Source organism: Gordionus sp. m RMFG-2023, chromosome 3 (genome assembly GCF_954871325.1).
Source record: "Gordionus sp. m RMFG-2023 chromosome 3, tfGorSpeb1-WG-v2, whole genome shotgun sequence".
In the NCBI taxonomy this organism is placed as follows: Eukaryota; Metazoa; Nematomorpha; class Gordioida; order Chordodea; family Parachordodidae; genus Gordionus; species Gordionus sp. m RMFG-2023.
Window position 1 is genome coordinate 8,868,494 of NC_088777.1, and position 72,089 is coordinate 8,940,582.

The following is a 72,089-nucleotide window of genomic DNA, read 5'->3' on the forward strand; positions in this document are numbered from 1 at the left end:
CTCGTTATCATTTTGTAAATCCATGAATAATTTTAATTTTTTGAAAAGGCGCTGATTTTAAATCCCAACTTTAAAGTGTATGATATTGATAGTTTAGATCGTTTACTAAACAACAACTCTAAATTTTTTTAACCATTTTATATTTAAAATACTAACTGCTCAATATTTGGTCGCCAACCTGATAAACCTTACTCCATAATCGTATAATCTGAACCAAAGCTGCCATTTGAAAAACAATTTTTTTAAAATAAATAATTTACCAAACGTCAAATAATTTTCGTTAGAATTTTTGATAACGTAGTCTTCATTACTCAACCGAAAAAGAAATGTTAATGACTTGACCAAAATAATTTTTTTTAACTTATATATTCAACAAATAATCTAACTTTTTATAATTCACTAATAAACATCTTAGATATGTTATGATCTATCGACTAATCAAATCAGAAATTGACATATTAGTTGTTATGATCTATCGATTCTAATCAGGAATTGACATATTTATGAAATAGAAATGCTTTTACAGCGTTAAGATACAAATTTAGCACTTATTTTAAGACGATATTGGGAAAACATTTTATCGCTATTATCAAAATATAGTTTTGCACAACTTAGGGTATTACTGTCTCATAAAATTAGGTTATGTTGCATGCTACAAATCCTAAAAGTTATGCCACCTTTTAAATATTTTAAGACTGCTTTTTAATCTAGTTTCGACTAATTTTATTATACTCATTATAAAAAAATTTCTTAGTTACATTTTTTAAAAGTAAAATCTAAAAGGTGTTTTAGTTTTATTCAAAAATAGATTTCTTGAGCTACATATACAAGGGTGCCTGATATAAATAGAACTTTAAAAAGGCCAAACCAAATTTTTAAGCGAAATAATATCCTAGCCTCAATCGAGGTTAAAATTTAAAGGATAGCTAATTTTAATAAAGAATTTTTTTGAATGTTAGGATTTCGGCGATCTAACAACACTGCAGGCATCAAATAGTCCAATTTTAACAATATATTTAATAGGAAAAGCAGTTTGTTGGTTGTTTGGATAAATCGATAATATTGGTAGCAAACCCTTTACAAAATCTACCCCTATCTTCCACTACCACCCCCCCCCCCCAAATAAAATTGTTTTTCATAGATCTTCGGCTACGATATTTATCGGCTAATCATTCTCATAACACTGATATAAATTTATAAATGTCTTATGAGTCACATTTAAAAACTCCTAATTAAACTCTTTCGGACCTCATAATTATTTAGGTCAGGAATAAGAAATAATCATTGATTGGTGATTATCAACTAGAATTTATTAAGCGTATTATTAGCCACAAGCGTATATAACTTAAAACTGTATTAAAAGGTGAATGAATTAGAAAATAAATATATATTGAGGCATTTTTTTTTTGAGTTTCATAAATTTATTAAACTGGTGATATAAAATATTGGCAATTTCAAATAAACAAATTCAAATATAATTAAAAAATATATATAATAATGAATTCATCATAAAATAAATGTTCCGAAAAATTGTACAAAAGAATAAATTAAAAAAGATTTTAAATTTTAAATATAAAGTTTGATATTATTTGTAATGTTAAACAAGAGACATCTTGCGGATTAAATATTATAAAATTATATTTTTACAAATTATATAATTAAAATAATATATTAATCTTTTGTTGTTATTTAGATTTGTACTCATTAATTATACATAAATTAAATTATTTTGTATATATTTATATTGTTTATTTTTTAAATAGGAAATATTTTTTAAAAAAATGTGTATTGTTACTTAGTTTACAAGTTTACATTGATCTTGTTTATTCTTCCTTTACTTTTCCCATCAAAAAAAACTCTTAGCCTCCTCTCTCATGATGTGGGGAAATATTTACAAATACCGCTTGATTCGGAAATTCACTTTTATTTAAAAAATTTTCATTAAAAAAATACATAACTAGTAAGATTAAAATAGACTAATTAGAAATACTTTCCGATATATAATACTTTGTTCAAAATAAGAAGAAAAGGAAATTAAAATTAAAAGAATGGGATGGTCTTCGATAATATATAGATAGAAATATTCCTAATGAAAAATTTATAAAATCTTTAAGATACTTCATCCTACTCCATGTGAAGAGGGCGTTCATCTTATGTTTTAATCATGATAGATAAATGAACAATTTTAATAGTAAATAATTTGTGATTTAATGATCATAAATATTAATGGACCCTCGATATCGGAATGGATTTCAGATCCATGTATCAAAATATGGAAAATGAATCATCGTGGGTTGAAATCTTCTAAAAGAAAAATACAGCCCAAATAAAACGAAGAAATGAAAGAATTACGGAATTTTTTTAAAATTAATATTTTTTAATTTGTATAGATATTGGCAGAGTTGGGCAGGTCCTACAGATTCTTTATAAAAAAATGAATCTTAGATAACAGATACTAGTATCTTTTTCAAAATATCAAAGAGATACAAGATAATAGATAGTTGTATCTTTTACTAAATTAGAGTATCTTAAATACAAGATACTTTTAAATTATCATTACTAATTAAATTAGAATAGATTATAAAATACAGTTTTTATTATTTATTTGTGGAGAACATAGCATACACATATAAGAATGAATATTTGCAATAATTAATAAAATATTTATTGTTTAATTAATTATAATAACCAGCGATTTTAATATTAATTTTTGCCCATTAATAGCTTAAACAGGGAAGGGAGAGTAATATATTTATTGGGAGTTGAAAATGTGCAAATAATAAAAAAAAATTAAATCAAATGATTTATTAGAATTTGCAGGTTGTTTTCTGTGTTGTTTTAAATATAGATTATATTCGGAGTATATGAATAAATGGCATCTCTAAAAAAATATACTAGTTTTATTTTATTCATTATCTTTACTAAGTATTTATCATTACTTGTTTTGATATTTATGTGTTTTTTAAATTAGTTTTATTTTCTAATATGACTTATTAATTCTTGCATTTGTAATATCATATAATATATATAAATATCATTTAAATCTCTTTTCAAATTTTTTTTATATATTTCTTGCAAAATCATTAATTATATATAAAAAATATGAAAATAATGTACAACATTATATTATTTAATTATTAAATACATAACAATTTTCTTTAATGCATTTTAAATCGATTAAATTTTGTAAATAAATACTGTTATGTAATTTTATTTATATCGTAAATAAATAAAAGTAACTAATAAAGTACTATTCTACCTTATTATAATTATTTTATTAAGAGCCTTTTAAAATTATCTAATATTATATATCAATTGTAGCTTAAATATTTCCTCTAATAAGAACTTGCTAAAATCATTAAATATAAAATATATTAGGGATGTGCCGATATCGGATTGGATCGGGCCGATATTTTACCCATTTAAAAATATCTGTTATCGGTCAATATTATAAAATTTGATCTGATATAAAAATGGCTTCTTTAGCAAAAATAAAATGTTATAAAATTTAAAAAAATAGTTATATCTGAAATCATTTAAATTAAAATCCATTTATATGTATATTTTTTAAAAATGATAATTAATTTATAAACATTCTATTATATTGTTATTTTTTTGAGCATTCTGTTTATAAAAGTGTGCGATAATCTCTTCAGAATCTGTTTTTAGTGAAGCTGGTGATATTGACAGTTACTATCGCCACAAGCTGACCTCTGATAAATTGGAAATATTGGTTCTAAAAGAAATCTGTGCTATATTAATGTTAAATATTATTTTAAATATTTATTTCAAATTTCATATATATATTTGTTTATTACTTATTATGTATATAGATTAATGTTATTACTTATTATATAAAAGTGATTTAAGAATAAAAATATTTTATATACATTTAGAATTGCAATTGAATTGAATATAAACTATAACTGATCATTATAATATATTATGACATGAGTTATGGTATAGTTAAATTATAGATGTTATACTAATAAAAAGTGTATTAAAAATTAAAACCATTGGTATCTTTACAGAATATAAAATTAGATATGATATCGGATCGGTAATTGGTCGATATCAATTTAATATCGAGAATATCGTATCGGATTGACCTCTAAAAAGTGGTATCGGTACACCCCTTAAAAAATATATATCCAAAATAATTTTAATTTGATAATCAACCATCTTCTATAAAAAATTTTAATAACAATTATCTAAGAGGGACTTAAGTATAGGTAGACCTGTGCGCCGACAAAACTATTGGCGGTTGGCGCAATTTTCAAAAATCTAATCAACGGCCGGCGGCGCTCTGATTTTTAGCTGCCGTCAACAAAATCAGCGAAATCGGCACAGTCATAAATTTTTATAACATAAATTTTTTTAATTGCTAAATAATTTTTTTTTTTAAATAAGCAAATATATATACAAATATCTCGACATAATTTTTAATATTTATTTAATAGAAAACTCATTATAAATCCATAATCGATTTCGTAATTTTATAATTATCATGTATAAAAATAATTTTATTTAAATTTTCGGGACATAATGATGACCTCCTTGAATTTAACATCAATCCAGCGGTAGAGAAAACTCTTTCACCAGGTGTACTAATCGCTGGATTGCAAAGAATTTTTTAGGCGAGCCTGGAAAAATTGGGAAGTTTATTCTTCTTTTCTCTCCAAAATTTTAGAACGCCCACATTTTGTGAATGTCGTTTTCCAAAAATTGTGGCATTCTTGTTCTAAGTCACCTAACTTGGAATCATAATTCATATTTGTTGAATGTTTATTTGCTAATTTTGTCAAATAACTTTGAATTTAATAATGCCTCTTGATTCTCATTAGCTATATTCATTACCTGATTAATAATCTCTATAAATTTAAGATGTTTTATTATAAATTCTGAAACTGAACAATTTTGTTCTATTGAATACTTTGACACCACAATTGTCAATTTTTGAAATCTTGGGTCTAAAAGAGAAGCTAATACCTAGATAATTTTAAATAAAAAATAAAAGAATATTCTTATATATTATTACTTGCAGATTACAAACCGGAAATCGTAGCGCAAGTTTTTTTTAGCATATTTTCTTTAAATGAAATGATTTCAGAACTATCACTATCATTTACTATTATATGTGTTTCAATTTCACTTATAAAAAGTAACGCCAAGTTTAAAGTAAGCCTGTACTGAACTAATTAGGGAGAATTTTTCAAGAAGAAATAAATTTGTTAAAAATTTATTCTGGGTTGCAAAGCTACACAAAAACCGGATTAAAACAAATGAATATGCAATTATCCAATATTATTTAAATCATATATGTCTATGTGTAATAATATTTTTAGCATGGCTCTAAAATTCAACTATTATAAATCTTCCTCAGTAGCCAATGCTATTTCAATAGAACAAAAAAGACATAAAGGTAGATCTATTATTATAATAAATAATATATCTATAAATTTGATACCTTCAAAAATCTTTCATTCCTATATTATCAATTAATTAAAAAGGTAATAAGTCAGCACAACATAATAACATATAATTTATTGCTAGAAGCCATTTTTAGAGGTTTTAGAATTTGTCTGGAATTTTGGTTTGGATATAAAATATTTTTATAAACCTTGCGATTTTGATGAAGTATCTGCTTTAATATTATGTTCAGAAGTCAAGTGTTTTAACAAATTTCCTGCGCTAATGTTTATTGAAAAGTTTTGAATTTTATAGCTAGATTTATTTTACAAAAAATATAATTTAATTTAGTAAAGACTTTGGCTATATATGAGAAAATAAAAAAAAAATACTGTAAAAATGCTTATTTGAATTATCATTGTTTCCAATAGCCCTTTCTAAGCAACAACTGCAGTAAAATTTGTCAGAATTTATGGAAATTGTTTTGTTATCTCTTTTTAAGTGTAAGTAACCAAAAAATTTCCAGACTAAGGATTTTTTATTATCCAGAGTTAGGATAATACTTTTTTAGAATTTTTAGATTTTTGATTGATTGAATTCTATAATGACGTCAATATAATTATGATTTTAAAATAGTAGAAAATAAAAATTCATCAAAATCCTGATTGACATTAAAAAAATTACAATAGTTATGTTGACCAATTATTAGAATAAAAAGGTATAAAATATGAAAGTAATTTCTGCGCCGGCCCTGCGCCGCCGATATAAAAATCGGCGGCGCGCAGGCGTGATTTTTTTAAACGGCGGCGTTTTCGGCGTAATCAAAAAAGGTCAGTGGCCGGCCAACGGCCGGCCGGCGCACAGGTCTAAGTATAGGTATTATTATGTTAATAATTATAAAATTTTTAATTTCAATGGAAGGCTCAAAAAAAAATACAAAAAATAATTAAATTTTTATTTTATTTTTTATTAATACTTTAGAAACTAAACTATTTAACATTTTGTGTTCTTTATATATATTTTGAACTTTACAATTTTTTACATATTGAAATAATAAGTTTTTTTAAAAGGTTATATAAAAAAAGAATTTCGACAAGTTCGTCCTTATATTTTATAAAAAGTGAAAGAAAATTTACGAATAGGTCATTTAATTTATTTTACAAAAGTAAAAGAAAGAAAAATATAAAATTTTTTATATTCAAAAAATTATCTAATTAACAAAAATAAAAATGTATACTATACTTTAATATGTTTAACGAAGTTTGTAGAGGAGTTTGTTCAACCTTTAATAACTTTTTTACATGTGCAATTTTGACTCGGCTTGTACCTTGTCCTTTTTCACATAAATTACTTTATAAAATTTTCCATCTAGAATTTTAAATTTCGGATTTGATTCATGAGAACCTATCTCTATAATTTCATCTTAACTACTATAAATGTTAAATATTATACAAATTAAAAAATATTACATATAAAATATAACCTTTACTTATTTTGTTTTGAAGTTGTTATTTTTAATCTATCTATCTTTGTGATCTGTAAAAGTTCCAACTAAATTTGGTTAACAATATATTTAAAATATAGCAGGAAAAAATAAAGAAAATAATACAAGATTTTACGAAGAAAATAAAGTTACATTGTGTGATATGTAAATGCTTTAAACATAAAGAATCTGTGTCTGTATCTTTTTAAAGAAAATGAAAAAGATACAAGATTCTTTTCAAAATAAAGGATCTTAGATACAGATACTAGTATCTTATTAAAAATGTCAATAAGATACTGAGTACAAGATACAAAATCTTGTATCTTAGAGAGAAGTATTCGCGGTACTGCCCAACTCTGGATATTGGTCGTATTATATTTGAATGTTTTTAAAATATAATATAAATAAAGAACTTATTCATATTCGTACTTTAAAAAAAAAATCGATTTTATATATATCATATTTTTTGATATTTAAAAAATTGGTATACCAGCGCTTTGCCTATAGCCATTCCTAAAACTGCCAAAAGAGCAAATTGAATATCAAATACCCAAATTATATAATAAATAAGCAATTACATAAGTCAATTATAAAATTTATTAATATATGTACAAAAGTACTAATTAGCAAAAAGTCATTTCGCCTAAAAGAGCAAATCTAATAGCAAATATTCAAATTATATAGTAATTCAATAGAAAATTCCAAAATTATATAGTAAATATTTTAATAGTGAATTAAGTTTAATAATAAATTAGCAAAAGTAACAACAAATTATCAAAATGTCGTTTCGCCTAAAAGTGCCAAAAGAGCAAATTCCCAAATTATATAATTAATGAGTAAATTTTATAGGAAACAAGAAAATTTAATATAAATTAGCTAATTATCAAAATGCGTTTCCGCTAAGATCAAATGAATCAATTTAATAGCAAATATTCAAATTACATAATAAATGAATAGCAAATACTCAAACTATATAATAAAAGAGCAAATGTAATAACAAAATTGAAAATATAATAGTAAATTAGAAAATATAATAGCTAGCAAAATGCCTCTCGCCTAAAAATGCCAAGACATAATTTAATAAAAAAAAATTTAATAATAAATGAGCAAAAATACTATCTAATTAGCAAAATACAGTTTAGCCTAAAAATGAAAAAAGGACCTAATTAAATAGCAAATACTAACATTATATAATAAATCAGCAAATGTTATAGTAAATTTGATAGAGAATGACCAAAAATATACTAACAAATTATCAAAATGCCATTTGGCCAAAAAGTGCCAAAGGATAAGGACCTAATTTTTTAATAAATACTCAAATTATATACTAACAAATTATCAAAATGCCATTTGGCCAAAAAGTGCCAAAGGATAAGGACCTAATTTTTTAATAAATACTCAAATTATATAATAAGCAAATATAATAGTTAATTAGAAATTGTAATAGTAGATTACAAAATTTAATAATGAATGAGCATTAGCTAATTATCAAATTATCGTTTTGCATAGAAGTGTCGAAAAATAAAATTTAATAGACCATATTCAAATTATATAATAAATGAGAAAATATTTCATACTTTAATGCTTATTAGGCTAAATATGTATAAATAAAAAGCTTTTAAGAAAATACACCACTGAAAACCTGTATATATAACTAGTTAATATAGTTCTTTATTCGTTCAATCCAAAAATATAATTAGAAACTATTTACTTTAACAAGCTACTCATAACTTCTTCGGGTGTACATCTTAAATTTAATCCCTTTTAGAATTTTAATAGTTTAACGTAAAAAAGGAAAAAATTTCTTTAATAACATTTTTTTTATTCTAGTTTTTTCATAATCTGTTTGAGTCAGACCAATCTGACCACCAAGTCGAATGCTTTTGCATATTACTACGGCGCATGCCACTAGTTAGTTAAGCGCACGACAAATCGGCAACAAAATAATAATGATAAATAAAGGCGCAAAGTGAGCAAAACAATATGTCGCTTAGGCATCATGACAAATCAGGATGAAAGAAAATATTTAGCATATTAAATGTATTTCGGAAAATTTGCCATGGACTTATTGCAAGCCATAATTCCCGCAAATATTTGGTGTGAAAAAAAAATTAAGCATATCGATAATTTAATTCTTTATTAATAATACTGGATCTATATATAAGAAAAGCTCATTTCCACGGTAGGGTTATTCCAATTTTTTTTATTTACTCAAATAATCTTTAGTATTTAAAATAATATTATGTAACAAGCCTGGAACGATTCTTAACAAATTTTCTACAATATAAACAACAAACACCGAATATTTTTCAAATGTTAAAATATGTTTTTACATATTTTAAAAAATAACTCAAGAAATTTGATATAAACTATATGTAATTCATAGAAACCATAGTTTTTCGAGCTCCAATAGCATAAGCTTTACTAAGAAGAATATGGTCACTTGATTATTATAAATTATTCGAATTCTAACAGTACCCCAAATTGAGTTAAAGTTTTGCATAAGGGTAGCCCATATTTTAGAATAAAGTGGGGGGTTTAGAAGGAGCTACATCCTCTACCCTGTTTGGAGAGGCCGGACCTAAAAAAATTTTTATATCACCACGGCAAGGCTTAAATTTTTTCCCCTATAAACCATTAAAACCCAAATATTTCACAACTCGATGAGATTTAAAACCTTCGTGGAGCGGGCCGGCCCAAATTTTCCAGCGGGCCGAGGCCGAGTCTGAATCTTTTAAAGAAAAATTAATGGGCTTGGGCCAATTTTTTCATTTAAATATTGCTTATTTAAAACAGTTGCTAATTGAAAAAAATATTGCAATCTTTTCTTCTAATAACCACAAACAGTATAGCAAAAAAATTGATTGCCTAAAAATACCCTGAAAATTGTTTATTTTCATTGTATACAAAAAATTATATTTTTGGATATGGGCTTGTGCCGGGCTTTTGAAACTTATTATCGGCTTGATAATTTTTTTATAATATTAAATATGGCTATACAAATTTTTTTTTACTCCGGCACGGCGAGGCCTGATTAAAAAACCCAGACCCATGAAGGTTGTGGTGATTCTGAATCTCTCGATTTTAAATCATTTGCCGAGGGCGATTTTAAATATTTTTAAATCTGATTTCCGAAAAATGTGTTCCAGCATGTGTAGAGTACCTACCCTAAGAATTTTGTTTTGTTTATTTTTTTTAAATTTCTATGAAAAAAAATATATATAAATCGCTATAAATTAAGAGTTTCTAAAGTTCGCGGCAAAATTTTTTGAATTCACAGTGTGGGTATTCTATACATACTGAAATACATTTCAGGTCAAATAAGGTTTTTATAATTTTTAAAAGTGCTCTCAGCGAATAAATTAAAATCCAAAGATTCCGAATTCCCATAAATTCCATATCCCAATACGACAGTAAAATGCCGAATATATTTTTTAAAACCCAGACTGAAATATTTTTTTCAAATCCCGGGCCTTAATAAAGGGTAACACCCACGCCAGGCCTAAAAAATAATTATTTAAAATAATAAGGACCGGGCCATGCCCTTGGTAGATCTCGGACACATTTAATAATATTTTGTTTTCCATTTTTATTTTAATCATTTTTCAAAATTAATGTTAATTTATTTGACATTTAAAATATAATATTAAATATTCCAAAAGAATCACATGATTGTTGTTGTTCAATATGTTCCTGAATTTTTTTATTACTAACGAAATGTTTTGAAGTGTTAGGTACTATATAAAAAAAATATTTAGCTATTTTTCCCCCTTTTTAAAACATCCTTCAATCTTTATGGAAGGTAGAGTTATATATTTAAAGATATTTTAATAGAAATGAAACAAAATCTACTTCTCTTCATAACTAGACAGATACCATCGCGTTAAATTTTTAAAAAATAATCTTTCTTTTAAAAAATATACATCTAAATTGAGTTGTTACTAGATAAGAATAAATAAATCGCAAAAAGAGGGATATTAATTAGAATAATTTATTAAATAATATTTTAGTAGATACATTATAATACACATTGATTTTCGAAAGAAAGTAAAAAATAGAAACTCTACATGCATAAATTACAATTTTTTTAAATATGATGTATAAAACGTATAAAGATAATTGCAATAGGTTATGAGAATGGTCCAATATATATATATATATATCTACCGTGATTGACACTGGGTTTTTTCTTATAAAAGTGAAAAAGAATAAAATGTGCAAATGGGTATAATTATGTTGTCATTTTGGGATGTGTAACCTTCCAAAAAAGAATTCAAAATCAAAGAAATCGTTATTTTGATCCAAAAAGGTCCGGTGCCGATTATCGAAAATGGTTGAAGATAAGGTTCGACGTAGTCTTTATTCGAATTTCCAATGGGACAATATTTTATAGCTTTTTTAAATGGATTATGTCGGACGCTATATTTTTGACTAGAGTTACAGCCTATCCTACCTGATTGATTGGAATGAACGTCAAATTTCGGGAAGCCAGAAGCTTGCACCAAGCAATAAATGGCTATAGATTGAGCTAAAAAGGACACTAAACACCCCGTGACGCTTTTGCCCGTTCGATTAGTATTGAAAGGTAGATCCAAATGATAGCCTAGAATATTTTTCGAGGAGTTCATCTTTAAATCTCCATTAACTTTAGTATATTTTGTAGGTTGTTTATCTAACAAATTTGGCCTTTCATAAAAAGTTGATAGCCACTTCGCCTTAAGGTAGGAACAGTAAGATCCGGCTATAGCAGCTGCGGAATCGCCGATACCCACCGATATTATACCTGCCCAAGTGGGTATGCCCCATTTATTCTCTAGTGCTGATGCATTCTTCACTGACTCTGGAATTAGTATTAATAACATAGAACGCCGGTAATAGGATATCCAGAATGGTAAGCACATGCCCACCAGTAAATAAATGTGGGATAAAATTAAAGGGCTAGAAAGATCTTTCGTATCCCTAAATGATTCGAAACGTTCGTTAAAGGTTTTAAAAAGATTCGCGAAACGTCTAAAAATGGTGTTTTCGTCAGCAAGATCTATTGTCTTAATAGACTGTTTAGCTATGTAACGGAATAGTTCGAGTTCTAACAGTAGGGCAAAAGCAGCGGCCGAACATACACAAGTCAAAGCTGGGTTCATTAGTATCCCTGGAGCTATGATAAATATAGTTATAAGGTGAAAAAATTTTCTATTGATTATGAGTGTGAAAGAGTGATAAGCTTTCAACGTTTTATTCAATTCATCGGTATAGATTTTGCTATTCCTTGAAATCAGATGGGGTTCTTCATTGCAAAATTTGGATTTTGGTTTCAACAAACAGAAAATGAATGATATGATTACCAAAATAGTCCAATAAATGAGTAGCAATATCATCCTATAATGGTATAAAAAATTGTAGAATGTAAAAGAATATTTTGACGATGAGGTCGGTTTTATGAGACTCATCAAAAAATAGAATACACTATGACCAAAAAGATAGCGAAAACAAAGTAAGAATCCGATGGTTTGAGCAGAAAATATTATCATGAATTTTTTGAGAGTTATGTTTGCCCAATTTTTAATTTTAGGATAATCTTTGTTCAAATCATAATTCAATGAAACTAGAGTATTTTTATTGTTATTTAGATCAAGCATAAATGTAGTCATAATTAAGATGACTGGATGCAAAAGGACCCAGGCCATACATAGCAAATCTTCACTGGGGGCCAAAAATTTTGAAATAATATGTTGATTAAAATATAATTTCAAAAATAACTGAGTTGTCACATGATTCAGGCACAATGTCATGAAGGAATACAGCCCAGTTGTGAGCATCAAAAATTCACCATTGGTAAAACAAGATGTGAATAAGGTGAAAAAATTTCCATTCTTTTTTGACATTTCATTAAAATTATTAATATCAATTTTGAACAATATTTTCTCATTTGCATTGTTATCATTTTTATCTGTCTTTATTTTTTTGTTATATGTTAAAATTTTATATACAAACACAATTGTACAGATAATTACTAGTGTATTTATCAATACAACAATAGAAAAATAGGGAAGAAAATCTGGAGTGGTCCGGAATATGAGAAGTATATTTTTGCCAATAAAAAATGGTTTAAATACTTTGCTTTGCATAAACTTTATTATCTTTTTGCAAAAAATATCATATTGTTTTTTGTTGGTCATCACAAAATATAGTAATGCTGAGAGAAGAATTAATATACAAATTATTATAGGGATTATCATAAAAAATACTATAAATGATATTGCTACATATTTGATGCACCAAATTGCACTTGCCAGCATAAATGAAAAATGCCAAGACCTGAAGTATATAGTCATTATTGATATAAATTTTAAATTGGCTGCTATATCTCCTGTTTCTGTCTTCTTTTTAGACTTCTGATTACTACATATCGATAATAATTTAATGGTCCATAATTTGCAATTGTTTTTAAAATTCATGTAAGTATAACATATTTCAAATAAGGAATATAGTTTATACATTCCATATAAGGTTATAAGAGTAATTAGTAAGGTTTGGAGGGTGGTCATACATAAACTAAAAGTATTAAAAACTATGAAATATCTGTAAGTAAAACATTTTAAAAATAAATTATAATTTATGACTTTTATAAACCAAAGAGGATTAAATATTAACATAGGTAAACATATGCACCAAATACCTTTAGAATATTTATTATTTATATTTGATGCTGTATTTCGAGTTTTCCACATAAATGAAAAACTTATATATTTATATTTTAATAATATTTCAAAAAAAAATATAAAAGTTAAAATAAATAAGGTTAAAAATAAATAGATTGTTGAAAATATATTCTGTAAGTATAAAGGTTTTATATAACTATCAGTGAGATGATATTGATATTTTCTTTTTTCATACAGTTTATTAATAAATGAAAATACACATGGTTGAATAATTATTAAGGCAACTAGAATATGTTCTAAAGTTCAAATAAAAAAAATTAATAAGGATATACGCTAAATCATATATACCTAACATAGCCTTTTTTATGAGATTATCATATGTACGAGGCAATATGATAAGTAAAATAAAACCTAAAACTAAATAAAGTAAATTTGAAGAATATCGAAATCCTTAACAGGTTGTCGAAGTCCATCATCATCAAGAAAACTTGAAGGCAAAAGGTATTTTGACTTTTCGTTATTCGTCATTCTTCGACATTAAACTGGGCAATTTTTGGGCAGGTTGCAGTGGCTGGCTTCATGAACGATTATGTGCATTAAAAATATAGTAAAATAAGCTCATACTCGCTTTAGGAGAAATTTTTTTATTTGATAGGGTCTGGAAAGTTAAATTCAATTTTTACTGAATTAAAACCTAATAAGTTTGCAACTAAGTTAACGTGAGAGCTTAGTTCTGAGATGCGTTTTGTTTGGTATAATATTTTAAATATTTGATATATCATATCCATTGAATTCTTATTCCATCCTAAATAAATATATTATTTAACTTCTATGACCCTACAATAAATTCGTACAATCAAAATATATTTCAATTATGATCAAATTATGTGATTAGGTGCATCGCCCTATAAAGTGGAAAATTCAACAGATATATACTAGGTGTTCCTTTTTCCATCTAATTGGAATAAGTTAAATTAGGGCAAAATATATATGAGGATCCATTTACACCTTTGTGGGCAATTTGCACATAATTGTGCGTATAACAGTCTGAAAACTGTCATTTAAAAGTCCATTGGCTAAAAAAAGTTGAGTAAACCAAAAGCCTATATCCGAGAATCTTGTAAATATTTTTTACTTTATGGGGAAGGGATGATATAATTTTGAATGTCCATGTTAAATATGTAAATTGTCGAAATTCGATTTCACTCTTCTTTAGAGAGATAGGCACTTTTTTTAAAAAATAATTTTTTTTTCTCAGTTCGTTTTTTAATGTTTTTCTTTATAGATTTATACATATATTTTTTTTTAAATTTAATTTTAATATTTACTAATTTGTTTTTTAAATGTTAATTTTTATTAGTGTATATATAAATGTTCAATTTGATTTAAATCAATATTTTTTAATATTATTTATTTAATTGTATATATTTTAGATGTACAGCGTGACAGGACTGCCAATGAAGCAAAATCCTTAATTGGGTTCCCCTGAGATCTGTTTTTTTCCTATGATTTTAATTAAATTGAAGGCCTCATTTCTAAACATGACTAAGGTATTGGTAACTATTTGTATGAACACAGTGTTGGTGAGGCCAGCATATTTGTTTTTTTTAAAGATTTCTACCTTTTTAATGGTAGAAAATAAATAACTTTTTAATCTTTCTAATCCATTATACAAGAAAAATTATGTGTTATTCAACTCTAACTCTAGCTTCCCCCAAAAAGACTGAAACTCTCCAATAATTGCACATATCAGGAAAAATTATGTGTTATTCAACTCTAACTCTAGCTTCCCCCCAAAAGACTGAAACTCTCCAATTGCACATATCATTCATTTTCTCTTTCCAACCCGCAATCAAAGGAACTTACCAATTTCTTCTTTATCAATAAGCATAATCGATACGAATGTTATCACATTCTTAGACAAATTTCCAACTCCTGAAGGATCTCATTAGAGTTCCTACATAACTATGATATCGTCACACCACACTCAGGCAGCGTCTACATGAGCGGGAGGGGTAGGAACAGTTTGCATCCTATTTTTTTGAGGGGGTAGGCTGCTTTAATGGGGGTAGGATAAATTTCTATTAAATTTTGAGATGAAATAGGACAAAATTTATTGCTGTAAAAATTAAATACTTTTATTATAGTATTATTATAATACAATTCGTCGACCAAATCTATAAATTGCAAACAATCATACACATTGTTTTCCAAATAAACTATGGTTTAAATATTTCAGCAAGCTCATAATGACATAATAATTAATTCATTGCAAATAATGGAGGTTTTAATTGAATTTATTATCTAAAAAATAAATTCTTTATATTTACAAAATATCGATAGTTGGTAGTAGAGATAGATTAATTTAAGTAATCCTTTACAAATTCTTTGAAAAGAGTATCAATAAATAAATAAGTGAAAATAATGATAAAAAAACACCGCCACCAAAGCGGCGGGGATTTTTTAGTGGAGGGGGGGGGGAGGTAGGCAAATGTTTTTGAATGGGGGTTTGCATCCAGTGAAAATCCTGTCATGTAGACGTTGCACTCAGGGACTCTTCGAAATATTCATATTAACGATAAAGTACTCAACTCTCACGAAATTAACAATGACAACTTTCCTTCCATTTTCTTATTATATCTGTCAATAAATTACCAGACAGTGTACCGTTGAAAATTGACTTTATTAAATTTCGACTCCTATTATTTTACAACGGGTAGTCATTTTACAATAGTCGTAGCTGTTAAATGACTGCATTGAAATGAGTTGTTATATTCGTATCAAAATGGTAGGCATTTTTTTAATAAAAATAAATGTTTTGGATTAAAATGACTGCGATTAATTTTATTGCTAGTAATTAATTAGTCGCTTCAAACATTGGCGGTCATTTTTTCTATAAAAATTGTAATCAAAATTAAAATTCATTTTTAAATGTGAGCTATCAGCTTTAATTATGAACAAATAAATAGACAATAATTGATTTTTATTAGAATTAATTGAATTCAGTACATAACTTATAATTTTTATGAAAACTTACAAAACCTATATGTAAAAATCAATGATACTAAAAAATTTATTTTATACATGAATAATCATATTGATATATATTAGCGATATCATATATTTCCTTAAAAAACGCACAATAAAAAATTATTTATATGTGTAAAAAAGATAAAACAGGGTTTAGTGACAAGTTCTAATTTATTTTTATTGCAAAATTTGAGTTAAATAAAGATTTATTTTATTTTAGATTAATTGTCTTCAATTTAATTATAAAACAATAAAAATTTAAGGAAGGCAGGAATATTTAATACTTTATTTTTCTAAAATTCTTTATTATCAAAACTCAAAACATTTTTATTAAAATAATTCATTAAAACAAATTATAGTTTTACAAAATCTCTCTAAAAGTAGCTAAAAAAAATCACTGCCAACATAAAAATTTATAGAAGGCAGATGATTATATAACAAATTTGATAAATTTAATTCTTTTTCAATTCTTCATTAAAAACATTTAAAATTTTTTATTTTCTAAATCCTAATAAAATGGTCGGATTTATATACTTTTTATTTTACAATTATAACATTTTTTTACAAAAGTAAGAAAAGAACAAATTATTTTAAAGTTAAATATTAAAGTAAGAAAAGAACAAATTATTTTAAGATTCTTACATATAACATTTTTTATTACAAAAGTAAGAAAAGAATAATTTGTTTTAAGGTTAAATAAAATAAAATTATTTTAAAATAAGCGTAAGTTAAAATGACCTTAATATAAAAATATAAAGTTTTCTATATTTAACAAACATGGTATCACAAGCATGATATCACAAATAAGCATTAAGCTAGGCATAATATTATAAAATCATGTTTAAAAATATTAAATTACAAGATAAAACTCAGCAAACATCATGACATTAGGTGGGGTGCTCGGCTACATCTCTATTTTTTCCTAATTTAAGTCATTAGCTTGTGTGTGAGTAATAAGCACATGTGATATGCTGATCAACTTTGCATATATCAGAAAATTATTAATAACTTCATTGCAGAACACCATGCCCTGGTTATTGTTCTAAACCAATTAAATAAAATATAATATATAACACAAATATATTACTACATGACTTTCATATCTAACCAACAACACTAATATTGAATCTCATAAATAGGCAAAATAATCAACTACATACAATAATTAAATATTTAGTGTAAGAGGCCATATACATATATCTATGCCTATTCCTTTTTAAAATAGGAATACTAATTAATTTTGGACAATGGCGTAGCCATAATTTTCTCAAAAAAATCCTCCCATTTTTTATGAACATTCAATTGCTTATATCTTAAGCTATGTTAAAATTATTTTAAATATCATATAACAAAATTTTAGAGAGTATTTTATTTTATTATAGATTTTATTTTTTATATAAAAATACTTTAGCATAAATAACATGCCTTTATTTAATCATGTATTTATTTTTATTATTTAAAATAAATTTCAAAATGTAGATATTTTATACAGATTATAATATTAAAAATTTTATTGTATAAAAATTCTATTTTTTAAAAAAAGAGTAATTTAACAATTACATAAAATATAAATAATTCTTATGCAAATAATGGAATATAAAAAAATATGACGATATTATCAAAATATAATACACAGTGCTTTGATTAAAAATAGTATTAATAAATTTTATGAGTTAATTCAAAAATCATATAAATGTTATAACTAAGAATTCATTTTAAGAAAAAATTTGATTATAAATATCATGTTTTAAAACTAATATAATCATATTGCAATTTTTTGATTTGAATTTATAAAGAGAGATATATTTTTCCCCGAGATTTTTCTAATTCATCTAGAAGCATCTCAATACTAATAACATATATATACTTCCCCAAGTTTAGACCGGTGATCAGAAAAGATAAGCAATTACTATATAATCGCTCACAACACTAACACGCAATGCAGTATTAATACATATTTTTTAGATAAGAAAAAATTATTTATTTGAGTATCTTTAAATATAAAAAATGCATCTATAAAATTTTCAATTGTATTATTATTTACTTCAGAAAAATTGTCTCTAGTAGGTTTAGTTTTTGATCTGTCTAGGGTCAGTCTAAAATTATAATAGTAATAGTTAAAATAATAACTTATACGGAATAAGTGGATGGCCTATTTACCAACAACTGGCCAGGCCACTACCCTTTAATTAATTTCTCTCAAAATTTGTTAAAATGTGAAAGGATTGAAATAAGTTTATTTAGCATGTTTTGATAAATATATAAATAGAAGAGTAGTTAATTTTAAGCATGTTTAACACCCTATCATTAAATAGATGAGCCTGGATAAAATGAAATGTTAATATTTATTATTTATTGTAATTTTTTTTTGTAATATAATTCTTATATAATATCTTATGGCCAGTTGAAACATAGCATATTTGGACTGGGCCAGAAAATAAGTCACCTAAACTCATCTAACTCAAAAAGTATTGTAGATACAGCTTTGGTTCAATTATTTTAAAGATTAAAGAATGGGCTAAACATTGATATTAAATTTATTGGATATATATTACTTTTAAATGCTTCCTCGTTGATATTTGATGATAAAACCTTCCGATAAATCTTACAATAAAATTTATTTCCTGAATTTTTTATAGAGATTGAAATATTTGCGAATCCAGGAAAGCTAAATTTCATATTATAATCATTTTCCAGGGAAATTTTGTCGACTTGTTTTATACCAAAATTATCTTCAATATCCGACATTTTAAATTATTTTCAAAACGTGATTTATAATAAAAATTTTAAAATATAAATTTCAATTTCTAAATAAAATAAAAAGATTATGGTTTTACAATTAATTTTAAATATACTATAACAACGTTTATATATATTTAATATACTTTCTAAATTAATAGCTAATTACCAACATCGTTAATTTATTTGAAAATAAGGCGCCAATGCTACCTCTTGGATAAAGTAGCGCACTACTTTAACAACACTGCATATATAGTATTTTTAGTAAAAACTTAAATTAACCGATTAAGAAAGTAAACTAATAAAAAAAGAGCCTTATATTTATTTAATAATAAAATTAATGCCGTCTCAAAATTGGCTAATTAAGAAATAATATAACGAAAGACACATCCAATTTAATAATGATAAACTTTAAATTCTAAGTATTAAAATTAAAGCATAGTTAAAGGCAATAATATGCTAAAAGCTGTATAATAGATTATATAGAAGTAAAAACATTGCATATATATATTGTAATTATCTTGAATAATATAAATTAAATAATAAATTTGAATAAAGAGAATATATTTTAAAATAATTGTAACTCAAATGAAATAAAATTATATATTTAAATTATTATAAAATGGCTACGAGGTTGGGATAAATAAATTCTTAAATAAATTTTTCTCTTTTTCTTGCATGAACTTACCATAATTATATTAAATTTATGATATACAAGAATATATATTCCTGGTAGAAAATATATTTGCAGAAAAATCATAAAATAATATTAATATTAAGTTATAAAATATATTCGCCTCAACATGGGTTAATAACACGATTAGAATAAGAAATCACTTTTATCCTAAGAGAAAATAAAATATAAAGAATTAAAATCTGAATTCCAGTAAAAAATAATAATTTATACAACAAAAAGTGTGTTCTCTGTTAGTTTAAAATTTTATAGATTAAAGAAGAAAATAAAACTATACAAAATTAATTTTATAATTCCTATAAAAGAAAATTATCAACTTTGCTGTTTCAAGACAACAATCCGAATCGAACTGCGAAACCAGAGCGAACCGATAATCTTCAAGATTATATTAAATAAGTAATTATAAAAATATAAATTAAAAAGTTTTTTCTCTAAGATAAATATTAATGATTAATTATTTTAAAAAATCAAATTTATAAAAACGGGAACGAACCAAAAAGAACAGTTGTGAATTCGAAACCAAACCGGACAGATATGAATTTCTTTAAAAAAACGAAATAGAACAAAACCTTTATAAAATATTTAGCTAAAAACGGAAATGAACCGAGCAGCTATACTTAACGGTTCAAAGCCCTGATTGTTGGAATTAAATTACAATAACTAGAATATGAAGTCCAAACCAGGTAGACTGACTCTAAGATTGAAGAGGTTAATATGATCACATTTCAAGATATCGTAACACTATCAATGTCTATAAAGAATTAAACAATACTAAAGAATAAGAAAAATTAAACGGTGAGGAAAAAAGGATAATAAAACAATAATGTTTATATAATAATAGAAATTTAGAGATTATAAATTATCATAATAGAAATAAGTTTAATGATAATTACAAAAACAATTATAAGGATAACGGCCTGAGTAAGATATTAGCCAAAATAATTTTATATAATCCGCATTTTGGCAAATACATGTTAAACCTTACTGCCATCTATGAGCAAAATCTCCAGGTTTACATAATATTTTGTCTAAAATCTTAATCGGGCCGTTTTAAAAATAGACCCAAATCGAGTCGTTTAACAACACTAATGATAATAATAGAAAATACAATAATAAATAAATAAATATATGATAATAATAAGAAAATATTCTATAAAAATTATGGAAATGACTGACAGGGATCTAGTAATAATTAGAAAGGTAGATGTTTTAGATGTGGTAAAAGTTTACTACCAATACATGTCCACTTATAATGCAATATGATTTCAACACGGTAAAAGACGGCAATACCAAAAACTGTGCAACGTTAGTTTAGAAATATTACACGTTGACACAAAAAAACAAGCTACAATTGAAGTATGGATATATAAAAAATTCATCCCTTTAAATATGAAGGAGCTAAAAGCTTTTCTTGGCTTCCTTTCAACAAAAATATCTAAAAGATCTACATATAAATAAACTAAAGTAACAAGGTTCCATGGATTTGGACTGTGAAAGAATAAAATGTATTTCAGTATAAAATGCATATTAACTAACAAAGATACTTTAACCCCCTACAATACAGAAACGCTAGTAAGGGTAACAGTTGACGACTCAGAAAATGGGTTAGGGTGGTTATCATATAGTACCGATTGGGGGGAACTTTTTATTGCTCATGCGTTCCGAACTTTAGCAATCGCGGAAAAATCCTAGACTTCTATAGACCATGAAGCGGTCACCTTAATATTTTATACGTATAAAAGGAAATTTTATTTAAACAGACCATAAACCACTTTAAAGAATATTTAGTATAAATAGACCTAACGAAATTAAAATGATCGATTAGTGGGATAAAAACGTACATAGATCTTAAATTATATAATTAAATATCAAGCGGGAAACGATAAGTATATGCACTGTCCTTATGTGGAGCATACATCAAATCTAGAAACATCAAATGAAATCAAAATGACCAAAGCTGGACGATTTAACAATTGACAGAAAAACTGTGCATGGCACAAGAAAATAGTTTGTAAAGTTATATATAAACTCAAATAAAATAAAATTATGTTTTTGAATATATATCATAAATTTTGTCAAACTATCTGGATTGATTTAATTTTTTCTAAATTTAATTGCTTATTTTGTTTAATTAATTCTTTTGGCATTTGGCATTGAGATTGATTTACAATATATTAAAATTTTCTTCAGGATTTTAGCAAATGAGCGATCCACAATAAAAAGAATGATAAGTTTGGGTTGGAAAATCCTATGAGGTTGGGAAACAGGGATTTCAAAATTTCTATCTGAAGTATTTGTCAAAAGCGATATCCTATACATCCATCAATTCAATTTAGTATTTTTTACAAGCATTATTTTTACCTCTTATGATATATGCTTAAAATTATTCCAAATCTAGTTAAAAAAATAAATAATATAAGGATTAAAATGTATTTTCATAATAATAATGGTATGATTTTTTGACATAATTTTATAATAGGAATCTGCTCAAGCCAAAGTAAATCCGGGAAGCATTTTACATTTTTTAAAATAAATAAAATCCAAAGTCTGAGGCAAAAATTATACAGTAAAATAACCTTAGTCGGTAAAATAACCTAGTCGGCGAAAATCGGGGTTAAGATAAATATAAAAAATTAAAAGGTCTAAAAATGGAACAATTACCCATTTATATTAGACACGAGATTCTAAATTTTAGAGTATGAGACTAGAAAATTTTGGGAGATATATATTTTGCAATTGGGTTATTTTTTAAAAAAGATTATGCGTGTTTTTTTCTTTTTTTTATTTCTTAAAAAACTCAAATAAAAATTAATTTTTTAATTTTTGGGTTTGTTCCGCTTTATACTCGAGATTCATGCTTTAGGTTTGCTCGAACATTTTACTATGGATTTTGGAATCCGGTATGATAAGGATTTGTGCTCAGGGGTTGAGCTGGAGTAGTTTGTCCAGGTTTGTAATCGAGGTTTGTGCTCAGAGCGTGCCTGAACATCAAATCAGCTAATAATTTATATTAACAAACATTTTAACAAAATTAGGCACCCAGTTTCTTATTATACATCTATAATTTTACCCACCGGGAGGTTGATAATACAAAAAAGAATTTTAAATTTTAGTAAGAGAATATAATAAAAAAAATGAAATCTTTTAAAAGATATAACAATTACCATGAATGATAAAATGGTATTCGGCAATAAAGTTTAAATTTTACACGCAACTGAAACAAAAAATAAAAGCTTAATATAGAATGGCATCAGCAGCTTATAATAAATTGGTCACGATTATGAAACAATAAATAATTAATATAATCAGCCACTGGTGTTGGTAAAAAGCCTGATTTCAATTTCAAAACCGCCCGATTAAAATATTAGCCAAAATAATATTATGTACCTGGAGGCTTTGCTCATAGATTACAAAAAGGTTCGGACATCTATTTGTCAAATATCTAGGCCTATATAATATTAATTTAGACAAAATCATAATCGGATTGTTTTTAAAAATGGACCTAAATCGGGCTTTTTAACAATACTATTGGCCACAATTGCTCCAACAATATTGTTATAACATCGCCCTAGTCATAATATATTTGATTACTCGTAGAAACTTTGAATTTAATCATTTCTAGGATTTATATAAAAAGTGAGTTGAAATTATAAATAAAATAAAAACAAATATTTGTTTGTTATTATCATATTTTTCATAAGGAGAGCGTACGCACTCTACTTAATTGATTTAAAAAGTAAAAAAAATTATATGCAATATTCAGCGTCTACATGACAGGATCATTGGATGCAAACCTTTTTCAAAAACCTTTGCCTACCCCCCTAAATAATTCACGCCACCTTCGGCGCCGGTGTCTCTTTATTATTATTTTCACCTTTATAATTATATTAACACTCTTTCAGAGAATTTATAAGGATAACTTAAATTAATCTATCTCTACTACCAACTATCGATATTTTGTGAATATAAATAATTTTTTTTTTAGATAAAAAATTCAATTAAAACCTTATTTATAATGAATTAATTATTATGGCATTATGAGCTTGCTTCTAAACCTTTTAAATTAAAAAGGATAGCAGAAAGTTTTATTTGGAAAACAATGTGTATAATTGTTTGCAATATATAGATTTGGTCGATAATTGTATTATAATATTTCTATAACAAAAGTATTAATTTTTACAGCAATAAATTTTGCCTATTTCATCTCAAAATTTAATAGATAACCCCCCAAAAAATTTATCATGTCCCCATTAAAGCAGCCTACCCCCTCAAAAAAATAGGATGCAAACTATTCCTACCCCTCCCGCTCATGTAGACGCTGGCAATATTAAAGGTATAATAATAATATTATTCACTAAAATATGAACATTGATTAATATATTGCTTCAAATGAATATAACCATACAATAATAAAGTTGATATTTATTAATTAAAATTTCATACAAATATTTATGCTTAATTAAAGAATATCATAATACAATTTTTATATTACTTATTGAGAGACAATGAGATTGTTATAGTAAATTTTTTATTTTTTACATGACGTCCTCTTGAAGTTAATTTTCGGATTGATGTCTGAATTTAAATAATATTATTTTTGGTAAATTTGAAATTATTTTTTGTTTATATATATTAACAATTTGAATATATTAATCTTATTATCCAATAAATGTAATTATTTAGAAAGATGGCTATATGCAAATTTTTCTATAAATACAATGTTCAGAATCTTCCTAACATAAAGTAATATTAAGATTTTATTATATTTTTTTTCCAATATCCAAATTATTTAACCAGTTTCAATTAGCTATCTATACATTTTTATATTTAAATAATTTTTTTTATTAAATGGTTTTTTAAATGATTTATTATTTTTAGGTAGCTGTAGATATGTTAAATTTATTATTATTGAACACACACTTCATTCACATTATGAAAAGATATTATATCAATAATTTTTACAATCAATGTAGAGCTCATCCAATAATATGTATTCTTATTCATTCCCTTTTGCTCTTTAGTGAACAAATAACTTTGTAAATTACCTCCTTAATAACTTTCTTCATAAAATCCAAAGAATTATAATGTGCAAGATTGATGCTAATCAATAATAATTACAATCAAGATAACAAGAAAAACTTATTGGATAATAATACAAATTTTTGCAATGTTATAAATATAGATGGCTTCTCTAAAAATTATCCTCAGTATATTTTATCATCTGAACCCTCAACCATTATTTATAAACATTCAAACACACTGAATAATCTGACAACAAATTTAAACAATTTTGATCATTTTAGCAACAATATCCCCAATCATCTATTTGATAAGAATAGCTTAAATAATTGGGACCCCTTATTGAACATTGACAATAGTGGGATAGACAGAAGGCATACATCCTTCAATCAGGATCAATCGGTGAGAAGGATGGATGAATTCAGGAGACGGCATGAGGAATGTGCCATTAGACAGGAAACATTTCTAGAAGATTCCAACCTCAAAAGCAGGACAGAAAATGTCAGGCTCTACCAAGTTTATCTCGAAAACAATGCGGCTGATGCCAAAAAAGTTGGCACTAATAATTCCAATTCACAGACCAACAATCAAAATCAAGTATAAAAATATTTTTTTTATAAATTTTGTCTAGTTGGGTTTTCATGAGTTTCTTAATTTTTTTTTAATATATGACTACAGAGGCAAATTAGAAAACCATTCACAAATTTTTCAAACACATAGCTTAGAATAATTTAAGTTTTTTAAAAAGTTACACAACATCCATTTAGATTAATCCTCAATCAATGTATATACAGAATTTCATTGAAACTAAAAATAATTTACTTAAATTCTTTCTAGTTTATACTAAAAAATTCAATAATTTTCTTTTAATTTCACAGAATAAATACAAAATTCTTTAATACATTTTAATTAGTGTTAATATAAGTTGTAATTAAAATTATACACTATTTTCAAAATTTGTACCTAAAAGACATACTTGATTTTCTCCAAAATATAAGCTTCCTCAACCATTTTACACTAGTCTTATTTGAACAATCATTTTTAATATGGCAAATTATCATGTAAAGATAAGAAATGAGACATATATATTATTTTAAAAGTAACCATTTCTCATTACTTTTCAAATAATATAACAGGTTTTACTTTATTTTTTCACAGAAATTTACCTTTGATAACACTAATTATAATATAGTTTATTGTACTAATTGGCCATATATTTTACTAACTCTTTTTCCATAACTCATTGGATTTTAATCTGCAGCTTTAAAGTGAGTAACTGCTACTAACCAGATGTAGGCTTGACCAGTTTTACTTTTTTTTCTAATTCTTCACCAAGAGCATAATTTTCATTAAAATAAGGAAAACACAGAGGGTTACTATAAATTGGAGATATTTTACTAGTGTTTTAAACAGCTTGATTTAGGTTGATTTTTAGAAAAGGCCTGATTAAGGTTTTAGCTAAATGTGAGCCTCAAGATTTGGCAAATGGAGGTCCAAACCTTTCTGCCACTATGAGAAAATATGTAGCTTACGTAATATTATTTGGCTAAAATATTGATTGGGAGCCATTTATCAACACTCTATTGACTTAATGGAAAGAATTTATATTTTTTTTATCTTTTAAGGCTAATTATATTTTTTAAAAAACTATAAATAACCCAAAAATTTAAGCCTTTTTTAAAATAAGAGCCGATTTAAAAAAAAATAAACTGAAAATTTGTATTATTTATTTCAATTGTATTATTTTTTTTTAATAATTAAAATAAAATATATATCACCCTTTTTCAAATCTTATTTATTTATGACGAAATGAACTATATTTATTTTTCCTTTTTTTTAAAACATTGCTAGACAAGACAGACATTTTATTAAGTTTAACAGCGCAACTTGTCTAATTCGAGCGCCCATGAATGTCAAAAATTTGACGTAAATTTTAAAATTTTATTATTTTTTTCAAAGCCCGTTTTACTGGTAAGTAAAATATTAGCTCAACCCACTTATTAATGTAAACACTTGCAGCGATTAAAATAAACAAAATATAATATTACATTTATACCGTAGTATTATATGTAAAAAATTATTCGACATTAAAATTTTTAAAACTGACATTTTTATATTATCGTTTACTAATTCCATTCTTTCTTTTTCTGGGATCATTACAATGTTACAAACAACATAACTTAGCATTTGACCTTGTTTTTCAGGTCCTATCTGACTCGAAGAAAATAAATTATTTAAAAATTTTCTCCCACTTATCCAATCCTATATTTTGATTAACTGTTGAAAAATTGACGATATTTCAACAAAAGCGTAAGGTCCCTCCGTCCAACACGAGTTCGATCAAATCGGTCTATATTAGGTGAAATTGATATTAGTGAATATCGGAATATAGTGACATTTTACCTTGTGAAATAACTTTTCAAATGTGTCAAGTATCATCAAGGGCCGATCAATTTTTTAGTCCCCTCACGGATTTGATTTTTTTTAAGATAAGTCAAAATTTTTGTTTATTTTTTGCTTAAATAATTTTGGCTCTTTATTTTTAAACTCTCATGTTAACGCGATTCGCGGCATTGTACAAATTACGCTGTATTTTTGTATTCTCCGCCTAGAATTCGCGCTAACTGTAAATGCGGGGTAAAGGAAAATCGATAAATATGAGCGGCTAATTAATGTTAAACAGAGGAGTTTACAAGAACATGAAATACTTGTTTAAAAATAGTTTTATTTTAACCTGAACCCATTTTAAAATTTTCAGGTATCTGTCAGAAATTAGTTTAAATTATTAAAATATATGTGATTTAGTTTAAGATATATATACTTTAACAATAACCCGTCAATAATAACGGGGTTTGTAGTAATACCGACTACTAATTATAAACAATACAACTACTAATTTATATTTCAATTTATTTCTAACATCAAATTTATATTAATTAATTTTCGAATATTCTATTCTATTTTTATATATAATATCTATATATAATATTTTACTAATTTATTACATTTCCTTCAAACATTTTAAAGTTAGATTTCTTCAATAAACCTCTTTGTAAGTTTACGGTTTCTTGATGAACAACGTAATGTGGTATTTGTGTTTGTATTTGCTTCATTCACTGGCACAACCACTGTAACTTCCAAAGAACTTTCATGATTTGGGATAGTTTTTCTCCCTACTTTTATGTTAGTTGTATTTGAAAAAATATCTTTTTATTCTTTATAACCCCCCCCCCCCCTCTTTAGGCCAGGTCCCCAGGCCTGCAAAAAAATTTGTTTTAGGTTAATATATGATCCATAGTTGATAATAGAATTCCTAAGCGTCTAAGCAGTTAATAATTTTGAAAAATTTTTCCTAAGCCCAGTCCAATATAATTCATAGAAATATTTTCCAACAGCCCCACCCATAATAATTTTAAAAATTTTTTCTCAAACCTGGAGATAGGTAAATCTCTAAACACCATATTCATTTTTTATTCTTTTTAATCCCGCTCAATCCTGTTTCAGACCAAGACCAAATGATTAGGACTAATAGTGAATACTATTTTTTCAATAAAAATATATTTAAATTAACTTTTTGAGACACATATAAAAATGATGCCTAATATCTAATATAAAAAAATTCCCAACAGGTTCAAGCTCATAATCATATAATAATTTTGGTAGTTAAGAACTGAAATAAAATATGTAAAAGTCATAATTCATTTAAAAATACAATCAGAATATGAAAGTTGCATGGGCCTTGGTTTTTTGATCAGGCCTAGCTATGTCTGATTCAAGCATCTATATTTTAAATTTTATCCAATATGATTTCCATCACAAATTTAAATTTGATATTTCTAATACTCTTAATGCTCACTGTATTTGCAACAATTTTACCTCTTTTTCTCCTAAATTTTAATATTTTTATAAAATTTATTAATAAAATATATTTTGTACCATACACACAAACTAAATAATTACCCTTCAACACCGTCAGGTTATGGTAATAAACGGCAAAATTTTAAAAATATCAGCTATTAATTAATATATAATTAATATTTAAAATTTAATTATACTCAAGTTGATGCATGCGTAAAGCATACGCCTTTGAAACGGGAGGTTTGTGGTTCGACTCTCGTAGATAGCAAAAAATTAACATTACATTAGTCTCCTTAAATTTTTAATACATTAGGGAGATACGAAAACTATCGTGTTTTGATTATGGAGATTATATATATTAGATTATAGACTTATTATGCTAGAATTATTTAAAATTGTGTTATCTCTACCTTTTGCCTTAATTACGGCTATTAATTATGCCATTGAATTAATAAGATTCTGTCACATATTTTGGATTTTCCATATAAAACGAATTTATTCTTTAAAGAATCCTCTGTTCCACATCCTCACTTTATAATCTCTTAGGGTTTCATTCAATAAAATTGAAATCTGGAGAATGGTAAGAATTAAATATTATGATCCCTTATATTTTATGTGGATTTCGCTGTATGTTGAGAAAATTTTACTCTGGAATTTGCTTTATGTGTCCTAAAAAATAGATGGGAAAGGATGATATTGATATTAAAAAACATATCTTGTATTATTTAAAAATAAGGTACATATCCTAGGCCTTTAGCATTCACGCTTATTATAATAACTGAAAGCTTAAAGATTCCTAAACCACTTAAGATGGTTGCTTTATACATTAGGTTATTTATTGTTTAAGTTATCGGGACTTGCCGGAGTCGCGCCAAATTTAAAAAAATCTCAAAATTTTAGAAACCAATCAGAATCTTTTATAAGTGCAAGTTCCAAATTATGATGTTTAAAAGATTACTTTACATAATTTTAAATAAAGATCGACCCGTATCGGAACTGATCGGTATTTTTTAAAATCATACTATTTTATTACTTACTACGGGTAGTATATGCAGCTCCTAGCTGACACATCCTATACATCATTCTTTACTAAAATTAACCGCTGTTATGTAAATGTATTATTCGCGGCCTAACCGGCCCCTGAAATTTTTACCCGTTTCGGCCCGTAATTATTTATGAAGGAAAACAAATTTGCCTAATTATCAGCTTTGAAATAAACATTTTCAAAACTTCGGCCCTACCCTATAAAAATAATATTTAAACAATTTTCCGGCCTGGCACGCTTAGGACCGAGCTGCCTCGACTCTAATCCAGTTCACTAATCGCTACCCTAAAGAAAAGATAGTGATGAAATATTATAAAAAGCGCTCCCAAATAAAAAATTGTGAGGTTGAACTTGCACTTAAAATACATTAACAAAAATGAAGAAAATAATAATAATACCTTTTACTATTAAGGTATTGGTTTTTTTATAATCCTTTATACTTATATAATAAATTGAAACCAATAAATACTCATTTTTAAAAATAAGTGTCTTTATTATTATATAATTTTAAAGTATACTATTTTTCCCTTCCCCTTCTCTTAAACTATCTTTTCCTTCTTTCCTTATTGTTTATAATATATGTTGTACAATAAATATATTATATAAATAAATAAATAACGATGGATGATGATGGGAAATATGTCAAGGTATATTTAATTACCAGAAAAGGGAATAATAATTTTATTATTTTTACGTTTATAATGATTATTTTATATGATATATATAGTGCTTAAATTAGACGGTTTGTTCAATATTTTAAGTTATAAATTATTACCAAAAAAATTTTACCACCATATATTTTTAATTTAAAAAAAAGGTATATAGTTACAGTTACCACATTATCAGATCCCTTTAGAACCCCTAAACCAAGTTGAGATCCCCCGATGACTAAAGTATAAAATGGACACGGAGTATGTATGTCTAAGAACATATCCCCCACCCCTCTGAAATTTTAATTACCTGTCCCTGAAAGAAAAAATGGTTGGCCTGAATTAATTTCTCCTTAAAAGTATATATTTTAGTTTCAGCCATACCAATCAAATTATAATTTTAAAATGTAGAGAACGCACTGGGTCCTGAATTTACCTAAATACCAGGTTCAGAAATGCTTTACCTGGGACGTGACTGCGTTTCATCTTGTTGACTTTTGATATTTTTTATTTACCGCAGTCAAAATCTCGAGCAATTTAAAAAAGCAACATTTATTGACTCATTTGTAGACACGCTAGAATGGGTATATTTGATGGACAGTTATATCTTATTACATTATTTTAAGAAAAGTAAATCGACTTAGACTTTGCAAATTGTAAGTATTGTGAACAAATATGACGTTTGATTACCCATTCTCCTCCTCTATTTTTTATCGAAGATCACTGGTCACCTTTAGGTGTCTAGTCTGCTATAAACTTTTAACACCGTCCTTTATGACACTCATATTTTTTCTCCTCTAAAAAAACAATAGTTACTTCTCTTAATTAAAGCAAAATTTTTGAATAAACCTTAGAAGAAAAAAATTGTTTTATAATTTTCCTTTTTTAATATAAAGCATTCAACCGTACCCCCCATCACTATTTTTATATTTATGTGTATATTTTTTTTGTGTGTTAAATTTTAAATAATAAAATATATTATTTCTTTATTTTCACGAATTCTTCTTACCTTACCTTACCTATTTATTTCTATATTAAATCAAGTAAAAAATAAATAAATAAATAATGTAATAAAGTATAAAATAATTATTTAATTTTAATCATTATTATTTTGTTGTGTTTGTATGTTGTATCTTTCACATCTTTCTTTTCTTCTTTCTTACCTTACATACCCTATCCCTTTCATACCTTTCTTCTTGTTTTATCTTTATTTTATTTATTTTTTTCCCCGTAATACTTACGTGATTATTATTTAGCCAATTATTCTTCATCTTCGGTTCCTTCCTTCACTAATAAAAAAATAAATAAATTCTTTCCTAATTGTTTTAAAAATGTTTGACAAGATAAACAAGATATTATTGAGCTTGGAACCTAATCCCCTAAAAGAAATATTTTAGCGGACTAAATATAACTAAATGAACTAACTGAAATTTCCTATTATACTTTGCGAAACAAAGCTTCTAGGGGTTGTCCTAGCTAGCTTTATACATAATAAGAATATTCAAAATTTTGATCACATTACATTTAAAACCAGCTTATATTTCTTTAAAATAAATAAATATATATTTTCCCGCGGCATTAAAAAATCAGAAATTTACATTACTACATCGAAAAACGCTGTCATTAGAAAGTGAACTAGGACAACAGCCTCTTATTTACTAATTTGATTTTATTAGACAAAAGTATCGCTAATTGTTGGCATTTTACGACGAGCCATAAATAAGTTGAAATATTATGACATATCAGAATCTTATCTTTTTATAGCAACATTTTTTTTAAAATTATTGTTATTTTTGGCATCCATTTAAAATTAAGGTCGCTTTTCAAGTTTAAAAAGTTATTCAAATTTGAGATACTATTATATCACGTATTACCTCCTTTGGGGTGTTTTTGGGACTATTTGACTTTCAACTCTTCGAGGGTTTGGATTGATGTGCTATACGCTAAAACAGCAGTTTGTATTTTTTTATGTTAATAAATTTAGGTAATTTTGTCCAATTTTTCGCACATTGGGATAATGACGGCCATTTTAGTTTAGCAGTTCAGTGTTTATTTATTAATAAATCTAGTGGTGTCGTATTCATAGGGAGGGGGATTAAGTTATAATCACTGATTTAGCGAAACCCATTTTGTTTAAGGCTGTAATAATACCCCCCCCCCCTCAAATGTGCTTGCTTTCAGTATCTTACGTTTTCCTTTTTTTCGATTTAACACATAGCAATAATTACAATATTTTTGGGGTTTGAAAAAAAAATTTGGTCTCCCCTCCCCTCCGTTTTTTTTTTGAAAAAACAATTTTCTTCTAATGGGGAGAGTTCGCGTTTGTTTTTCTTTAAAAAATTATTTTTAACCAAAATCTCAAGTTCATTGTATTATAATCATAATTACTAACCCCACGAGGAACTTCGAAATTTTTTTATAAATAAAATTCGAATTTTTTAGTGAAGATAATTTGGTAATAAAAAAAATATCTTTATATTTATCTGTCATTAACAAAATCAAAACTGTAAATGGATATTAAAAAGAAATATTAACCTATTCCTTAGAAAATAAATAGGGGATACCGGTTTAGAACTGCGAATATCGATCGACCTGAATTTTAAGAATTTGATTTTCGAGCTCGAACCGGAAACCATAAAGGTTTTTTAGGCCTTCCTCATAAAATAATCTTGTAACAAAATGCCCGGCCCAAAAAACTTGCGAAATTTCTAACCGTAAAAATTAGATGCACGTGCTCCCTGGGCCAAAATTATGGGTCGAGCTCAAATGACATAACTTGCTTAGATTGATGATCCATTCATTAAAATGCATTTTGAAAGGTCTTTGAATACAAATTACAAATCAGCTGGCTATAATTTTTTTTATTAGACGTCCATAATCTCTTTTTAAAAAAAATCGCTTTCAAAAGTTTTAAATAACAATTTTAGTGAAATTGTATGATTTTCTAGAATTATGTTTTAGAACTGTTTTTTATTTAAAATACCTTATTTATTTTTCTTTATAGAAAGTTTGTGAATAATTTTTTGATATTTTGGGTACGGCATTATAAATGAAACCTTTATTAAAAAAATTTTTTTTATAAAATATATGGGTAACTAAAATGGTATACAACGATAACCAGCTGATTTGTATCGATACGCATTTAAGTGAATGAATAGTAGGGCTGCACCGATCCACAATTTTTTCATCGATCGGATCCTATATTTGTCCATTATTTCAAACGGAACCGATATTTACTTTTATTTTTTATAATATAAGATTATGGAATAATAAAAATTTAAGCGTTTTAATCAGAATGTTCACTTTTCTTGGCTCTTAAAAAAATCATAATCTAAAAATATGTCTTATCTTTTATTTTGTAGAAAGACTTTTATTTATAAGATATATATAGTAAAGAATGTCTTATTTAATTAAGTTATAGCCCTTAGAGAATAATTATACATATAGTTCCTTATTAATTTTTTTTTGATGATGATCAGAAATTTCACTCATTTATTTTAGCCTTGATACAAATAAGTATAAATTTATAGGCTAGCACACTACACCACAATTAAATTTTTCAATAAAAAGTAAAAACAAATTAAATTACAAAATAATTGAAATTTTAATATTCGATGTTTTTCTTTATAAAGATAAGAGCTGAGTTTTATGTGATAATAAGTTTATCCTCCTAGGGCTATTATCTAGTGTTGTTTCGACTTGAGCCGAGTTTTATGTGATAATAAGTTTCTCCTCCTAGGGCTATTATCTAGTGTTGTTTCGACTTGAGCCGAATTTTAAAAACTTCATAACTCGATATTTTATAAATATTACGCAAGCAAAGATTTTGGTCATAAATGGCTCAAAGTTTTGGACATCTATTAGCGAAATCTCGAGGTCTACTAGAAAATTTTTTCTGGCTAAAATATTAAGTTATCCGTAAAAATCAGCTCAAATCGAGATGTTTAACAAAACTATATATATCATCAGCTGTGCTGAAGACTGATTCTGATGGAACACTTGTTGCAGGAGATGTCAAATACTATCGTGCAAGATTTTCCAAAGTTGGCCTTTAAGTATTAACCCACCAATAAACAAAGGATTGATCGAAGATAGAATATTTATATCTTTGTTAATTAATTAAATATAAATTCGCACGATTTTTAGGCATCGTGCAAATTGTTGAAATTATCGGCGTTAGCAGCCATTTAAAAAAAACGCAAACAGGTTTACTTTTTTCAATGCTTTTTTAAAATTCTTTGTAATATTATATAAAATGTAAATAAAATTAACTTACTTATAAAATGGAATATTTAAAAATTAAAGAAATTAATAGGCAGACGATAATATAATTTTCAAAGCAAATCCCTTTTTTTAAAATTTAGCTAAAATGTTGACTCGACGATATTGTTAAAAAAAGGTAAACTCAATTTAAATAAGGGATGCATTACATTTTTTTTAAATTAAAAAATAACGGCAAAACGCAAACGCTCTTTTGTGCCAACTATAAGACACTTTTTTGGGAGTTTCGGAGATTTATTACGAGAAAGGGAAATTTGTCAAAAAAAAATAAAAAAAAATATAGAAGACGCATGAAATCGGTATCTAGTAAATTTTTAAAAAATATCGGCGCCGATCCGATACCAACATTTAATATCGGTACCGCCCTAATGAATAGTCAGTCTATCATTATAATGTCATGGGATTGGTCGGGCTTCGAGTCTTGCCAAACTTTAATTGGAATAGCCCATTGGTCTATTATATTTCCCTTTTCTCAAATTTGAGTGTGTTAAACGACAATATCTGATCAGGCTCCAAATTTTTTTTTGCTATGTACCTCCTATGATCAAAAAACTGTCGGGCGAAACCAGGATCGAGATATAAAATGGTTGTTTTAAAATAAAATCTGAGCCAGGCGCCATAATGGGAAGTGTACTAAATTAGAAACGGCCCAGTAACTATTAAAGGGCTCTATTAAAGCCAAAATAATATCGCGCAAGCCTCGAGATTACGTTATCCAAACCTTTTTGACATCTGTGAGCAAAATCTCCAGGATTGCCTAATATTTTTTGGCTAAAATATTGGGTTTGTCGTTTTTCATGCCCCGCTTTTGCCTGTCCTTCTGCCTGATCTAATTTGTGATATCTTATTTTTTAAAAATATATATACTTATTGTTGATTGCGCTATGGTTGGTTTTTAAAAAAAACAATGAATCCGCTAATCAAATTTTAAAACTTGGTAAAAACTGAACTTATTGATTTAAAAAAATAATGAAAATATATATTTGTGATCTACAAAGCCTGGCCAGCGGGCCGGGGCGGACAATTTATACCTTAGGTAAGGCAAGGTTTTATAAATATATCTGATTTTTCGTAAAATTTTAACAGGCCTAGCCGGGTATTAAAATTATGATATATATTTTTTTAAATTCCAAACTAATATTTAGTTTTCGATTATTTATACTATTTTGAAAATAAATTACAATATTCTTATTTCTTTGTTATCTTAAAAACTGTCTTAACTAAATTACTAAATCGATAAATAAAATAGTAAATTCACAACAAATTAAACAAGTTATTTAATAGAGCCATGATGCCAATATTCAATACCAGATCGGGCCGATATTTTCAAAAGAGCCTATCTCACATTTTAATTGTTTTTGTTTTGTCCACATATGGTAGAGAGGTATCTATTGTCGAAATTTAGAGCACATATGATAATATTTTGACTGACCTTTTTTTAAAAAAAAAATATCAAAATCGAGACGTTTAACCCTGAATTCACAGTTAACGCGTTCGTGGCGAATTATACAATATAATATGCCTTGTTTTTGCATTTCTTCCCGCGAATTCGCGCTTAATGGGAATTCAGGGTAACAACACACATTTAACTTTAAACATTGCTCATATTTCAAATGAGAATATTAATTTTTGGAGAATAAAAAAACGAAATGCATTTAATCATTCATGAAAGTTAGTTGGTTTTTTTTGGATAAGAAATTGATTTTTTATGGTAAATAATAATTGATATAAATATCGTACCAGTATCGGTTATCGGATCGAAGAAAAATTTGTGGATCGTCATAACCCTATAATAAGCACGGATATCAACCGGTAGCTGTAAAGGAATATATAGCCATAGAGGAGAGATGTAAAGAGCCTTACTTGACACTGGGAAAAAATTAGTTATTATAGATATTAAAAATGCTACGGCAGGAATTTTACAGGGGTGGACTTATCTTAAAATTTCAATGAATCGGGCTGGGCAAATATTTTTTTAAAAAATATACGGGCTGATTATTTGTGCGAAAATTCTTAACGGGCCGAAACAGTGACCCATTTAATCTGGGAGACCTGGTAACCCTGCGTAACCGACAATTTATTTGAGTACTACCATCTATTGAGCTTTGTATCAATAAATAACCCTCCTTTCTTTTTTTGTCAGATATAAAAAAAATCAGTTTATGTATTTTATTCTCTATTTATTTATTTTCTTCGTACAAATTAAAACGCCACTGTCTTTTGATTTTTTTTAAGCGACATACATATATAATATATATTATTTTATTTGAAAAGAAAATATATTTTTTATATAAAAATTATTTATTTTTATACCGGTAAAAACAGGTGATACAAAATATTATATTATTTATTATTTAATAATGTTACCTGTGGAATGGAATAATCGACGCATAAATTTAAAAAAAAATAATGTAGCATATTTATTAATTAATTTAAAATGGGTCTGTTTTAATATTTTAGGTGATAGGTGGTCTAATATTCAATATTTATTTTATTATTACCTGTCCTAAATATATTGAACAAAGACATGTGATTGTCACTACTTTCATAAGTATTGTCTTCCTGTCCGGCATCTTTTTTCTCTTCGGAGCCGGAAATGATATTCCTTTTCCGCCCAGGTTCCAAACTCCACGTTTAACATTCTGTTGCTCTTCATATTTTTCAATTATCAAAGTAATTCAGGATAACGAAATTTTTTTTAAAAAAAAATTCGAACCTTTATAGGTCTCCATTATTTGTACAAAGGAATTGAGCGTGTCAATTCATTTTCAGAGCTTATTTATTTGGTTCAATATGCGCATTTAAAATTAAAAAGGAATTAATACCTTTATTTATTTATTTTTTTAAAAAAAAGAGAAGATGCGGCCTAATTAAAAATAAAATCAAACATAATCAGGAACACAAGTTACTAATACTTTGGGCGATAATATATAAGCCAAAGACGTGCAGAGGTAACCGTGGGCCCGGTTTTTAAAATTGTTATATTTATTTTTAATTTTTATAGCTAATAATGGCGATTTGAAATATTTAGTTTTATAATATTTAAAAAAATTTTTAGGCCCGACCCTGGTATTAAAAATTTTTTTTAGAACCAGTCCGGCCTGGGTACATTTAAGGGCCGAGCTTATGGTCGGGTATGCAGGTCTCTGGTATATATTCGACGAAACGATATTGGTTTTATCATTGTTTTGGAGTTACATATGTGGCTCAGACCCTAGAGACTTTAATTGTGGCGGCTCAGTGAGATACACAATATGGATTCGATTCCACCTGTTTTAAAATCAAGTTGCTCGAGCAGGTAACTTAAGGTTGGATAGATTGGTAGAAATGTTATGTACGGAAGTAGGGTTAATTTTAATATACTTATAAATGGGGTGGGTTTATTGTTAATTCGTTTAGTAAATTCCTATATTTGATATGCAATCCATGTTATCATTCCATACATACTTTCTTAAATAGTAAAGATTCTCAAAGAAAAAGATGACAATTTTGTTTATTATTTCTGCTGGTCCCAAAATCATGTAATTATTTTAAGTAAACTTCATCTTTATCTACATTACAAATACCTTCATCTTTATCTAAATTACAAATACCTTCATCTATATTAAAATATTCTCGATTTTAAAGTTTGGAATTTTGTGTTTTCTCGAAAAACGTAATATCATGGTTTTTTAAAATAGAATATTAAATAGTAAAAGTTTATTATTTTTATATGCAAGGATCATCGGAATTTTATAAAGGTCCAAAATATTCCTCATTTTTTAAATTATTTTGCCGTCCGCGGCGTTTATTTCTTTTGGACACCGGCCCATTTCCGATAAACTTGCAATCGAGTAATTTATATTTACCCGTTAAAAACCTTAAACTTCTAAAACACAATAATCTATTTTTAAAGCTTTTTACTTGATTTTGATATTTTTTGGTGGCTCACTTTGATATTTGTGTTAATGGCGGTGTTTGCAGAAATTTAAAGTGTTTTCCGTGGCATTTTATTGAAAAATATGTTTTTTAATGAAAATTTATGTTTTCTGAAATTCCAAAACAGATGTTGTTGATAAATTTTCCTCATTACGAAAAATTTATTTTTCCATAATCCAATAGATACAATACAACGATGTATGGAAAAAAAATAAAAGTAAAAATTTTGCTTTTTTAACAAATAAAATCATCCATTTTTTTCTACTTATTTACAATATTTTTCCTTCTCTCCCCCTCAAAAAAGAACACTTTAAAATCTTAAATACTGTTCAAGTTTATATTTATAACCAGATATTCATCGTTACAAATTTTTATCTACCGATACATTTACAGAATTATGCAATAATTATTAATTATTTATTTAAACTGCTTCTCGCTTCTGTCCTGTCCTTTTTAAAATTCTAAATAGCTGTCATATCGGAATAAATTGCCAAAAATACAATAAATACACCTTTAAAAGCATTTTTAATGGTATCACTTACCTTTTTATGTCAATATCTATCATTAAAAAAATAAAAAAAGGAGTCAAAGCTGCTTTTTTGAATAGAATCTTTTATTCAGAATACAATATAATGAAATTTAAAACAAGTAAATATAAATAAAAATTAACCTTTTTAAAAAAAAATTATCAGCAGGGAGATTTTTTTTCCTCATGCGTGAACTATGAATTGTTCATATTCTTTTTTACTTCACGGATTTAGAAAGACGCCAGCTAGACGAAATAATCTAAATAATAATAAAAAAAATATTTTATTATTATTCTGCAATTTGAATGTGATATGAAGATGTTATAATAGAAATTAAAATAGTAAGACTAATAATCGATAAATTATTAAATAACAATTTGAAATATATATTAATTTAATATATCTACTAAAGGTATCGGCTGATACCTTCCGATACTTTTGAGTCATCGATCACGTCTCAAGAAGAACCAGTGGCCTAAATTATTTAACCGGACCGACCACTCCCTTATAACTTCTATGGGTCTCTAATATTGGTTCCTGATACCTAAAATAAATTTTAAGTAAGCTATGATTCATGATCACCCGCCAAAAATTTTATGTTTTTTAAAGTTGCTAAATAGCGTTTAAAATATTTTCAATTTTGATAATCGTTTAAGTCTTGCATTGACTTGTCCCATATGATCGAACTCAGGTCGGTTGGACTCTGATAGAATATTTATCAGATTGGAACCTTGATTTTTAAATTTATTACGGAGATATAAGGAAAAATCTTGAGATCGGATCGCAATCGAATCTCTTAAAAAATTGTCGAATTTGGTGGAAGTGGTTGTTATCAGTAATGAATGTAGTAATAAGTATAATATAACTAGTAGGTGTTGTGTCAGTAACCTATAAATGTTCCTACCTGGTAAGAGTTTAGAAGATAATATAATAAGTAGTATCATTAATATGTGTGGTTCTTTTGCCATCAATTGTAAAAGCGATTATTGTATTCGTCATACTATTTATAATTTCCCGAGTTGTCGTTGTGGAAATAGGTCCTATACAGGGTTATAGCTCTAATTTATTATTGGCAAATTGTCTAACAACTTAAAATAAACGCTGTAAAAATATATTTTTTTTTATAACTAACGAAAAGTAAGAGTTAAAAAAATAGCCTTGGGATGGGACGTAGCCAAAATAAAAAAAATAAATTAATAATAAATTTATTTAAATCCACTTTATAAATTATTTATTTAAATTCTCAACTCTTAAAAATAAATAATAACTTGGGTATTACATATATAATAATTATATACCTTTCACGCTAGGTGAATGGATACATGAATATTGGCATCCATTATCCATCCTCTTGTTCTGTCCGTTTTTTTTATAATTTAAACTTATATGAATTTTTTTTTTTATTGGAAAAGTTTTTGTAATTTAAATAAAAGGTAAAATCTTTTCACATTTTGAGAAAAAAATAAAATATTTAAGAAGGATATTTATTGTTATTGTAAATATTTATCAGATGAAGGGGTTCCAAGGTATTTTAAAAAATTTGATTCCCTATTATTAATAATATGATTATTTAGGGATAAATAAACAATTTTTTTGACGCGACTTTTTTTTTCTTCTTGCCTTATTTATAGTAAAAGCGTTATGTTTTAAGCTGTGCGTTAATTACAAAATCGCCAATAAATAGGTATACTTTAGAAATATAGAGCGTTATCATGACAACGCTCGATTGTTTACGTATATCAAAAAATATTAACGCTCAATGTGTGTTAATACTAAAGAATTAGCTGCGATTTCGTTAGCGTTAAATAATGCAACGCTTGAACATAACGCGTTTACTATAAATTAGGCCTGAATTATATAATATATGTTCATGGGGAAAACAAATTTAAGACTGGTCCGCCTTTTAGCAAAATTTTTTAAACTTATAATCTGTAACTCATGTTTTTTTTGCCGGAATATATTTCGGCATGTACAAAGTATCTCTTCTCCACAAATCTCGTCAGATAATTTTATTCGGTTTATATTTTTTTTAAAAAATAAGAAACGCTAAATAGAATTCTTCAGTACTTGTACCCTTTCATATCTGCAAAAAAATGTTAAAATATAATTTTGAATAATTCTTTACTCATTATTACATCGTTATCTGCCATTAAAAATACTATAAATATTTTTTTTTAAAAAAATGGATTTAGAACCCTATAATACTAAACACGATATTATATAAATTGATAGTTTAAAAGTTCACCTCTAAATTATAAGGAATTCACGGGGTAGGTACTTTATACATGCTTGAACACGATTACCGAAAAAGAATCAGATCTTTTAAAATTAAAAACAAAACGCACGCTCTAAGCAAATTTTAGATATTTGTCACCACTAATTTATTAATTTTAAAGAAAAAAAGTGAAACGAGCTATTTTTAATGTGAAAATGGTGGTCTAAATCACTTTTTCGAATTTACTATATTTATTAATTTTTCGAAGTTAGAGAAATTAATAATATTTAATGAATTTTAGATTAAAGTTTATAAAGTTGTGAAATTTTGACGGCAAAAAATAATATTAATTTATATTTTTTAAATTATAATAAGAAATGGGCAATTTTACTAATCAAAATGGGAATTTAAATTAAATGGGAAGTATAAAATAATTTGGTAGGAATTATAACAAAACTGTTAAAAAAATTTAATGGAAGATTTTGGTCTTGCTTCATAAGTTTATAAAATTGCGAAAATTTATAAATTTTGAGGTTTTTTAAAATATATTTAAGTAATAACTTAAATAGTGGTAATTTTTTTAAATTACCCTTTTTTAAAGCATTTTTTTCTAAGCTGGGGTATTTTAAACCGATGTCTTTTTGTCCAGGACATTTATGTCACTGATTCCCCAATGACATATTACCCCATTTCATTGATTATCATACCTCTCTTATTTTTTTAGCTCATTTAAATTTACCTATGAAGTTGACGCACTCGGCTCGGAATCGTGTATCCCCACTTGTGATCCCGACGTGGCTGCGGATCCTACATCCCAAAAGATACCAGGTTGTTGCCGGCTCCGCGATATCTCTAGTGCTACTTTTGCCGGTCACGTGGAAGTCCTTTGCCAAATTTTCTTGAAGGACACCTAACGGAGTTCGGGCTCCTTTGATCGTGGCGGCGCACTGGCTACGAATGTGATCTTTTGTGTTGCAATTAAAACATCGTCTTTCCTCGATCCTTGGAATTGAGTTATATTTTCCTTCGGCCAACTAGAACGGATATTGATTCCATTATTCTTTGGTGGTTCATTATACTTATCAAAATATAAACCCATTTTTCCTCGTTGTAAGACAACCGCAAGAGGGAAAGGGAAAAAGGTGGTACTCAGGACCGAGGAAGAGAAGATGCTTTAATTGCAACGCAGAAGATCACATTCGTATCCAGTGCGCCGCCACGATCAAAGAAGCCCGAACTCCTTTAGGTGTCCTTCAAGATAATTCGGCGAAGGACTTCCACGTGACCGGCAAAAGGGTACACAGGAGATATCGCGGAGCCGGCAACAACCTGGCATCTTTTGGGATGTAGCATCCACAGCCACGTCGGGATCACAAGTGGGGATACACGATTCCGAGCCGAGTGCGTCAACTTCACAGAGCTCATGCGACTTGATGCAGAGGGCTGTCGCTGTCATTGACCCAGCTGCGCCCAGCACTTCCGCCACCTCATTTAAAGGGGGAATGAGTAACGCAATGGAACTATGGGAAAATCAGATGTTGCGGTAGGTGAAGTCTAGTACATTTTTTTCCCCCGTTTTGGTTATTACAGTGGTGTGATGATTTAATGACACATATTGAGGATTAGATTTAAACTCATTCATGTATAATTAAATTATATCTTTTGTTGTACATTTGTAAGGATTATAATTATTATATGCATGTGTTTAAATTATGTCGTTAATATGTTAAATTAAATACTCATAACACTGTAGGTGACCATTTATAATAACCTATAGCCCGAAAATGATATGATTTAAAATCCGGGCAATTATTTAAAAAATTCGAACCGGGCCGATTTAAAAAAAAAGAAGTTTAAATTCATAATCAGCTGGAAAATTATAATAATTGAACGTTTAGAATATCCATTTACTGCTCTTTCAATTTCCATTTGAATCCAACCAAAATTATTCAAATGAGCGAAATTTATCAAGAAAGTCATATCGGGCCGAAAATTATCAAAATTAAAAATCCGAGCCCGGCTATAAAAATAAAAGGTCAAGAGTTGAAAATTATATATTTTTTTTTGAAACATGGCTGGGCTTGAAATTTGGATTTAAGCAGATTTATTCTTTAAATTAATTATATTTGAATATTATTTTTTTTAAAAAAATAATAAGCAGATGATACTTAATTTTTAAAAATAAGCAGACGATATATAGTTAATTTCTAAAGATAAAAAAATCCTGATTTAAAATCGGCTAAATAGAGCCGTTTTGACACAATTTAAGATCCACTTTTTTGATAATATAACGGAATCCGCTGTCGCTTCCTGTATTCTATGTATCATACCCCGTAGCGCGGAACCACCTAATTGGCTCAGAAAAATAACCTAGACCTTGCTCGGTTCGAAACCAGATGGTTTATGAAGTGATTCCTCAATCAACGTCTATGACAACTTAGCCACAGACGCTACTCAGAAATAACCATTTTCCAATTGCTCTCCTTAGTATATGGCTATTATTTAATTGTAAGTGAATTTATCTGTTTTTCGGCTCAATCTATAGCAGAGTGCCGGTAAAAATTTGTTAAAATTAAGGATTAAGGCGTTTTGACTTATAATTTTCAAATTTGAACAGCTATCTTTTTTAAGAAACATCACGAGACCAATGATAGTTTTCGTCTAAAAATAGCCAACTATAGTCGTACCTTTGACAGATTCGGACATTTTAAAACTTCTAGTTTCCCTATTTCCGACTAATCATTTAAACTTAAAATCCCGATCGGTTTAGAAATAACCTTATCGATGAATACAAAGATTTGAGTCCAAGAGATTGATTTTTAATTTTTAAAAAAGCATTCTTAATTTTTAAGAATGCAAATCAAAATATTGGCAGTAAAAGTATTTAGAAAAATAATAATAAAATCGCATTTAAATTCAGGGTTAACTTCGGAATAATGCCTAATTTATTCAATTATTATTCTATGTAATTTATTATTTATTCCGTTTATTTTCTTTTTTAAAAAAAAAAAAAATTATACTCCATTATACTATCCAATTCCAAATCAATGTCGGACTTTAAAATATTTTTTCTACTCCCTCAAAATGGCGATTATGTTATTAAAATATTTTATCCAAAACTCTATAAATTTTTGAAATTAAATATATAATATTTTGGCTCTTATTATTTAACAATTTATTAATAATAAATATACAATTTTTTTATATTTTTATTAAATATTTTAATTATAATTTTTATTTACTATATTATATCGCAAAAATAAAATTTATCATTACTTTCCAATGAGAACGGGTCGATAATTTGTTATGAAAATAAAATAAAATGTTTGGTCATAAATAAATCTCTTAAAAATTTTTTATTTTGTTCGTTAACCTCCATTCATTCATTGCTCATTTTTTTTAAAATTTTTTTTATTTAACTCAATTTTCTTCACTTTTTGGGTTCGGTCGATCTATAGCTTTTTAACCAATAATTATGGAGATCATATTTACTTGGGTTGGTTAGGAATAGCTAAAATGATGACTCTAATATAGATTCGGACGTCCTAAATGATCAGGGGGCTTAGATTTACTCTCAGAATCATGAAAAAATTCCCTCTTTATCTTTATATTTTTTTTAAACTAAACTTCAATATAAAAGGGAAGGGTTTTAAAATTTCTTGACTTTGTGAATACTCCGAATTCAAGAACCAAAAAAAGGATAATAGAAAATATTTATTTTTCATTCAGAATTTGAGGTCTAAAGGCTCAATAAAAATTTGGGGCTTAGTGGAGTCTGAATTTGTGGGCGCTTTAAGGTATTTACAAAAAAAGTTCCTCCCTTCATTATATATGTTTGTGTCAAACATTGTTGATACCAGGAGTAGAACTAGATTTATTGGTATGTAATTATGGATGCATTGATCTTCAATTATTTATTTTTAACCATATCAGATATTAACTCCAAACCGATCCGATGTCTCGCGCTAAATTGCGCAATCTTTACCATCATTTAAAAATGTTTTTTGATAGTTTTTTTTTAGAAATTTATTTTACTATTAAATTAGAACTTGATCCATCTATTATTTTAAGCCCGCCAGAGTTATATTTATTTTAAAGGCATGCCAAGATTTTAATTTTGATCATTTTTTAATGGTCCCAATTATATCAGTTTCAATAATTTTGGATGGGGGCTAAAAAAAAATATGAGTAGTAGAGGAATGTTAATGATCCATTAATAATGATTTTCCAGCTGATTAATCGATATAATTAAAAGTTTATTTATATAAAAAAATTGTCTAGGAAATATTTTAACCAAAAAATATTACTCAAAATTGGAGAATTTTGCTCATAGATGACAGAGAGGTTTGAACATCTATTATCGAAATCTCGAGGCTCGCATAATATTTTTGGCTGAAATGTTGGGTTAGCCTTTATTAAAAATCGAGCCGTTTAACAACAATAAAATTGGCCCAGTTTCGGTTTTTATAATCATTTATTGTTCCCAAACCTGATTTGCGTTTTTCGGCCCGTGCAGGATTCGCATGTGGGGATCTGGATTATAAAAGAGGCTAATACATATAAAGTAATTTAATTTACCTACCCTACCCAATTGAATTTACTTTTTACTAGCTTCATTTTTTTTGGTTTTTTACTAAGATACTAATATACTTGAACATTTTGAAAAGACACTACTAATTAAGGTTTTTTCTTGTTGAATTAAGTTTTATTATAAAGATGTACCAATAATTTTTTTTTATATAATAATAAAATTAAATTAGCTTAAAATTCTATACCAAGAACATCTTTTATACGCATTTATTTCTCGTTTATTAAGACGAAATTCCAATTTGTCAATCATTATGTGACGTTAATTAACACATCAATCAGTTTTTAAACTATATTGCTTTTAAAATCGAAGTCATTTTCGTTATCTTTTTTCTCTTGTTCCAAAAATAAATTACTTTTTTCTTCTAAATCTTAAAGATAATTATTTATTTATTATATTATAATATATAATACATCACATACCTTGAGGTTGTTTTGTTTCCTAAAAAATTTTTATAAATGGAGTAAAAATAAAATAAAAATGATTATAATTAATATAATTTCATCCCATTACTTTTATTAACTAATAATATAATATTTGCAATGTAATAAAATCTTCTGACATTCCTTGCCAGAGCTTTCCCGCCTTTATTAGAATTTTGATTTCGGGGTCCAGAATGATGTTCTTGAGAAAGGTATATAAGCATTCTGGATAAAAAGACCCAGGGCATAATGCCCCAGCTTTCAAAAATTCTTTTTAAACTCTTATTAGGGTGATTATTTTTAAAATTACCTCTTTAAGTATATAAACAAATTTCGATAATTGGGATATTTTTGTCCGGTAGGTATTTTTTATCAAATGTATTTTTGTTCATGATACCGAAAATTCTATATTTACTCATCCTATCTCAATCAAATTATCCACGAATTTTCTCGCTAAATCTGCGAAATAATGTTTGACCCAAAATTAAACTAACTTTTAGCAATGTATTCTGGACATGTGCTTCATAATATTAAATTCGGCCAAATTTTTTTTAGCTAATTTTATTTAGCTAGGATAGGGGTGTAATAAAAACATTTCCTTTGCTTCTTTCCCTAATTATTGTTTATTTTTATTTTTTAAAAACTTAACCTTTCCTTTTTACTTGAAGTGTACGAAATTTGTTATAAATCATGATTTCAGACTTGTAAGGTATTCATTCTTAAATAGTTTGTTAATTGTTAGACCACCTATTTTTAGCTAACTCCGAAAAGACTAGCAAAATAAAATGATATATCCATCGGTTTATTTAGGGAAGACATTTGATATGACCATCTTAAATTTTTTGAAATATGTATTTTAACTAATAAATGAAATTTTATGAATAAAATTTATAAATATTATGTAATTTATTTCTTTGACCCCCCCCCCCCCCAATTTCACAAAAGATAAATAAATACGCCCTACTCTTAAAGCTTAAAATCATCAGAAAGAGAAATTATATATTATTAATTTGATCCTAATTAGGTAAAAGGTTCTATTCTGTTTCTCTGTAAATTTTACATGGTTTTTCGCTTGGCTCTTTTATTATCATTCATTTATTCCCTAGTATTTAGTTGAGTTGCGCGAAATGAAAAATATGTTCTACAAATTTTAAAGCCCATATATTGCATATTTTCTAAAATAAGATCTAAAGCCCCAACCATTCAGAAAAATTTTTGAAATTTTTTTTAAAAATAGATTGGTAAAATGCAATCTTCAAAAGATGAGTAGGTGACAAGAGATTTTTTGGTCCAACGACCTTTAAATTTTTTAAAAAATATTTAGGTTAATATAATAGATTTTGGCAGGAAATTTATTCATTGTTTTTTATCCTGATCCTTGATATGTTTATTTTAACTAAGTTTTTTTTAATAGCTTTAGTTCGCTATAAATATTTTAAGTTTAACTTTATTGGTCGTAAGGGTTTTATACTTTATGACTCTAGGCCAGACCACTATAAAAAATGAATACTAATTTTTTGTATGTTGACCAGAGACCTGCAGAGGTACTATTTACACAACCCGCCTATATTTAAAAAAATTAAAAAACTACCCTGAAACACAGGCTGAGCCTGCAGATCTCTGATGTGGACTAATAGGGATTTCCCCCCCCCCCTATTGCGATTTCAATGATCCAATTGCTTCGCACCCAGTACTGTTACAACACTATTCATACCCTCTTGATGTGACGGCACTGGAAGCGATCTCTAAACCCGACTAATGAATAGAGTCAAGTGATTTGATATTATGCTCGCATCTATGTATTGTTTTTACAATTTTAAATCCATCTTTTGAGCACGTTTTTCAAAATTGAAAAACTCTGATTTTGCCAGAAATATATTCTATCATGTTTTGGAATACCTATCTTATGAGTTGTAGACATTTTTGCTGTTTACCTTTTAGTCATTTATAATTTATATAAAAAAATATATGGAAAATTTAATATAAATTATATTAAGTTTAAAAGTTCATAGAAATTTGTCTGAAATTCATAGCGGTAGGTATTCCAAACATGACGGTATACATTTCGGTAAAATTAGATTTTTTAATTTTTATAAACGCGCTCAAAAAATAATTTAAGACAAAACACAACATATATATTTATATAAAATGGACGATAATATGCTTAAATGATACTTTTCATATATTACAAATTTAAAATAAAAAAAATAAAAATAGTACATAATACACTAATACCCTTATATCGTTTTTAAAAAAAAAACCCAGCCTAGCTAGACTGGGACTAAAAATTATATATAATTAAATGTAAGCTTTTATTATTATTTTTTTTTAAACATGATTTCTATTGCAATTTAAAATTTTTAACCTACGTATTTTTTCCAAGTAAATTATTACGTCAATTGATTAATTAAATGGTTTTTTTTTTAGATTTTAAAATTAAGTTTGATATAGTATGTAAGATTAAAATCAGGAATGCTCGTAACTGGGATTTTTTAAAATAATATAGTGGATGAACACATCTTGAATTAACCCTGCACTGCAATAGGAATTTAGAAATCCGCTCCACCCGCTAACTGGGCCTTAAATTTTGACGCCGGTAAATCTGGGAAATGTTTGTAGACCGAATGTTTTAATCCAAAATTATAGTTTTCACTTAAAAATGTGATTGGTCGGAGGGTGATTACCAAATCCGGCTGATATTTTTAAAATTAATTTATTTTAGAATAATTAAACTAATAGAAGGATAGGCTCTTTTTTTATAGCAAAACTAACACCCGAGAAATTGGTCGTTTGGTGATGATTATGAAAAAAAATATATACATTTAATTAAACTAATAAATATATTGTTATAAAATTATACAGAGTAGTTTTAAATTTTAATGTATAAAATATATAATATGCACGCGCACCTTATTAATTTATTTTAAATTTGGAAATTATTCGGAATTGTTACTATTAGCAGGCAAACGATAATAATTTTGAGTGTTCTTCCAAATGTTTTGGGAACAATTTTGCAGCGATCAATTTTTGGTTTCCTATAATTTAACATTACTCGATCAATCAGAAGAACGATAGATGGCCTTAGCCTAAGACTTAAATGACGTGATTTCGTTTGACGCTTCCTTGCAAGCAATTAAGTTTTCATAAGAAACAACCTCACAGATCTATTAAGTTTTTCAATAAAAATTTATTTACGATATCATACCGTCCAGCTGAGACCGGCCCACTCTCCGAATTTCTTTTTTTAAAATGTCTGTTGCCTTAACGTCAATTTTAGAAACTAAATGGGATAGCTTTATTTTTTATAGGTCCAGACTTTAAAAAATGGATCGTGAGCTTTCTAAACCGGTTCGGTTTGCACATATGTTTTAAATCTTAAACAATCATGTCCCAATTTTAAGAAATCTTTAATGCCGTGTTCTGGTTCGTCTTTTTTATAAACAGTCGTCTGTTTAGCTGTCCATATATCTTCCTCTAAACACCCTTAGATTTACTTGAAAGATAATTAATATATCAATAACAAATAATAATATTTGACCTTATTTTAAAAAAAACCTAGAAAAGGGTATATTTAAATCATCCTGAAATTTAATTAGATATTTATTTAGTCCCTTATAAAAAAAATCAGATGGATAGTTTCTTGTTTATCTTTCGATTTGCTTCTTTTTTTCTTCTTTTTCTTACGAATTGCCATTCAAATTAACTTCAAAAAAAAATGTATAAAATATATTCTAATCGTAATAATAATTGCTTGCGGATAAAAAAAAAGAGAGAAAGAAGTTATTGATTTTATATTTAGTTATTTATTAGACAAAGTATTGTATACATAACATTACTTAAAGTATTATTTACGTAGTAGTGCAAAAATCACTCCATTTGAGCCGATTTTTAGTTAACGTCTAACTCAGTATTTTATTCAGAAAAATTTGACGTAAACCTGGAGGGTAAGTGGAAAATAATTCACTTCAAAAAAAAACCCCAATAATAATTCTTAGAAAATAATTCTTCGGAATTGATTTTCTTAAAATTTTTAAATATTTTATATGAGGATTTTTATTTCGTGGATATATTTATAAGGAATTATTTCTCTTATTTTATTAATTTTGTAATTTTTAATATCTTAAAAAGCTGGGATTTTTTAATTATTTTCCTAGATTCAGCCTGGAGATTTTGTTCATAGACTGGCAAAGGTTTGGACATCTATTAGCGAAATCTGAGGCGTTGGCAATACTTTTATGGCTAAAATCTTGAGTTAGCCGGTTTTAAAAATCGGCTTAAATGGTACGATTTTGCATCGCTACATATTATATATAGCATTGATCTTATGTATAATATTAATTTATTTTATGCCTCTTAATTTTTTTTTATGATCTATTGTTGATTTTTTTAAAAAAGAATTTAAAAAAACGCACAAAATTATTTGACTCCTTTGTGGTCTGGAAGAAAAAATATCAGAGGGACGGGAGCGAACTAGCAACTTAGATATATATTTTTTTTAAATAATCAGTGATACATACTTTTTGATAACGCTATCTTAAAAAAAAATTAGATGGCGGCAAACTCTAATCTATTATTTAATCAACCTAGCACTACCTCCCTTTATTCTACTGTGTAGCTAGTTGAACTAGCCCTCCCCCCCCCCCCCCGAAATTTACTATTTATAAATTTCTATTTTTAAACAGTGAAGGGTGAAAACGAATATTAGATCACGTGTTCTATCCATTTTATACTATGAGATTATTTCATTTCTTCGTCAATATGAAATATTTATTAATTTACTCTCAAATCGATAATTTTAATGAAATTATAATAATTGTTTGAAAGTTAGATCCATAGTATTTCTTTCGTGGTTTGCAAAGTTTCTTCATAATTCTAAGATAAAGATCTTGATTGATAAAATCAATAACTACCAAAAGCCAATCATCATGCTTTATTATTTTGTGATATTTGTTTTGTAACGAATCGAACCGATTTATTATTTTAGCAAGTTTAATTTACTTTTATTTTTTTTTAAAAAAAATCAATAAATTAATATGCAGTTTAATTAATTGATTTAGAATTATTATTATTTTTTAAAAACCATGGTGATTATAATAAAATTTTAAAATTCGACACGCGATGTTATCTGAACTTCCTTGAAATCCCATCTTAGCGTTTAAACATTTATCACCATTATCGAATCAAAAATTGCCTATTCTCGCTGCTTCATTGAGGCCTTAACCAATTAAGATATGAATGAATTTTTAAGCTATGCTTTAATGAACATTACTCATTATGAGTTATGACTTGTCCCGATATTAATTTTTTTTAACCTCTTATAAGTAATATTGGGAAAGTAATTTTGGGGTTGGGGGGGGGGGGGTGTTAATAATAAAAAATAGGATAGAATATCATCTAATTTAGATTTATAAATATCAATTTTTTAAATAATAACTTCGGATATTTATTTTAATTTTTTATATTAGACCTATAACGTTTATCAATCTCAACCCACTTCCGCTCAATACTGGAATCCAGTTGATTCCGCCGATACTTACATGCCCGAAATGGTCAAGACAAAGCCACACAGTGGGTTACCTTCATCTTACTATTACAAACCCAACCCTCTTCTTCTGAGTGGTCATCCCCCCTTGAAGCCTTCACCCTCTACAACACAATTATCTTCTTTCTATAATAACAATAACAACTCTGCGCCTCAATACTACACAGAACCCTACAACTATGCTCCGGCGTATGGTTCTTCAGGTCCTTTGCCTTACACTCCACCATCTTCTTCATTCGATCATCGTAGCGCCTATCCGCCCCCTCGACAAGAGACTCCTTATGACTATTACAACAACAACCACTTGCAACATGTCGTGCAGAACCAATCTCAACGCCTCAATAATCCCGGAGGTACAGGTCTCGCCCTTAAACCAGAGAAGCAGCGCCCTCCTGTCCTTACCCCACACACAGGAAACGCCAGCAAAGAGGAAAAAGCCGCGGCTCGTAAACTATACAGACAAAATCTGAAGGCCTTGAAAGGAAACGCTGCAACTGCATCTTGTTCCCCACTCGATCCCGCCCGCAAACGTAAACAAGACCCCTCCGACCAGTCTCAGCCAACTAAAAAGAGAAAAAATAACAAACAGACTCCAGCTAACAAATCCGATCCATCTCACTTATCCAAAGCTTCCTCCGCATCGCTCAACAACGGTTGTGGTGGTTTACTCCATTCCATGCTTGACCACCCTCCACTAACTTCCTCTTTCACTTCAACACATCATGTCGAAAACGATCTCTATCCTGCCCGCCGAAACCCCAGATTCGATGATTCCTTCAACAACGCACAAAATAATGGTAACACCGGTAACAATATCCAAGCGTTCCTCGACACTTATCAGATCACAGAGGATTGTATAAATGAGGACGCCTTCCAGGACATTCTGCTCGGAACAGGTGGAGATGAACCTTCTGGACTAGGACCCTATCCCCTTGATCCCTCGTCCGCAGGCTTTATCAATAATGGCATAACGGCTAGATCATATCTCTCTGCTGCGGGTAGCGATAGACGTGCTCCATCTTATTATGATAGCAAGCGCCCATCTTCGCTCCTTGAGGAGCCACCAGAAGAGAATCACTTGGTAAAGATGAACAGGCTGGTCAACGCCGATGATAATGTGGATATGCGACCTCGTCAGATTCTCAATACCTCTACCACCAACTCTGCTACCAAAGGTCCAGCCAAAAAGACTAACGCAGGTCGTAAACGCCTTAACTCTAAATCCTTGTCTTCCTCCATCGTTAATGGTGATTCCTATGATCCCTCAAGGCACAACATCATTACTAAAATGAAAGATTCCGAAGAAAATACCGAATATGTAGAAAACAAATTCAATCCCTACAACATTGGATGCGGCGATACTACGAATCGATATCGCGCTCCTTTCGATTTCGAGAGGCCCACCCAGCACCAAGATTCCATACGATTTTATCCACAGCCGCATATGATGCAGCGAAATCTGAAACCTAACAATCTTAAGATTACGGTCGGTTACCCACCACCTTTTACTAACAATAGGGCTCAAGTTTATTTTGACCAAAATCCTACTGTCAACAATCCCCCGTTCCCCGTCATCAACAATAATGTAAGACAACAAGATCCTTACGCCTTTGCTTCAGGCCATCACCAAGGTAATCCATACATTCATGCAGATTATAGGCAACCTCACCCCTTCGATAACACGGAGTCCCCATCCGTTCAATCACACAATAATAAAGATGCTTCCCAGAACAATTACGGGCATAACAATAACTTTCACGGCGGTCACGTTCATCCCAACCATCCAGCTATTAATAATAAGGAGTGGCTTAATTACGGCCACAACAACTTTAATGCTCTTAACAATAGTAACATGAATATGCCCGCGCCCGGGAGTTTAAATAACTACAATCTCTCTTCTACTACCTGTATAAACGACAACAAAATGGTTCATCCGAGGGGGGCTCGATTTTTTTTGGACAAAAATTACGAACACGATCCAATCAATAAGAAAAACAACTTGGCCTCTTCGAACGTGAATCAACACCAATTTTACAACACCTTGCCGCACCACCCTTCCCCACCTTTGTTGGCCAATAACCCAGCGCCAGCTTTTACTCAACACCAACAAAATTCTCCGTATGCCAATCCTGGCCATTTGCACATCCCTTCTAGCCTTCCTAAGACCACTACCATTTACGTAACTGTTGAACCGCACAAATGGAACGCGAACTACAATAGAAACTCTAATAGTTTTATGGGTTCTTCTGGCAACAATAAAATGTACCAACCTCCCAATTTCGTGCCTCATCCAGCCGATGACAATATAATCAAGCCCAATAATCTTGGAACACCTATAGATCATATGCACATTAAAATGAGTTCTATACCTCCCTTGGACCAACAGATTTCAAGTATTAAAGAGGGGGGGTCAATGACGAAAAATTTTCAAGAGAACGTCTGCTTGACAGGTGCACTCAATGCTTCAGCCCTCAAACAACCATCCCGACCCTACAATTTACTCGAAAACTCTCTTTTCCCAGGAAACGTTGTTAATGTGAACGTTAGTTGTGCCACTCCTAACCTTATCCTTCACAAAGATCAGCCGGCGCCTCCGTTCAATATCCCCTCTCTGGTAGACGATCTAGACTCCCTTCTAGGTTCTTCTTCAAACAACGAAACCGAACATGCCGGAAGTCTGTTGGAGCATTCCTCCGGAATCGCGTCGTGCTCTTCTTCCCTTTCCAGCACGAGCACTAACGCAACCACAGAAGATTTGCTTCAACAACAGCTCATACATGAGCGATGTATTCTCCACGAATTCGCGGCTACCGCTGATTTCTTTAGCGCATAAATGGGGTGGAAACGCCGTCAATTTTACATCTACTTAAAAAAGAAAGATGTGGTGTTCTTTTATAAAACTTAGGCCTCAGCCATAACATATTATAATACTCTCTATCTTTAGTGATTTTTCTGTATCTTGGTATAGAGATGATATAATATATGACTTTAACGTCTTTATAATAGCGTTTGACGAATATGCAATCAATCGGTATATTAGTTTACCTCGATCAATTTTTATACAAGGATTTCTAACCACACTTCATGCGTCCTAACCATTTTAAGGATGTCGGTTAACTCCTCTAAGTGCTCAAAGCATTTGTCGACCATTTATCTCCCAATTTAATAAAAATCTCAGATCATTACACGATTTCGATTGGTGTATTATACATGTAAGTTAACTTGCGCGTGCTCAAGCCTACCAATCTGACTCAAACAACACACTAATATATCCCCAGCATTTCATTATTATTAAATCTACACTTTAAACTTATTGTTTTATGTTTTTATTTATAAATAATCAATATTTTTTATTTTCTTTCAATATTTAAGGGGGGGGGGAATTATTGCTAAGAGGGAATAATATGTAATGAAAGAATTCTTAGATTATAGATACGCAAATATCTATTTTCTTTAATTTTTGAATACATTAAAAATCAAGTATATCAAATTGATAATATATAAAAAATAATTATATTTTATTTTGATAACGGTTTTACATGTATTAATAAATTTATTTATTCTTCCTTATTTTTATAACAAATAAAAATATTTAAATAATCAATAATTTATTAGATCAATAATTTCACGATAGAAATTAACCAAATGTTTAGCATACTTATTTAATTAAATTTCTTGATCAACTTCGTATTAAACGCCTTCAAAAATAATGGAAAAATCTATAGTTCGATATTGGTTATAAAGGATCAATTTAAAATGTACTTTAACATGGAGGACATCATGTCCAAGCGATTTTGTCATTTCGCATATTTTAAAAATTGAATTATATGTGGAGAATTTATTATGTAGATAATTCATTATAAAATCTGACTATATTGTTTTATAAATAATTTTGCTTTTTATTCCAGTATAATATTTATCTTATTTTCCCTGCATATTTATTTATATTCTAAATTCATTATATAACACACTATAATTTATTTAGTTTAAATTTAAATACATTTTTTTTAAAGGTAATTTATAAAATTGTATTATATTTTTTTTTACATAATATTTATTTAAATCAATTATTTCTAATTTTTAGATATTATATTATAATAAATTTTTAAACAATAATATTTAAATTTTGCAGCATTAAATTTTCTCTTCAAAATATGAACAATAAAAGAAATGACCAATAATAATATTATTATTTTTTTATACACATTACAATTATAAAATATTAAATATAACCCTTTTTATACCTATAAAGATTTTTTTCAATCAACATAAATTCATTTTGTACATATATTTAAATTATCAATTGAAACATTGGTCTTAAAAACTAGATTGTATATTTATTTTTATTTGTTCATTATATAAAGATAAATAACATCGAATTATGTTATATTTCTCAATTTTTTTTTAAACCTTTAATTTCTAAATAATTGATATCTTTTTATTATATTAATTATGAATGTGAGGAAAACTATGATATACTATATGAACAATAAATAATAAAACAAATTTAAAAAAATATATATTAAATACAGGGATGGGATAAAAATTTCTCTGGAGGCTGTAAATTTTTAAAAATAAATTTGTTGTTTAAAATATTAATGGGCCAATATTATCTACTTTGTAGAATATTTTAACGGGGGGATGGGAGCGATACCCGCTGTCCCAGTGAAGCCGGCCCCTATGGGTTATGCTTAACCAAATTGAACATCCATAGTTTGGGTTCGGGGTTTTAAAATTCGAAACGGAATGTTCTGGACACGTTTCATAAACAGAACTTGGAGTATGTAACGGGAAAGTTCTCGGATCAAATAAGAATATTAAAAATTTAATTATATAACAATTCATCAAATATATTTTTTTTTCAATATCGTTATTTCTTTTATAATCTGGCTACTAGTATGCCATCTACTTTTCATAAAAATTATATTTTTTCTGTTTTAAATATATAAGATTAGAAATACATGATCTCCATAATTACGATAGTAAATAACCTAAACTTGACCAAATTTTATATTAAGATATTTCTTTATTTTATTAGGTAAGGCATTCATTCAACTATGTATATATATAAAATAAATATTTAACAATAATCATATAGGTTTGCATCAAATATTAAAAACAATAGTTCTTATAAAATCAGAGAAGTCTCGCACTCTATCACGATGTTCCTCGCAAATTTTTTTTAGACGAATTTAGATAACTCGCTTTTATATTGAGTTTTGATCAACGCGCGTTCGTTCGAGTTTTATTATTGCCAACTAGATTAGTAAAACGGTCACAAGTATGTTATTCATCTGATAATTCTGATTCGCGTTTCAGGTTTCTGGTAGAAATCGAGGCTCAATTGATCTATCTGGGACTGATAATTACCACTAGCGACCTCTCTTGATACTCCATTGGCATTATTTTTATCAAAATAATCGAGAATATCATTTTTATTTTTAGGACTAACTGATCTTAAGAATGTCATGGCATTGGCCATATCTCATAATGAAACAAGGGCTAAGTAGTGTTGTAAACGAACGCGTTAATTTTGAACGGGTTTGTTTTTTGAAAAAAATGATGAACGCGTTCCTTTTATTTTTGACGAACTTTGAACGTAAACGCGTTCCTTTTTTGACGAACGCATTCGAATTTAACGTTAGTTCAATTTTAAAAACAGTTTATTTATTTGAAAAATTTAAAATTACTCTAAATTTTTTAAGAAAAAAGTCATATATTTTTTAATCAGCTGATATCCCTTTTTCACATTTTAATTTTTTTTAACACTAGTTATTAATTTGAATATTATTGTTTATATTATAATTTAATAGATAAGCATAATGAATATTATTATTTCATCATCATCTGACTTAAAATTCAAAATTAGATGAATTACCATGGCCCCAAATATGATAAATATTTTACAGTAACATCCTATATTGAATTAGCTAATTCAATTACCAAATATGTAAAATATGCCCAAAGTATTATATCAGTTTTCAGGTTCCAATTTAAAACGACATATGATTGTAATATTAATTTATAACATAATACAACTAATTATAATCATTAAATTTGAAGAAAAATGCATTTAGGCTATTTGATTCCAAACAATAACGCTAGTTATTTTAAAAAGACGCTTTTAAATCGGATTAATAAAAGGTATTAAACCTATCACTATCAAATTATATATGTTTTTTTTAGTTATGTTCTTTCTGCAATTATATATCCAGTATCAAATTTCAATGGCCATGAATAAAACTTCCACAGGCGAACCTAATAAACTTATATCGTTATTGAAAACCCTAGAAATGATAATGCAAGAACTGTTAATTTCTAGATATTCTTGTTTTTTGACGAGGAAGTAGAGGATGGATCGGAGGAGGATAACTTTTCTCAATTTTTTGAAGCAAAGTACAACACAATAAATGTTTTTATTAATTCCCTGCTTTAAAAGATTTTTTATTAAATATAATACCGCGATCCCCTCATCTGTCCTTGTTTGCACGTTTTTAGTATAGCTAATGTATCATCTGCCAAGCGTTCCTGTCTATCAGATGAAAATTTTGAAAAACAATTGTTATTAAATTTTTTATAAATAAAAATATCCTTTTATTTCCTATATTATATTGTATTTATAATTTTATTATCAAAATAAAATTATATTATTTTTAACATGGCTAAAAGACCTAATCAATGCTCTAAATATAGAATTAATTAAACACACTAAAAATACACAAATAATTTTTTTATTAATAATTTTAAACAAAAACAATTAAAGAAATCTTAATATAGCAAAAAGTAACATCTCCCCATTATAAATCCACCTTAACATCCCAACCTTAAAATTGAATTTAGTTGGCATTACAAATTGAAGCAATTTATAAATTCACCTTAGCATCATCCATCAAGATGGTTACAGCACATTATTATATCTTCAAGCATTTATGACATTTGACACTCTTTTTAAAGAGAAACAATAGAGATATAAAGTAACATCTTCTACAGCAACCACAAATTCACCTTAACATCATCATTATGTCACCCAACCTCATAAAATTGAATCCAGCAATATAACAGAAAAATTACCATATTCATGGACAGTTCATAAATGGCTTTAAAAATAAGTATTAATTTCTATTCCCCTGTATAATCATCTTGACCAATTAAAACAAAATATTCTGGAAGAATTGGCAAATTTTTCATGAAAGTTAAAAATCAAATTATAATTACCAATATAATGTGACCTCATATTCTCTAAGTAGAAAACAACAGACTAAATAGATAATACCAACTAACAAAACCTATTTGACTATTCATCTATTATATCAATGACCAATTGAAATAACCTTAATCAAGCAACTCCATCTTTTTTTATACACATCAGAAGTAACATCTCCCCAATTATAAATCCACCTTACAATCCCAACCTTAAAATTGAATTTAGTTGGCATTACAAACTGAAGCAATTTATAAATTCACCTTAGCATCATCCATCAAGATGGTTACAGCACATTATTATATCTTCAAGCATTTATGACATTTGACACTCTTTTTAAAGAGAAACAATAGAGATATAAAGTAACATCTTCTACAGCAACCACAAATTCACCTCAACATCATCATTATGTCACCCAACCTCATAAAATTGAATCCAGCAATATAACAGAATGTTTTAAAGGAAAACTAATTGGAATCTTAACAACAATTATGTACCAACAATAAATCCGGTCCATTTTCTCTATTAAATCAAACATGTCTATTCTTCAAGAGGATTCAATTCCAAAGAAAGGGATAATTTAACTTCAAACATTAATATTCAAAAGTCTTCTCAATCCACCCAATTTAGACTCAAAGATTGCCTCCCTTTTTTTTCACCAGAAGTTATCTTACTTTCTTCTTTTTTTTTCAATACTTATTTTTAAAACATATTAAACAACTTGTTTTTAAAAATAACTTTTAATCTTCAATTAGTTCAACACTTATAACATATCAATAAATTTACATATAGACTTTTTAATATTTAGCATTATAACCAATTTAACACTTATTTTATACATTCACGAATTTCCATGATTCATCTTATAACATTTAAATATTCAATAAATTCACATATTTTTTTAAACAACATTTAGCTTTCAATTAATTTAACACTTATATATATATTTATTCTTTCTTTCATTCACAACTATAACCACATATTCTCTTTTTACATGCACATTTTTTCTTTGTACACATTTATTCCTCACAATTGAACCAAATTAATTTTTTTTTTCATTTTACTTTTTCATTTATATACTCTTCAAGACTCAAATTCTCTCACATTCCTTTTTATATCCCCATTAATACAAAATAATATTTCTTCTCCCTTTCATAAACATACCCAAAATAATTTTTTTTTCTTTTCTCCCCTTTTATATATTGTTTCTTTTTAACAACATTCAACATTTCAACTAATTTAACATTTACATATATATATATCTTTTTATTCTTTCATAATCACAACTCTCTTTTTACATGCATAATATTTTTTTTTTATTTGTACACATTTATTCCTCACAATTGAACCAAATCTTTTCTTTTTTTTTTACTTTCTTATATATATATTCTTCAAGACTCAAATTATCTTACGTTCCTTGTAATATCCCCATTAATACAACATAATTTTTCTTTTCCATTTCATAAACATACCCTAAATAATTATCTTTTTTTCTCCCTTTTATATATGTTCCTCAGTCTTTCAATCTTTTATTTACTTTAACCATTACATTTATTAAAACAAATAACCAACCTCTATCAAACACCAACCAATCCCAACAACCTTTATGCCCATTCTTTCCTCTCATATTTAATAACCTTATCTTTACAACATCATTATTCTCTGCAGATTATTTCTTCCTAGTCTCTGTCACATCCCCATTCTCAACACAATTATTCACAACCTTTCTTTATCCACACAATGGAACGCTGCCCCACGTGTTCCAAAAACATAAAAATCACCAAATCCGGCCTTTTCACCAAGCACAAATCCAAAGGCAGTGCTTGTCCTGAGTCTGGAAAGCGTCCTTCCCCTCCCTTCTAAAATCCCCTCTCCATTTTTTTTACTCACAGTTATACTTCCACCTCATCCAATAACGCCCACATACCAACCACATCAGACACATTCATTTCCCTCCCACCTACCACTTACGTCGACATCATTAACTTTCTAAAATCCGACAAACCTCCCATTATTTCTAGAATTCCCAAAGGCTCTAGAATACAAGTAGCCAAAGCTCTCTCTACCTGTCTTCATTCACTATTAAATAACTTTTCCTCTCTAGATCATTGGCTCAAACTTTTTTCATTTTCTTTCACGACTCTCCAACCTCCCAATCCTGAGATTCACAAATCTTTAACCCAACAAATTAAAGACGCAACCATACACCCCCTCACCCTCACATCCACCTTTTCTCCTCATAATTCTAAAAAACTTTCCAGCCTCCAATTAAAGGCTAAGATAATTTCTAACAAAATAAACAATCTAAACATCAAATCTTCTCTCCGCTTACTAGCATCTGACGACTCAATTGCAACCAGTAATGAGGAGAGCTACAACAAACTTAAACTTAAGCACCCTCCTGGAGGTGACCTCATACCTCCTCCTCCGCCCAACATATTTCCCACTAATTTCACCCCCGTCGAGGTGCGCAAAAGTATCCTATCCTTTCATCACACTCCTCGCCCGGGTATGATGGGCTTCGCCCCATCTTCCTCCAGGACCTTACATCCCCCCTCATAGTCAGCCAGGTCCCTATCTTACAGAATCTAACAACATTCTGCAACAAAATTGCACATGGACCTGTTCCCGAATCTCAGGCCACTCCTGTTCGGCGCTAAATTAATCGCACTCGAAAAGCCGAACAAGGACATCCGGCCGATAGCGATCGGGACCGTATTCCGTCGCCTCGTTGCTAAACTCATAGCTTCCAAAATTAAGGACAACGCAGCCTTAATTTTAGCACCCCATCAACTCGGTATTGGCATCCAGGGAGGTTGCGAAATAGCCACACACGCTACTCGCATCCATCTCCAAACCAACCCTAGTGACGAAATCCTCGTCAAAATTGATTTTTCTAACGCCTTCAACTCCATTCGCCGTTCCCACTTTCTTCCACAAATATACCACTCATTTCCCACCTTCTCCCAATTTTTCCACTCCTGCTATTCCAAGCCATCTCATCTCCAATTCAACAACTACTTACTTTCATCATCTGAAGGGATCCAGCAAGGCGATCCTCTAGGCTCGATACTTTTCTGCATTGGAATCAACGAAATGGTCAAAAACATTTCTACCAACTGCAATCTTCCACTCCACACTTGGTACATCGACGACGGAATGTTCTGCGGCTCCCCTCACGAGGTCGTCAAGGCCCTCGCCATCATTAATACACATTCCGCCGCAATTGGACTTTCACTTAATGAACAAAAAACCGAGATCTGTCCACTTCATTGTTCCATCCCATTCACCCATAACTTCCTTACAACCGAGCTATCATCCCTCACTCATCTCGGCTCACCTGTCGGTGGCTTGCAATCCATTAATCACTTCTTCTCTAACGCATCATCTAGCTTACTTCATTTCAAAAACATCTCTAAATTTCTCCCTCGCCATCAGGCTTTTTTTCTCCTCAAAAACTTTTACTACATTCCTAAAATTCTTTACGCTCTTCGATCCACCTCAATCTTTAAATTTCCCGACTCACTAAAATCTTTTGAAACTTCCGTCAAATCTCTTGCCGAAGAGATCCTTAATCTTCGCTTCAACCATAATTCATGGCTACAAGCATCACTTCCATGCAAGCTCGGAGGCATCGGCTTACGCTCACCTTTAACTCTTTCCATCAGTGGATTCATCGCCTCCCGCCTCTCATCTCACTCACACATTAGCCAGCTTTCTCACTTTCCTGACCCATTATTAGCTGAAGCCCAGACCATTTGGGACAATTCCGTTGTCCCAAACACTCCTCGACCCTCCTCCTGTTTACAGAGAGACTGGGATACTCCACTCAACGAAGGCTCCGTCGCTTACCTAAAATCGAGCCTTCATGACGACGATCTCACAGTCTTTCACCAATTAAACCAAGGATCGGGTTACGAGTTTCTGGAAACTATACCCTCCAACAACCTCGACTTATTGCTGACCGCTGACGAGCTAAGATTTGCCATTGGATTACGGCTCAATTGCGAAATTGTTCTACCATACCAAAGCAAACACTGCGAAACCAGCGTCGATCGCAAGGGCAGACATTGCCTCCATTGCCGCTTTTGACGAGGCCGTTTTCCACGGCACACCAATTGCAATGACATCATATTGCGCGCTCTCAAATCCGCAGGCATTCCATCAAGACTTGAACCGACCGGCATTTTTAGATCCGACGGAAAACGTCCTGATGGAATGTCTTTGATCCCTTGGTCAAGGGGCCAGTTACTAGTCTGGGACTTCACCTGCATAGACCCAAATGCACCATCCAACCACAACGTCGACGCCCTCGCTATAGCAGAAACTCGTAAAACTATCAAATATAGTTCCATAGACCCCTCTTTCTTATTCATACCTATCGCCTGCTCTACTCTTACCACCTTCGGTAGCAAAGCTCTAAGTTTTTTTAAAGAATTAGGCAAACGGATTCGGGAAAAAACCGATCAGCCTAAAGAGTCCCTTTTCTTACGACAAAGACTTGCTACCGCCATCATTCGCTCTAACTACCTAAGTTTCATCTCTTCCATTGAATAATCTCCTATGTCTATGCTCTCTCTCTCCCTTCTCTTTCCTAGTTTCCATTCTTTTATCCCTTACCCTCTTTCGCAAAATATATTTTTATATTTTTTTTACCTTTATTAATTTTACCATATAAAAAAAATTATTATTTACTATAAACTTTTGATAACATATTATATCAGCAAAAAATATATCGTGTTAAAAAAATATAAGACATTTATTTATATTAAATTAAATTAAAAAAAAATTTATCATAAAATTTAGAACAAACGTGAACGCGTTCTATTTTTGTCAATGAACGTTGAATGCCAACGCGTTCCGTTTTTTTAGAAATGTTTACACCACTAGGTAAGTCATTCTTCATGCCAAAAAAAAATATAAAATTTATATAATAAAAAATATATATTATATTATAATTACATGAAAAAAAAAATGTTTTATTTTATACAAAAATCATTTTGAAAAAAGGAAACATTTCACCCTAAAGATGAGTGAATACTTAAGAAAAGGTAAAATCTTTTGCTGGGATCACTTGTAGTAAGCCTTCTTTTTATGCCGATGTCTTTATATTAGAGCCTTTTTTTCGAACCTAGTGTGTTAGTGACTACTGATATAAAAACTGTTGGTGAGGTCAACGCAGGTATAGCCATAGCAAATTTTTTTGAATATAAAAGGTTTTTAGGAATTGTGAATTGTAAAGTTTTTTATTTCAAATATTATATTCTATTTTAAATTTCAGTTAAAAGGCAAGATTAATTTTAATATTTCTTCCCTCCACGAAAATTGAATGTATATTTTCTTGAATTTTTTTAAAACCTTAAATATTGATGGATACAATATAATTTTATCAACCAAAAAAATAATTAATTTATCTTTTCTATTATAATAACTATGATCATGCAACATTTCTAGAATGTATAAAATGTACAGATATCTAAAGAGACAGAATTTTCTGAATATAATAATTTGTTTCATGCTACATGAAGAAAAAATATGCCCGACAAGATGGAGCCCTCGACTTTAGGCTGCTGCTGCATTTATAGATCAAATGCTCTTGGAGAAATATTAGAATGACCTGAATGAGACACTTTATCTGAAGCATAGATTAATAGATTCACAGCCGATTTTTTTTCTCTATTAGAATTTGCTAATAAATTACTTCATTACAGAACAATTTTATGAAACGTTTTTCAAAATTATGATATGGATATAGTTTTATGAGAATCGCGATTATTATTATAACTTAGAAAACTATAAGATATTATCGGCAGATTTATACGATTTAAGTGATTGCTGAGGCAACAGCGAAATTATATGATAATGAGATTCGCAAACTTGATAAACAGAAACAAATGATTTCTTTAACGTGGACTATTACTTTAAAATAACCGTTGTTATTCCACTTTTGGATACATTTATTATTCAAATAAATGAACCATTTGTGTTACATTAAATGAGTTTATCCAATTTACCAAAACTATTATATACAAATTATTCGGAGGATTTATTAAATCTTGATGTTAAAAACTTAAATATTTATCTAAATTTTAGTCAGAGCTGAAGGCCTATTAATTTCAGAATTTAAAACTTGATATGAAGGATTCATTTTATTAGATAATCATCTATAAAACTAAAAGTGGGCGCGGGTCGCAAAATTATGCGTGACACAATTGGTCACGGCGTGAATGTGAATATATTATAAATTATTAGGGGTAAATTTCCAGTGAATCACATGAACTTTAATATTTAAAATTGTTTTTTTTTATGAATATTGCAATTGTATAATTATAATATAAATTAATTCTTTTTGAAAAAAGAATAATTTTTGAAAACATAAAAAACTTCCACATTTTATAAACAACATTTTCTCGTCTTATAAAATTTCAATTGAATGAAAAATTATAAATCAATTTGGTAATAAATAAATTTAATTTATTTTATTTTACTATATATATACTAATTATTTGCACTCAAATTATAATCAGTCAAAATATATAGGAAGATTAAACATCTTAATAACTTATTGTTTAAATTTTCTCATATTTACATACAAATCTAAAATACTAATATAATTGTAATTGTAATAGAAATAGAAATAACATTGCTTGTTTGATTTATTTATATTAGAGAACAAATATTTTAATTTATTAATATTTTATTACTCAATATAATTAAATTTTTTAAAATTAATAAGTTAACTTATCAATATTTTATAAGTTAATATTTAAATTTATATTTAAGTCACTTTTTGACTTAAATAATATATATGATGTTATAATTAAAATATTAACGTCAATGATGTATATATTTAATTGACAATTCATTAATTAAAAGTAAAATACAAAGGAGTCAGCTGTAGCGCCATTTTATGGTTTGCAAATTAATTGTCTTATCAATCATCATAAAGTACATTAACAGACATAAAGCGTAAACCTAATTTTAAATGCATTTAATGCACGAATAACTATTAGTGAATTTACATCAATGATATATATTTTTTATATTTCTATAATCTCTTAATAATAAATAAGATAATACATCTAAATAGAGGATGATTAAAGCATTGCTGGAAAATTATTGAAAATATAGATTAAAATAATTTGTTCTATACCTATCTTATATTATGTATTTTAAAAAGAGTTATTTATAGACCAAGGCTAAGCATAATAATTATGTTCCCAATTTTGATAAAGAATGGATAATTTTTTCTCAAATGAAAACATGAATTCAGGTATCCATGGACAATTTTTAATACGTGTTGTTTAAAACATCTTTTTCAAAAAAAAAACAAGATAAGAAAAAGTTGATAATAAATTTGGGTTTTAATAATCTCAAATTCAATTTATAGTGTCAGCTTTGGTAAAAATAATTTCTTTATTTTTACAATTTCATACTTTTCCGAGGATATTGTTTCCCTGGGAAATTTTACGAGAGTTTCAAGATTCATAAATGGCATCAAACATAATTAACGGTAATTAATAAAATCAATCGGAATAACAATATTTAAATTAAATTAACTATTTAATTTTAAAATACCATTAAATCTAATTTTAGGCTATTTGATCAAATTAATTTGTATAAATTATGAAAGTATATGTTATCTTTTTGAATGCTAAATTGATTAAAATATACAGATATTTAAAAAAATTGTATCGCAGACTCAAGATTTATGATTTTTTAAAAAAGTTTAAAAAGAGTATCCTGTATTTTCGATATAAATATCCCCGATGCTGCTCAACCTATCTAATGGCTCTAACCGATTGCAAATATTTCAATGCACTAGGTACTAAAATATAAACTGTCAAATTTCCGTTCAATTTACTATTTATAAAATTATTTATGAAATGGGTCTATACGTTTGACTCGGTTTTGTAATAATACCATTCACGTCAATATTTCATATAATTTTAATATATTTTTCTAAACCTATTAGTTAAATATTATATTTAAATTATTAAATTTTTTAAAATTATGTTTTACTTTATATCTAATTAAATATTACCTTTATATTAGTATTTAAATGTTGCATAAATTATTATTTAAATTTTATATAAATTTGGTTTGGTATTTCATGTTTGTATCCACCATCCTTCTCTATTATGACGCGAAATCAGCTGTGGATATATAGGCCCACAACCATTTTTTATCAATGCAAGCATTGGTTCTAAAAAAAGTTCACGATTTAATCATTGTAAAATTACATTACAAGTCTTTATACACATTTTAATATAGGAAGAACGTGATATTCCGGAACCAGGAGAAAATGGTAATCCATTTAATTTAATCAAATATAAATTCTGCTTTTCCTATGAATAAAAAAGAAGTTTTAATAGAGACAGCATATGTAGGCATTTGTGGATCTGATGTGCATTATTGGCAAGAAGGTAGGATTGGAGATTTTGTTTTAAATAAACCTATGATCATGGGCCATGAAACAAGTGGGGTTGTTTGCAAATTGGGATCACAATTAGTAAATCCATTGCAGATTGGTAATAGAATTTATACTTTATTTGAGTTTGATTGAGTATATATGCATTTTAAATCTCTTGAAATTAAGATATCCATATATTTTTAAACCTTGAAATATGCATGTTTGGGATTTTTCTTGCTAAAAATAACAATGAATCAGGCCAGGCAAATTGTCTAAAATAATTTTTGGTGCCAAAAATTTTATGTGCTAGGATAAAAAAATCTTTTGCAGCTCCTGGGCTATGAAACAGGCATTCTTCCATGGAGGGAAAAATTATGTTCAACATTATTGGGTTAATAGGGTGTAATATGGCCATTAGCTTGGGATGGGAGTGGGGTGTATAAGTGCCAGCAATGATGACTCTAATTTATTTATCATACAATAAAATATTTAAAGTATTTTTCTTTAAATCTATGATTATCATAAGAGTGAAATTAAAAGTCAGCTGACAATTTTCAAATATTGTTTTTTCAAATAGAAAAATATACCTCCTAAATTTTGTTAATAAATTTTTTGTAATCAGGCCAAGTATAAAATTTATTTTGGGCTGACCTGGACAATTTATGCAAAATATTTTATGTTTAAAGATTATAATTAGAAAATTTATGCCATTTCAACATAAAAAAATTATTAATGGCTGGGCTAGAAAATTTTATACACAAATATTTTATAGGTAAGCTGGGCTATTTCAAAAATTTCCATAGGTCTGGACTTGTAAAATTAACAAAATTATTGCATGATATTTCTGTTATTCTCCAATTCAATATCCACTCAAATCTGACATTTTAAATGATTTGTTTTTTCTATTTTAATTAATTTTTTTATGGTATATGGTCTCATTAATTTGCACTTTAACAGACTTTGAAACAGGGCTGTGAACCCTCCTTCTAAAAAAAGGGTTTGGAGTGAAAAATTTCTGAACCTGGTATGAGTTCAAGTGGGTTCAGGGTTTGGAGACCAAAAATAATGACTTATATAGATTAGTTAAAATAACAGAAACATCATTTTTTAAAAAAATTTATTTTAATTATATTGCTTTAAAAATAATTTTTCATCATACCAGCCCTTTGTTTGAAATGCTCTAAAAATAAAAAGAGATAGTTAAAAAATTTTTGTCTATGCTAACTAAAACAAGATTTTTGATCAAATTTTACTTAAAATTCTAATATTCTTTTGTTTAATCTTTTATACATCAAACTAATAAATTTTTGAATTCCCATGAATATCTTGGTAAAATATTTGACCTCACTCTTTCACCCCTAATGAAAATATTTACCACCAATACTTTAATTAAATTAAGTAACCCACCATATTTTATAAAAATATCTAAAATTTAGGTTCATTTTCAAAAAACTATTGGGTTTTTATCTTAATTTAAAAAATAAATGCATTCTACCAAAAAGAATTAGAAAAAATGATACATGAAAAACATTATATAAAGCCTCATCTAATTTTTTCCTAACCCTAACATCTTTCATTATTTAAAAATAATAGGCGATAGAGTATGTATAGAACCAGGTGTGCCTTGTAGACATTGCTCCTTGTGCAAGGCCGGAACTTATAATTTGTGCCCTCTTGTTAAATTTCACGCCACTCCTCCTTATGATGGTACCTTGAGACGTTATTTCGCCCATCCTTCAGATTTCTGCCACAAGTTTGCAAAATTATATAAGTTTTTTTAAAGCTGTTCTACTTTTTTAAGCACAACAGTTAGTTGTTTTTGTGGCCTGAAAATATCTAAGTGATAACTCAAACTCTCTCGAGAGTGATACATATTATGTATTCGAATTGAGCATTTCACACAATGACGTAATCTGTATGAATAATATTATATTCCAACCAATCACGCTAATACTAATCTAGACTGGCTATTTAATCATTAAAATGCAAAAATTATACTTATATTGAAGTCCACCATTGAAAGACATTTAGATGAAGTGATGGCGTCTACTATAGTCAAAATGTCCAACTGAACCTCGCAGGCGATATAATTTTTCGCACCATAATCGTTATTTTAAAAATTTGTAAAATAGAGAACCAAAAAATGATAAATTACTTTCGAACGAGTTTAAATCAGTTCATATTTCCCTATATGAATTTGTTAACTGGAACGAACCAATATAAATATTTGAAAATAACCGGAATAGAATTGAACAGTTGTCTATTGGTTCGACACCCTGACTAGCTGACTTCAATGTACATACTCTTTTAATGAATGATTCATCAGCGAATGTCATCGATTCAAACTTAAGAATCGAAATTTTTAACATAAATACTCAATTCTTTGTAAAAATTTAAAGCATCCTAGTGATGTAATGGGCAGTAGTTGCTAAAAACTTAGATTTCGTTGTTTTTTAAAAAAAATCAGCTATATATTATTTTTTTAGCATTATTAGACGTAATAGGTTAAAGGGGGAGGGGTAATAAATCTGAATTTTCGGGGTTTTAATCCCGTATCAGGGAATTCTCCTTCCTTTTCCACACATTTCTTATAGTGCACACAAATTGAACGTTTCAACGCAGCGTTTTAAAACGCAAATAATGCATTTTAAATGTATTCGTTTAAATTGGACAGCATTTATTGTTTTGTTTTAAATTTAGACGTTTCATATTAAGAAAAATAAAATTAACCGTTTTTTAATTTGCGTTTTGAAACGCTACGTTGAAACGTTCAATTTGTGCGCCCTATTATGCAAGCTAGTGAGGGTATATGAGCATGAAAAATCTTGAAAGAAATCTAAATTATAACAAAAAAGAAAATCTTCTTGGCTTACTATTAAAGAGATAACTTTAATCATATGTAAAATTTACAAGTTTTATTGATTTGTACAAATAAAAATGGCAAATAATTACTTTTGCCAAAAAAATTTAAGCCGGTGTCCTTCAATTATTAAAAATACAAATTAAAATATAAAAACGCCATTAATTTTATTCAGCCATTTTTAGTTAACTTGTTTATATTGATCTCGCGCGTCATTTTAAAATATCGCCTTCTTAACCCTTCATAGCACAGTTGAATAAATCACACGAAAGATTAGATGGGGATCTCTGGACCCCAATTTAGATATTACTTGGCATCTTTTTAAAAATTTAAATATGAAAAAAGGAAATTATTTTTTTAAAAAAATGTTGTAAAATAGCAATATACCAAAATTTATGAATTAAATGAGGATGATGAAAAAAATTCGAAAAATGGATTATTTTTTGTGTTAATAAAGTGTTGTTTAAAATAAAATAGAAATACGATTTTAGGGAACTTTGAATCGAAACAAATAATAAATAGAAAACAATTAACACAAAAAATAGTCCTTTTTAATGTTAATAATTTTTGAATCAATTCGGAGATAAGAAATTGCAATTTTCGCTGTATACTTGTATAGCAATAAATTTCATATTATTTTATAAGCATGAAATCACGAGGTTCAAATTTGTTTACAAGCATTTCAGGTTCGATAAGATAAATAACGGTTAATGCCAGTTTAAAGGTTTAAGTTGGGCTTGGATCCATGGGTAGAAAAGTTACCTTGTGAATTTTAAAAATAAGTCTCATGAACTATAAACCTAATATAGTTTATTCATAATTTTTTATATAAATTACAAGTAACTTAAAAGTTTACAGCAAAATGGTCTCAATAGTCAAGACAATGGCTCCTGCAACATAAAAAGGGGGGGGGGTACAGCAACTGTTTTTTAAAATTTGGAAGGGAATACTTTTTTTTAAAAAATAATTTTATTATTTCATTTATTGTTTTACTACACCCATCCATAATCAAGATATTTCCTGTCTTCTCATAAAATTATTTTTCCAATTTCAAAATATGCCCAAAAATACAAAAATTGCACATGGTATAGTTTAAGAGATGAGAAATGGACGATAGAAAAATACATGATGATCTATATTTTAAGGATATAAAAGAAAAGCTTTTTGAAATAGTAGCTTTTAAAGATCACAGAATGGAATAACAGCAAGGCAATTTTTTATATATTAAATATATAATTATTTATACTAAAACTAAAGAGTTGATTATAGGGTTGCTAGATTCTGTTTAACGGAATAGAGGACATATTTTTTTTAAAGATACTTTAATAGAGCATTTAAATGTATTTAAAAAAATTTAATTGATTTTTAAGCAATCATTGCATTTATATAGCAATAACATTAATAGTTATAATTAAAATCGAAAAAACCATATGACTTACAAATTATATTATTTTTATTCCATATTTTTTCATTTGCAGATATTTTCGCCTTTTCTTTAAAAATTTATAAAAATTTTAGCATAAAAAGTATCGATTT

General features: G+C 27.9%; 3 protein-coding genes across 4 annotated transcripts in view; 2 read left to right on the forward strand and 1 right to left on the reverse strand.

Annotated features, from left to right (window-relative positions):
• Positions 1 to 10,951: 10,951 nt before the first annotated feature.
• LOC135926054 (uncharacterized) lies at positions 10,952 to 13,943 on the reverse strand. Its single transcript, XM_065461719.1, has 2 exons — positions 13,900 to 13,943; positions 10,952 to 13,847 (listed from the first exon to the last, which is right to left on the reverse strand). Exons 1-2 carry the CDS (start codon positions 13,904 to 13,906, stop codon positions 11,083 to 11,085), a joined length of 2,772 nt encoding a protein of 923 aa, XP_065317791.1. The 5' UTR covers positions 13,907 to 13,943; the 3' UTR covers positions 10,952 to 11,082.
• Positions 13,944 to 24,908: 10,965 nt separating this feature from the next.
• On the forward strand, positions 24,909 to 56,559 carry LOC135927511 (putative uncharacterized protein DDB_G0286901). The gene is made up of 2 exons (XM_065463531.1): positions 24,909 to 25,630; positions 52,003 to 56,559. Exons 1-2 carry the CDS (start codon positions 25,112 to 25,114, stop codon positions 54,910 to 54,912), a joined length of 3,429 nt encoding a protein of 1,142 aa, XP_065319603.1. The 5' UTR covers positions 24,909 to 25,111; the 3' UTR covers positions 54,913 to 56,559.
• A 10,830-nt stretch (positions 56,560 to 67,389) lies between these two features.
• The window catches only part of LOC135925727 (sorbitol dehydrogenase-like), a 12,992-nt gene continuing 8,292 nt past the window's right edge, over positions 67,390 to 72,089 (forward strand). For both annotated transcript variants that reach the window (XM_065461188.1, XM_065461189.1), the window contains exons 1-4: positions 67,390 to 67,513; positions 67,555 to 67,588; positions 67,644 to 67,811; positions 69,287 to 69,446. In XM_065461188.1, the coding sequence (XP_065317260.1) occupies positions 67,472 to 67,513; positions 67,555 to 67,588; positions 67,644 to 67,811; positions 69,287 to 69,446 (404 nt within the window). In that variant the 5' untranslated portion in view covers positions 67,390 to 67,471. The remainder of the gene's footprint in view (positions 67,514 to 67,554; positions 67,589 to 67,643; positions 67,812 to 69,286; positions 69,447 to 72,089) is intronic.

What these genes read in the sequence shown, in the direction of transcription:
- LOC135927511 (XM_065463531.1), top strand. Translation starts at nt 25,112, where the DNA reads ATGCTAATCAATAATAATTACAATCAAGATAACAAGAAAAACTTATTG. An exon ending in AGACCAACAATCAAAATCAA is followed by an intron (nt 25,631 to 52,002) that starts GTATAAAAATAT and finishes TTTTTATATTAG; the next exon opens with ACCTATAACGTTTATCAATC.